The 61,871-nt window shown below is 55.3% G+C and overlaps 4 protein-coding genes across 4 annotated transcripts in view; 1 reads left to right on the plus strand and 3 right to left on the minus strand.

Annotated features, from left to right (window-relative positions):
* Positions 1-10,239, minus strand: part of GRM4 (glutamate metabotropic receptor 4) — a 21,490-nt gene extending 11,251 nt beyond the window's left edge. The window contains exons 1-3 of the mRNA XM_010213432.2: positions 9,715-10,239; positions 5,368-5,584; positions 97-232 (exon numbers count right to left, since the gene is read on the minus strand). Coding sequence (XP_010211734.2) covers positions 97-232; positions 5,368-5,584; positions 9,715-10,224 — 863 coding nt within the window. The 5' untranslated portion in view covers positions 10,225-10,239. The remainder of the gene's footprint in view (positions 1-96; positions 233-5,367; positions 5,585-9,714) is intronic.
* A 13,002-nt stretch (positions 10,240-23,241) lies between these two features.
* Positions 23,242-30,039, plus strand: HMGA1 (high mobility group AT-hook 1). Its single transcript, XM_088534495.1, has 7 exons — positions 23,242-23,351; positions 23,599-23,738; positions 26,902-27,010; positions 27,502-27,585; positions 28,203-28,253; positions 29,228-29,336; positions 30,032-30,039. The coding sequence occupies exons 3-7, from the start codon at positions 26,909-26,911 to the stop codon at positions 30,037-30,039; spliced, it is 354 nt and encodes a 117-aa protein (XP_088390621.1). The 5' UTR covers positions 23,242-23,351; positions 23,599-23,738; positions 26,902-26,908.
* A 405-nt stretch (positions 30,040-30,444) lies between these two features.
* On the minus strand, positions 30,445-31,285 carry SMIM29 (small integral membrane protein 29). Its single transcript, XM_088534453.1, has 4 exons — positions 31,106-31,285; positions 31,002-31,027; positions 30,789-30,894; positions 30,445-30,525 (listed from the first exon to the last, which is right to left on the minus strand). Exons 1-4 carry the CDS (start codon positions 31,217-31,219, stop codon positions 30,463-30,465), a joined length of 309 nt encoding a protein of 102 aa, XP_088390579.1. The 5' UTR covers positions 31,220-31,285; the 3' UTR covers positions 30,445-30,462.
* Positions 31,286-40,046: 8,761 nt separating this feature from the next.
* NUDT3 (nudix hydrolase 3) lies at positions 40,047-59,389 on the minus strand. Its single transcript, XM_010213430.2, has 5 exons — positions 59,279-59,389; positions 48,728-48,838; positions 41,794-41,838; positions 41,097-41,181; positions 40,047-40,384 (listed from the first exon to the last, which is right to left on the minus strand). Exons 1-5 carry the CDS (start codon positions 59,375-59,377, stop codon positions 40,215-40,217), a joined length of 510 nt encoding a protein of 169 aa, XP_010211732.2. The 5' UTR covers positions 59,378-59,389; the 3' UTR covers positions 40,047-40,214.
* Positions 59,390-61,871: the final 2,482 nt, after the last annotated feature.

The raw sequence follows: 61,871 nt of genomic DNA on the forward strand, positions 1-61,871 counted from the left end.
CCACGCCGTAAACAAGGGGAGCCGCGAGGCACCGCTCCGCCGCGGCCGCCCCGGCGCCCCGCGCCGCGTCCCCCCGTCCCCGCCGCTCCTCCGCACCTGATGTCGTCTTCGTTGGCGAAGATGATGATGGCCCGGGCGTGGGAGGTCTCCAGGAGGCGGCGGATGATCTTGTCGAACTCTCCCGCCTTGGGCTCCCGCGGGATCTTCACGGACTGGGCCACGCAGACCCCTCCTGCGGGAAGAGAGCCCTGAGCCGCCCCGGGGACGTCCCGTGTCCCCGGCGCCCGCGACATCGGCGGGTGAACACCGGCCTTCCCGGGCGCACGGGCCGGATCGGCACCTCTGTTCGGCCACGGACACATCTAAACGGTGCTGGCCGGTCACCACTTGCAGAAGGGGCTAATTAGAATTAAGGATGGGGCAGGGACTGCAGGGTGCCCAGTGTCCCCAGCCCTGGAAAGGCAGCGCCGCTCGCAGCGCTTCTCACTACAGCGTTTGTGCAGGCGCCAATAAGAAAAATAAACACAACAGCTAAAAGAGCTGGAAAAAGGGCAGAAAATTAAACACCGCAAGAGCTCCTGGCGGGCAGGGGTGCTCCCCATTTGCATAGTAAATGACACGACGGATGGTCCTCGGCTGCTGCCAACGATCCCTGCTTACAGAAAGGTCAGGATAATTAGCAGCAGCTCCCGGATCGCGGCCCCGGAGTGGGACGAGGCCGGGATGGGCACGAGCAGAGAGGGCAGCGGCCAAGAGCGCGCGGGGCCGGCGCCGATCGCGGCGGCGGCAGCCGGCAGGAGCATCCCCTGCAGGGCCAGGCTGGAGAGGTCCTTCCCCCCATCCTCCGCAGGAAGAAACTGGGCCAATTTGAGGCTCTTTTCCCATATGGGGAGCCAGATGGATGGAGAGGAGGGAGTCGGATGAACAGGGCTCCAGGACGGAGCACGGGGGCCCGTCCCGCGGCGCCGCTCGCCCCCTCGGCCACCACGGAGCCGCGGGGCCAGCGCCAGCTCCGGCGCCCTCGCGGCTTAATGACAGTTTCCATGGCAATAACAGGAGCAAAAGCAACGCAGTTTGCAAACACGGGAGCCTTCCCCAGCCCCTGGCTGCGCACGTGCGCCCGGGCGCACAACGAGGCCGCTGCAGGAGCGGGTGGTGGAGAAATACTGCGAGTGTTGCAAGAAAGGCAGCGAGACCCGGATGGGAGGCGGCCGAGCAGACGCCCTGTAAATAAATAAGGATGGAGACTAAATCGATGGCCATTTGGAAACCGCCAAGTTATTCGGTAGCTCCATTAAGTCAAAATAACAGGTAACAAAAAAAAAAAGGGATACGGACAATTAGTGTGTAATGAAGAGCTCATTAATGTGGCGGCTGGAGGCACATGGGGGTCCCGGGGTTGGAGGTTCATCCACACAATGGGAAGAGGCTCCAGGAGCTCCTGGGAGAAGGTGAGGGCTTGCAGGGCTGAGGATGCAGGCGCCGTTGCAAGCGCGCGGGTGCAAACTGAGGACGCAACCCGCTCCCAGCACACGGGAACACGTCGTATTGGGGCGCTCTCTGCTCCAAACCAAAGCTCGAAGGCAGCTCGGGGCTTGCTGAGCTCCTCCCAGGCTCTGCTGCCCTAAGGGCACCTCAAGGCCGCCCTCGATCAGCCACGTGCGAGGGCTCTAACACCTCTTAAGAGCTTTAACTTCTTAATTAACGTTCTGGAAAAAGAGGTCATGGGCCAGTTCACCAAATCCCCGGACAAGATTAAAGGCAAAGATGTCTGAGAAGGCTGGGAGGGCACAGGAAAGATCAGAGGCAACGAGACCAGTGGGCGGCAGGGCACGAAATCCGGGCTTAAACACGGAAGATTTTCCAGCACGGCCAAAAGGGCTGCGGATAGGGAAGCGATCCCGGGCTCTTGCAGATGGCAAAGGCAACTCGACCTCGAGACGCATGGATAAAGGAGGCGAATCCTCCCTCGCCGTGTGCCTCGAGCCACCAAGGCTTTTAGCGCCCGCATTATTCATGGCCCCGCGGCGCGGGAGAGGAGGATGGTGCCCGGCGCTGTTCCTAATATCTCTGCACAAAACCCATTTAGTCAAAATGCTTCTGGAAAGCAAGAAATCAAAGTGAGGAGGTGGAACGGGGGCGGCCACTCTCCCTTGCGTGCCACCTCTCCCAGCCCCTGGAAAGGAGATGGGAAAAGCTCCCGGGCCCAGGAAAACCACCCCCATCCTGCTGGAGAGGCAGCCCACAGGCTCAGCTGCGATTTGGGGGTGCTCGGGCAGGCCCCAAGTTTGCCACGATGCTGGATGCGGATTGCTTGCAGCGAGGACCAGCCTCCGTGCCCTGCATGGAGCCGGTCCCGAGCCTCCCTCATGCTGTGGAGGCAGCGAAGCTCCCGCCGGCAAACCCGGCCCAGTGGGGATGCGTTTGTTCCCAAGCCAAAACCTTCTCCCAGCGCAGCAGGAGAGAGGGTTGCCAACAAGACGCAGGAGCCCCGGGCGCTTCCCTGCACCCACCGGCACCTCCCTGGAGCCTCATTAAGAGCACCGGCCTCATTAAGAGGGGGTTAACGCGCGTTGTCAAACACGGGTCAGGGTTTAATCTGCCCCATTAGGGGCTCGGCGGGAGGGCAGCTCCGGAGAGCTGCTCAAGTGCCCTCTTGATTGCAGGCAGCTAATGGGCTTTGGCTGCGGCGCCCGTCCGCAGCCCGCGCGCATCCGCCCTGCTCGGCCTCCCCGTCCCCAACGAGGCCGCGCAAATTAAATCCCTGAGCATTAATTGGCGCGACGCCGTCGCTCCGGCACTTCAAAGCCTCCCGCAAGGGACGCGCTGGGGGAGAAGTCACCAGGGAAGGGACGAGCCCTTGCGGAGCGGGGCCCGAGACATCCCCCCCAGCCCCGCAGCCGTGGGGAGCATTGGGGAGGGCTTTGCAATTTGGGGAAGAGGAAGGATGAGCAACGCGGGGGCTCCTGTGGACACCGCTGGCATCCGCCTCGTCCCTGCTACAGCCCCAGCCGCTGCTCTGCGATGCTTGGAGAGCGCCCCAGATGTTACGAATTCGAGCAGTTTTCGGCTGCTTTCCAGCCGCCTGCGTTGCTGGGCTAAATCAGTAATTAATGAATTTGCATTGGAGAAGAGATGAGAGGGGAAAAAATAGAAAAAGATGGAAAACTGGAGCGCGGGATGGGTAATTTGGGAGCAGCAGGCTGCAGCGCGGTGCGACGGTGCTGTGTGTCCAGCCCCGCGCAGTGGCAGTGGCCAGGAACACCCAAAATCCCCATTTCTCACATCAGTAATAACAGTCTCTACGTGCCCAGGAGCATCTTCTGCCAAAGACCTAGTCCGAGTCCAACCTCCAGGAGCCGGGGCTGGGCTAGACGATGGCTGGACACGTGGGAGCACAGGCTGCTCCCAGCTTCCCAGCCCAGGAGTCTTGCATTTCCCTGCGGATATTCCCCTTCCCGCAGGGCGGCATCACGCTGCCGTCGTGGAGCGCGGCGAACACCCACCACCCTTGCGGGATGCTCCAGCGGAGACTAGGCTTGATGCAAAACACGTTAAGAGCAGCCAAAATCCATCCTTTGCAGATGTAGCATCCTCAAAACGCTGCTACCTGTGGCAACGGGTGTTGCTGCCCGACGGAAATAAAAAGCAGCTCCGAAGGCTCCAGTGTGGCGTGAAAAATGGAGCAATGCAAAGGAGGGAATCTCGCACGGAGCACGGGAAATGCACGGCCAGCTCCATCGTTTGAAGCAAGCAAATACAAACAGGCTGCAAAAAATAAATAAATAAGTGGGATCTGATCCTTCCCCACTGGTGCAAAGCCACTTGGCACTCGACGAGCGCTGCGTCGCGGAGCCTGGCACTCCCGGCGCGTTTGATATACGGCGCTCTGGCGAAGGAGCCGACTGCTGCAGCGCGCGAGAAGCAGAGCGACCACCGCTGCCGTTTGGCTGCAATTACGGCAGAATTATGCTTTGTGATAACTAAATTATCGCTAATGCACTTAATCGGGGGGTTACGCGGCTGCGGGAATTACAGGACGGCCGCGGCTCCCGATCAACACGTGCGTGCTTGGACGACGGCGACGCGCGCTACCTTTGCGCTGCAATTTGCCACCACCAAAAGAGGTTTCTTTGCCTTTCACTCGTTGTTGGCTGGATCACGTTATCCCCGCTAGCCAGATGGGGCTGCCGTCAGCATCTGCAAAGCCTGGCAGGGCTCGCAGCTAAGTCATTAAGCGAGCGATAAAAAGCAAGGCCTTCACTAGCACGGCCGCGTCCCGGCACTGCAACCTTGCTCGGCCGCGCGGTGCCCAGGTCCTCTTTGCAGCTGCCAACATGCAACTTTTGCACACCCGTGCGCAGCCTCTTGCACGCCGAAATGCACAGGATCCCCATCCCGCCCGCTCCTGGCGTGCACACATGCGTGCGCACACACAGCTGCAGCACCGCGCGCTCCTTGGTGAGAAATCCGTGGAAATCCTCCGCTTTCAAGCTGAGCAAACCCCGAAGAGCAGCGGGCGCAGGCTGAAGCCCCAGATGGGCTGCTCTGCATATTAAAAGCGCAGCCGGCTCCCAGCGCCGCGGCAGCCGGGCGAGACAGAATTAACGCTGCTCCTATTTATAGGGCTTCGATGAAGAGCTCGTCACCTCCGAGTTTTTATTCCCTTTATCCATTTATAAGGCCATAACGCAGTTGACGAGCTCCAGACAGGCTGGTGTCCCACCGATTTTGCCAGAACTTAATGTGCCGTTCACATACAGTTAAGCCAGTAATAGGCAGCCGTCTGCGCGCTGCAGGGTTTTAACTGCCTTGAACACTCTTGAGCTGCCACCTCGATGCAAAGAGGCGCCGGGGCGAGGGCAGACCCCAGCGGGTCCCTTTGCATCCCGGTGGTGCTCCGGCTGGGACGGGGTCACGGCGCATCCCGCATCCTGCTGTGTCCAGCCCTGCTAATCCCTCCTAAGCTCCCATGCGCCCGGCAGCGAGAGGCTTCCTGGCTGCCCACAAATCCTCACCGCGAGTTTTGCTGAGCGCAGCCTTTCCGCCTGGACAAAGCCTACAGACCAGGCAAAGCACCTGCCCTGGGGGATAACTGCGCTCAGACTGGGTGAAGTGCTCACTGGTGCCAGCTTGACTCGTCCTTAGAGCCCGGGAGCACCCGTAAAAGCCGTCCCTCTTGGAGCTTGCCCAGGTCATGCTGCCCACAATGAGGAGCAGGCACAATTTTGGGGCTTGGAAAAGCCCAAAGTGCATCCCAGCTCCCTGCACAGTACCCAAGCATCCGTGTCCCCCACCCCAGCATCCCGGCCAAGCCGCACGAGACCCCGCTGCGTCTCCGCCGCGCAGGGAGCGCGCGGCGCTCACCGTCCTCCCTGGATTTCTGGATGAAGGCCTCCACGCCGCTCTCGCCGTAGCTGCCCTCGGAGGCCAGCGTGGAGACGTAGTTCCACTTGAGGGCCTTGACGATGTCCACCATGGCCTGCGCCTGGTAGGTGTCGGAGGGGACGACCCGCGAGAAGAAGTCGTAGCGGCTGTTGTCACTCAAGTCTGGCGCGGTGGACGCGTAGCTGATCTGCGGGATCTGTGGAGGAGAAGGACGCCAGGATGGGCATCAGGAGAAGGTCCCGGCACCCAGAGAAGCCATCGGGCCACTGCACCAAGCAAGACACAAAAGGTTTGCTGAGCATGAAGGTGCCCAGAGGGGGAGAAACTCAAGAAAACCTGCCTGGAGGACATGGTTTTTGGACCCCTGCCCAGGTCCCGCAGGCACCTGAAGTAAATCAAGCTTTTAAATAAGCCAGAGCTGCTGCCCCTTGAGCAGCGGATTAGGGTGATTTAGCACGGAGCATCGCGCCACGCTTAGCGCTTATACAGCACTGCAAAACGCGCTGCGGGCCTTAGCGCATCTCAAAGATGGAAAGGGCTCATGAAACCCAGGGAGGGTCACAGAGCCTGTGCGGAGCGAACAGGGCAAGGAAGAGCCCGGGAGCAGCCCTGCTCCCAGCGCCTCTCTGGGAAGGGCACCTGGAATGCTGCAGGATGCTTAAATCAACATGGGTGCTGCCGGCCTCAGCAATTACAACTCCTGCTTTGAACAATTAGCTTAATTAGCACCAAAAGAGAGGCCTGAGCCAGTTTAGGGGGGCCTGTGCCATGCAGGGGTCCTGGCAGAGCCAGCTGGCCCTGGGGAGCTCCAGGAGATCAAACGGGAAATCCATCTAAGGGCTGGGATTCCCAGCATCACCTCCCTGGGCAGGTCCGGCTCGAACCCAGAGATATCCCCTTGTCCGCATCTGCTCGGCTCCCTGGCCCTTTCCAGGCTTCATCTGCCAGTTTTGCCCTTATTTCACTATTATTTTCCCCTCTTCCACTCCGGTCTCTCTCTCTATTAAACGCGATACCAGTGTTACCAACCCACGACAGCACCTGAATGCTAAGAGGCCCCTGGAAAGCAGGAGCCGCTCATGAAGCTCCCTGCAAAACGCACAAGGAAAACGCCCCGGGGGAAGGCAGGAGGAGCGGGAGGGGAGGAGGAGGAAGGAGCCTCCATCGCGGCGCAAATAGGATTATTCTTGGTGACAATCTGCTCTGCGCTCCCCCTCCGCGGGGCCGCGATCCGCTCGTCGGCTCTGTGCGGCCGGGAGCCGCGATTGGAATTCTGTGCAGCGCGCGGGGCGCTCGCTCGCGCCGGGGAGGGAACGGGGAGGCTGCTCTGCACTGCTCCTCCTTCCCGGCGGGAAGCAGGGCCACCGGGCTCGGGATGGAGGCAGCGCACGGGGAGGCCAGCGAGGCCATGGGAGGACATGGGAAGCAGGGAGATTTGGGGATCTGCATGCCAGGAAGGGCACGGGAGGGGCATGGAAATGGTCCCCACGGCTCTGCCTGCCACATGGCTCCGGGCTGGGCTCTGCACGTTCCCACCGGCATCGCGCGCCGGGGTTTGACGAGGTGGAAAAAGAGGAAAAGCGAAGCCCCCCCTGCCGCTAGCGCCCGGCCCGGGCGGGAGCTGCTCCGCGCTTCCCGTGGAGCGCTGACACGGAGCAGCACGCGGGGACACCGGCGGCAGCCGGACGCCTGCATCGCCCAAGTGCCACATTCTGGAAGCGCGCGGTCCCCGAGCGGCCATCGAGCTGGGAAACAGGTCACGAGGGGGAAGAAAACGGCTTGTTCCTGGCAGGAGCCCCGCTTTCCAGGGCACATCCGTCCTGGCAATGCTTTTCTCTCTGCAAAGTGGCTAAGTTTTAAACACATCCTTGTGACAGGGAGCTGGGGACACAGAGCGGGTGGCCAAGGGGCTCGCGGGCAGTGGCTGGGGCGCACATCCGTGCACATCTGCATCCAGCGCCGTGGCGCACATCTGGAGCCACCCAGCGCGTGTGCACATGGACCCACCGCTACCAGCGCACACCTGGCTCTTACGGGTCGCACATCTGGAGACACCCGCGTGGGCGCACAGCTGGATTTGCCCATTGGATGAACATCTGGCTCTACCGCCGGCTCTACCCACCCTGATCTTCAGAGCAGCCTTGGGCAGCGTGGCCGCTCCCGCGCAGCCGCAGCCCTCGCTATTCCCAATCCATCGGAAAAATGAAGCCTAGGAATTACCTGCGGATCTCCGGGCTAGAAACTGGAAGCTGCATTTTAATAAACAAACAGAAAGAGCTTTTCTCTCTCTCCCTGCCCACACTGCCTAGGATAGAAGCAAGAATAAAATATCGGTTCCCAAATGACTCTTTTATAGCTGTCTCCTGCCTTTTTTCCCCTTGTCCGTCTTTTTGATCTCCTGGTCTACAATAGCCCAACTCGCTGCACCAGCTATTTTCTCACATAAAAGACAAAAGTCCTTTTAGGTCTGTAAAAGTGAAATGCAGGCAAGGAATTCAAGGTTCTTCGAAAGAAAGCAGATGGAAGTGGGAAAGGGGAGCAATATCTCACTCAGATGTGGGCACCTGCATGAGGCCAGAGCAAGAGCATGGAGAAACCCACCTCCTGCCTTATGTTGTACCCAAGCTCTTGTTTGGGGGGGAAGTCATCCTCAAGGTGGCAACTACGGCCCGTTTCCACCCCACTCGAAGTGGAAGTGGCTTCCCCTCCTGGTCCCATAGCAGCACAGCCAGAACAGGGAGCATCCCGGGGAAAGGAGCTCACTGCGAGCTCCAGCGCCCGTTGCAGCCCGCGCAGGGATGGGGCTGGCGGCAGCTAATTTTCTCCACGCAATTATTAATTTCACGCTTATCTTTATGCAAAAGCACTGGCTCGCAGGCAAGATGGAATTGATTTAATTAGAATTTCGAGCATGGAGCCGCTTGCATGGGAGCTTTTAACTAGGGGGAGCATCACAGCGAACCGCGAGGGCTGCTGCGACGAGGGGGGACCCAAGACCACTCGGATGCTGCAACCCATGCAAGGAGCAGGCGCATCCCCGGGATGGCTCAGGAGCCACCAGGGCTGCTGGAGGCCCGGGAATGGTTCTGATGCTGGTTCTGATGCCAGCTCCAAGGAAAAATGGGCAACGGGAGCAGCGAGAGCTGGAGTGCACAAGAGCGAGCGCGATTCGCGGAGCGCCGCTCGCCCCAGCGCACAAGCAAAATGCAGATGGAGAAGGCGCGCTCCTTCCCCGCGCCCCGCGGGGATGCGGATGCCGCTTTCCCAGCGCCGGCATCCAGGAGGTCACGTTTGCAGGGCCGGATGCTTTTACAGCAGCGGCTGCGAGGGCCCGGGAGCAGCTCGCTTGGGAGCCGCAACGAAAGCGGCTCGGGCAGCGGGTGCCGCATCTGCAAGTCGCTCCGCTGATATACGGCTTTAATTAGGCAGCTAACGAAGGGCACGTTATTTATTTATGTGCAGCGGGAGCACCAAAATCCAGGCTGGGGAGGAGCCATTGGGCTGGGAAGGGGAGGTGAACAGGGATGGGGCTGCCGGGGCCAGAAGCCAGAGGGGCCGCGTGAGAGCCGCTTTTCTCCTGGAAAAAGGGCAAGGCGGGAGCCAAGTTGTTGTCTCCAGACCCAGAGCGAGGGCTGTTCCCCAGGGTCAGGGCTCCATGCCCCACATGGCTCCTTCCCCAGGGAAGGGATCCCACCCGTCCCTGGGCAGCTCTGAACCCTCCTCTGCTTCCTGGATGATCAGGAGTGGCTTTGATAGTGATGAGGGAAACAGAGTTGTTCCATGAAAATGAGGGATAAATTGGGACGCAGCAGCCCAGCCGCCCACAGCAGGGCCCCCCTGTGCACTTGGGGATTCACTGCTGTCTGTAACGGGTTGTGCTCGGCCACATCCTCCCTGCACAATTCACGGACACTTGTTCAATGGAGCAAAACCAGGGGGGTTAAAATGAAAACCTCAACAAGGGGGGAAGAAAAAAGGAAAAAAGAGAAGGACCCCTCAGAATGGCGCAGCTCCCCTGTGCGCCTCCAGCTGTCATTCCCCGGCCTCCCTCCTCCTCCTCCTCTCCGAGGCGAGTGCGCCGCTGTTTTCATTTTGGCAAACAGCTTTTAAGTCCCTCCCGTTCACTTTAATTCATACAGGTTTAATTATTGAGCAGCCTCCTCGCGCCTGCGACACCAGCATCTTCCTAAGAGGGGACCGGGAAAACTCAAGGCCCGTCCGTGATCGGCTCCACGCTCACAGCGCGCCGGGCGAGGAAGAGGAGGGGGCAGCGAGGAGCAGGAGGAAGGAGGGTCTCCGAGACGCCGCGAAGGGGAGCGCGGGTACCTTGAAGAGCCGCAGGATGTTGGCCACCATGATGGAGACGGAGCTGCCCGAGGCGCCGATGACGCCGACGACGCGCTCGGGCTTGGTGATGATGGGCGGCCCGCCGCCGGCGCAGCGCACCTCGGTGCTGTCCTTCTCGATGAGCGCCTGCACGAAGGTCAGCGACTGCTCCAGGGCGTGCGTGTCGCGCGAGCACGTGTCGAGGATGCGGGCGCCCAGCGTGATGTTGGGCAGCAGCTCGGGGTCGTTGTTGATGCGGTCCAGGGCGAAGAGCATCGCCTCGAGGCGGTGGATGCCCTTCTCCTTCTTGAGCTCGCCGCACGCCTTGCCCTCGGCGCCGCGGCCGTGCACCGGGAAGAGCCCCCCGAGCGTGAGGTCGCCGTCGAGGCGGATGGAGTTCATGTGCGGCGAGCCCTGGCCCTTGGGCTTGGCGGCGGGCGCCCAGCCCCAGCTGCAGGCGCCGAGCAGGAGGCAGAAGGAGAGCCCCCCGGCGCCGCGCCGCCCGCTCATGGCCGCGCCGCTGCGGGCACCAGCGCAGCCCCGAAGCCCGCGGCCCCGCGCGCGCCCCGGCCCCGCATGGGAGCCCCGGGGCGCTCACGGAGCCCTCCCCGCGCCCGGCGGCAGCTCCCGCGCGGGGCCCGGCGGGTCACGGCGTCCCCGCGGGGGAGGCATCGCCGCACGGAGCGCCGGCCCCGGCTCCTTCCTCCGCAGCCCTGCAAGGGAGACGGGGGAAGGGAAGGGAGAGAAAGAGAAAGAGACGGATCAGGCCGGGGCGCCAGGAGCCCTTCAGCTGCTCACGCTGCCGGTAATTGCAAAAGGATTGGGGGGTCCCTGGGGTTTTTGCTTCCCACTTTACTTTAACTCCACCTGAACATGTTATCCAGGTGGCAGGACCAGGATCCCGGGGAACCGGCAGCTGACTCAGGCTGGAGGAGCCTCCGGGACCCGTTCCATCCACGCAGAGCCACCAGGGCAGGAGGATGCCTGGAGAAGGGCGAGCACCGAGTGGGCCCACAGCCTCCATCCCACCGCCCCGGAGCCCCGTGGCCTCTCCAGGCCTCTCCATGAACTCTTTTTGGGGTGGAAAGCAGCTTTTTTACACATTCCAGCTCACCAGAGCCTCTTGATCCGCAAGCAAAACCCCGAGTGAACCCGTCTGATGCCAACGCTCCTCCCAAGCCCCGGGCACATTCTCCAGCCACACATCCCAGGAAGGGGCTTGGAGCCGCCACCGCCACCCCCTGCACAACCGAGTCCCCCCGCTCTGCTCGACGTCGGCACGTGGGAGCCGGCTCATCCCCGCGCCGCCCGCGCTCATCCAATTATTCCGGCGGAGACTTCCTGGGCGCATCCCGGCTTCGAGGCCCCCCCGCCGCCGGCAGGGCCCTCTCCTCAGCTCACCCCCATGAATTATGCACTTCCCTGTCCTCCGGCACCGCTTGAAGGCCCCTCTCCAAAGCCTTCCTGACAGCCAGGGCTTTTAAGCAGCCCGAATTAGCTGGGCCAAGTTTCCCGCTGGGAAAGGCAGGGAGCCTCCGCATGCTGCACGCAACCGCCCGGCCCTGGGGCAGCGGGAATGCTCCTGCAGGCATCCCCGAGCCTGCAGCCGCCTCCTTGCTCCTTCTTGAGCTGTTTCCTTCCCGCTTTGTGCCACCTTCGGTGGCGGAGCGGGAAGGAGCCCGAGGTGGAAAGACAGCAGCAGGCGAGAAGCAAGTGGAGAGGCAACCCCAGCGATCCTGCGCGTGCCTATGGGGCGGAAAATGCAGCAGCCCAAAAGGCGGCAGCCCAAAAGGAGGCAAATTCACCCATTTTCCAAGCAGCAGCCAACATCTCTGCTTCCCAGGGAGCCGGATCCCTCTGGAGCAGCCCTTTCCCTGCGCCATCGGTTCCACGTCTGCAAGGGGATGCCCCCCACGCCGCATGGGGACGGAAGCTCTGCCCACAAGCGGACACATCCCCCCGGCGATTTTAGAGCAAAAAATGGCACATTTGCAACAAGTGAGGGGCAGCTGAGTGAGGAAACGTGCATCAAAACACGGCCAAGGCCAGCAAAGCTCTCGAACACTCACACCGAGGCAGCGGGACCCGCTCTCCGCAGGGCTCGGAGCAAATGGAGCATCCGCCACTACTCCGGGGGCCCGCACATCTCCAGAAGACAGAGCTGGATCCCTTGCTGGCCACACACTGCACTGGATTTTTTTTTCCTAATTTTTGCAGAATTTCCCCTCACCAGCAAGACCATCGGAGCAGGGGGCCCTGGTGTCCTGCCTCCCTGCCCAGCACCCACCCTGGCGCTTGGCCATCCCAAGCTCCTAGCCCACATCCCACGGTGCAGCCCGGAATCCCGGCACGTCCGCCAGCGGCGCTTGGAAAATCAAGGCCGTTTCTTTGCCCACCTGCGAATCCTGCGGCAAGCGGGGCCCGCCGGAGCGCAGCACAATACCCCAATTAGCCTACGCTCGCCTCCCCCACACACAGCTACTGCAGGGAACTTTGCCTCAGCTCCTATTCCTGCTTTTTTTCCCCTCTTTTAATTGCCCAGGCTATGCAAAGTGCTGCCGAGCTGGAGACAGGGAGAGCAGAGGCCAGGTTTGCTATTGCTGGGCAAAACCTTTAGCATTCAGGTCAAGCGCCTCAGCTTTCGCCTGCCTGGGAGGAAAGTGAGGCCAGGAAGCAGATTTTAACAGGAAAACACGCCTGATTCCTTAAGGAAGCAGAACTCCTCCATGCAGCAATCACCAGCACGATGCACTGGTCAATATTACAATGTTTCCATAATCCCAACCCAAAAAGCCAAGTGCTACCTCTCCAGCACAGGTCCTGCCGATGCTGGGATCTTTGGATGCACTCACCAACTTCCCAAGGGAGAGAGAGGTGATTTTGCAGACCCAAAAGAGCTGCACTTGGCCCAAACTGGGGGGCAAAAGCCAGCCAGATTGCGGGTGCAGCCGCCATCCCTCCTACCGACCCAATACCTGCCCAAGTGCATTGAAAAAGGCTCCCCAAATCCATGGGAAAAGCTCTACCTGGGCTGCGGAGCAGCGCCAGGGAATATTTATCACACTATATATATATCTACGTACCTACATCCCTAACCGCAGGCAAGCACGCGGCCCACCTCCCCCCTCACCAGTGCTAATCCCTGGCGAGCATCAGCAGCTCCAGCCAGGATCCCTGCGATGGGGAAGGATGGAGGGACAGAGCCAGCCCTGGCCCTGTGCAAACACCCTGCGATTAGTTTTGCGTCCGTCACCAGCAAAGCGGGACGGCAGCGGCTGCAGAAGCGAGCGAGCCCCAAGCGCGCACAGGGACAGGTCACCCCCACACACAGGGAACCCCTGGATGAGATGCGATGCCAGGGACAGAGAGATGAAGCCTGTGGCAGGCACCGAGTCGGAGCCACGGGTTATAATTCGGACCTGCCACATTCCCAGGCTGCTGCCACCCTGGGAAGGGCAGCACGGAGGTGGCTGAGCTCACAGATCCGTCCTCCTGCCGGCTGCCAAAGTCCAGGTTGGTGACACCCGTTTTTGGGGGGCTGCGCTGAGGACAGGGTGCTGCAGCCAAGGTTGGGAGGGAGCGTAAAACCCTCCCCAAAACCCCCGTCCCTTGGGGGACAGAGGGGACCACCAGCCCCAGCAGGGAGCCAAGCCCGGAGCCCCTTTTAGGGGTGTGCAAAGGACTCCAGCTCCTCCAGCATCGGCACCCAGCCGGGGAGCCCCCAGAACCAGCTCCCGGTGCCCACAGCCAGGATTTCGGCACGGATGAGGTGGCAGATGCCGGGGGAGGCCGCAGCTCCCAGCCAGCCCCTCCAGAGTGCCGTGCCCGGCGCGCTCCCGGCACGCTCTTAATGCGGAGAAGAGAGAGCAAGGAAACGCGCTTTGCTTTTGGCACCTCTCTTGGCATCTTCCCGAGCTCCCTGGCTGCATTCAACAGATCGGCTCCCTTCCCTTGGCACGGGGGCCAGCGGCCGCAATCTCCTGGAGCGCCGGCCTCGGACGCACCCCCCTGCATCCCGGAGCCGCGATGACTCATTCCAGCCTCCGAAGCGCAGCCACGATTGCGAGTGGAGCCCAGTGCCCCCCCAGCCCGCAGGGAAACAAGCCAGCCTGCAGAGCACGGCAAACTCATCACAGCCAGGAAACAAGCCGGCCAGCAGAGCACGGCAAACTCATCACAGCGGGCAGGGAGCAGGAGGAGCGCAGTGGTGCATAGCGAGGCCGTGCCCGGGGGGGCTCTGGGAGAGCGCTCCGGTTTTTTCCCACGGCAGCCAAGGTCCCTGGAGACCCCGGCACAGGGAGCGCGTGCGGCTCTCGCCTCGAGCTCGGGATAGCGGGAGAGCAAGGACATGCTGGAGAGAGGGAAAGGAGGAAAATAAATCCAGGAATGAGCGTGTGTGCATGGACAGGCATCCTGCCCCAACCCAGGGCTGCCTCTGGCTGGGGGGCTGCAGCCCTGCACCACGGGAGCCCCCCAAGCCTCTGCGGTCGCCCCCACTCTCAGGCTCCTTCCTTCCCCACGGAGCCCCCCGTGCTGCTCCCACGGTGACAGCGAGGACCCAGCGCTGCCACCCGCCCGTGCCCGGGGTCTCCTCTGCCAGAGCCTTCCCCGGGACCCAGCCCCGCGGTGATGGGAGCCCTGTGGGAGGGAAGACCCTAAGGTGGGAAAAGCGGGGGCTACCCCTTGCCCCCAGCCCGGGCGGAGCGCGGGAGCGCCCGGCGCGCTGCGGCCGCGCAACTATTAATAATGCAATTAGTTAGCGAGGAGGAGGAGGGGGAGCCCTCCCGGGGAGGGGGGGGGGTGCCCGGGGACACTGCTGCAGCCGCCAGTGTCGCAGCCCCCCCTGAAAAAAAGGGAGAAAAATAAATAAATAAATAAATAACGGAGGAGCGGCGGGTCCGGAGCTCTGCGGCGTCGGGACGGGCGGCTCCTCGCGGGGACGCCCCCCCCCCCCCCCCGCCCCGGTACCCCGGTGCGGGCTGAGCAGCCCCTGCACTTACCGCGGGCAGCGCGCGGCGAAGTTGGCGGCCGGGGGGCGCGGGGAGCCCCGCGGGGCGCTGCCTCATGCGGCGGGGGGAGCCCCGGGCCCGGCCCGGCCCCCGGGAGCCGCAGCCGGGCGGCACCAGCCGCGCTCCGCAGCCGCCAGCAGCGGCAGGAGCAGCAGCAGCAGCAGGAGGAGGAGGAGGTGGAGGAAGAGCAGCGGGAGGAGGAGGAGGAGAAGGAGGGCCGGGGAAGTTTTGCATGAAGAGGCGCTGGGAAGCCCGCACCGCCGCTGCCAGCCTTTTAAAGCACTAGCGCACCGCGGCGGGAGGGCACGGAGGGGGGGCCGCCCTGACACCCCCCCGGGACCCCCGCCTTACTCCATAGCCCCCAGCGCCGGGAAGCGCCGGCCCACGCCCGCGGGAGGCCTGGGACACCCGGGGCTCTGGGATACCCGGGGCTCTGGGGGCTCCTGGCAGCAGCAGAAGGGTTGACCTGGCCCCCTCTCCCTCCTTCCCTGGAGGCTTCTCCCCGCTGTGGCCTTCGTTCTGTAGCAGGACACATTCTGCCATTAACTGCTCTTCCCTCCTCTCCATGCCATCCTTTCATCCTCCTCTCCCGTCCATGCCCATCATCTGGGCAATGCAACCTCTGAGACCCCAAAGGTCTCCAGGTAACCACATTCCTCCTGCCACCACCTCAGTGTTTGCTGCAGAGGTGCCACCATGTGCCAAGCACTGCAGGACCCTCACTCGGGAAGCTCCCAAGGTTTGGGCATGGGATGATGCAGGATGCCAGGCTCCCTCCTCCACAGCCTTCACCACAGCGGCCAGCGCTGTGCATGGATTCCTGAATCCCGGGAAAACAGCCCCTGAGAATAACCACTGACATATTAACAGCTCCAAACCATGGCTAACCGGGATGAGGCTGGCACAGGACCTGGCTATGTGGGACAGACCCACCCAGCTGCTCCTCCTGCCCCTGCAAACACCGTGCAGCAAAGCCCGGCCCCGGCGCGGAGCATCCGCAGCCTCGTCTTCACCTAGGGGAAGAGCCAGGGAAATGCACGTCAGGGCCAAGCACAGAGCGCCCATCACCCCGAGTGCCAGTCACCCTGCGGAGGGAGCAGGGACCCGGGCACCCGCGCGTCCCAGATGTGTTTTGGGCCATTCCTGAGCCTTTGCAGGAGGCTGCAAAGGGGTCGTGCGAGCAAGAAGCGCGCGGATGAAACCGTGCGCATGGGTGAAACCCTGCGTGCCCACCCGATGTTAAAACAAGTGGCGACGTCCACAGGGCACGGACACCAGGGTGTCACCAGCCTTGCCAAAAAATGCCCAGGAGTGGCAGTTTCCCCATGGGACAATGTTGCCATCATCAGCTCGAGGACATCAGGAATGCTGAAATACAGTTCATCTATAAAACCCGGCTCACGCAGGCAATGCTGGTGAGTGCCAGGGAAAGAGACCATCCGAGAGGCAGCAGGGAATGGGAAGAGGCACTGGGAGCACAGGGAAGCGTTGGGAGCATGGCGGGATTTGCAAAACCCTCAGAGGCCGCGTCTGGCCTCCTCCCGCCCATGCTCCCCGGCAGCCGACAAGGTCACCGTGTCCCCTGTGCTGTCCCCTTGCTGCTTTGCCATTTTTTTCCCTTTGAATATAGGAAAACATGAAACCGCATCTCGCAGACCGGACGCTTCGGCTCTGCAGAGGCACCTGAATTATTTATGGCCGAGCCACCACCTCCTCAGTCCTCTTCCCAGGCCGCTCACGTTGGAAGGACCCGCACGGAGAGCCCGCGACCCCTTCCCTTTTGGCACTAATATAATTCCCTCCAAGGTGGGAGGGCGAGCACATCCTTAACACGAAGTGAAACATTAAAATAATAATAACAAAAAAAAAAAGGAAGAGCATTCAAACGAAAGCAAGCAGAACACTTTGGTGTCCATAAAACATAAATAACAGGGCAACAATATTTAAAAATAAATAAATAAATGAAGCCATCCAGGCTTGGCTCCCTCTCCGCAAGCAGGAGACGCTCCCACACACAAGCAGCACATGAATATGGGTAATGGATATGGATATTTCGGAGTGTGAACGTGGGGCCGACTGCCTTCCTATTGGAGCAAGGCTCACGCATCCCGGCTGCCTCTCTCTCGAGGAGCGGGGGGATAATGGGATGCCGAATGTCAGACCGTTTTATATATATTTAAAACTCATTATACGCCTCATGACTAACCAGGCTTCTGTGTAAAGAGTTACATTTTAAAGAACGGAGAGGAAAAAATAAAAAGCCCATTCGGGCTCGCAGGGAGGAACTGGCAATGGAAGAGGGATGATCTGCCTGCTCCTTCACAGGTCGGCGGCCCTTCCTCCTCCTCATGGTGAAGCTGCAGCATTCCAGGCCCCTCTGGGAGGCCAAGCATCCCAGGCCACTGGCCCTGCCTTTTTGGCCAGCAGAAAGAAGGATTTTCCTGCTGGAGAAATGGGAATTACCAGCACAAGTGGGGCTGCCCGCCAGGGATTTCTCTTTTCTCCCGTCCAGAATTAGCCCTCAGCAGCATCCCCCGCTTTGCTCCCTTGCAGCATTAGCCCTTTCCAGCACCGTGGTTACAGAGGACAAAGGGATCACGCGGCTTTCGCAGCCCCTTCGGCTCTGCCGGAGCCAGGAGCGGGAAGCGCAGGAATTTCTCTTCTCCGCTGCAACACTTCCACCTAACGGCAAAAGCGCAGGGAGAAGAGCCAGCGCTGAGCAGAGAGGCTTGTCCCCAAAAGCCACTGGCTGCTTTATCCCCCCGCACCGCATCCAGGGGCAGAGCAGAGGCCGGCACAGCTCAGTGCACTGGTGGATCCAGGCCGACTCAGAGCTTGGTCAGGCAAAAGCACCAGCAAAAGCTGCTGTTTTTTTTTCCCCCCAGGATCCATCTTTCCTGGCACATTATCAGGCCACGGAAGCTCCAGCAACAGGGGATTTGGCTTGATTAAATAATAAAGCCAACTTTCTAATAAAAGCGCGGGCGCCGAGCTGGCGCGGGCTGCACAGACCGCGCTGGCGCTTGGCACGGGCTCCGTGTCACTTGCGGCATCATCTGCTCTGCCTCTGTCCCCCTGCTCCGGGCCGTGAGACCCGTGCGCTACAGCACAGCGACGGCTTGGGAAGCGGGGTGGGAATTGCGCCCGGCAGCGCTTGCCAAGGAAGCCCCAAACCCCCGTGGGGACGGTGCCCAGCATCCACAGCAAAATCCTAATCCCTCCTTTAAAGCGGCTGCAACTCATCACACCAGTCCTCAGTTAACGCCATGCTCTGGTCAGAGCATCTCCAGTACCCCCATCCTTGCAAGGAGAGGGGAAAACGGGGACCCACCGCAGGGCTAAGTGGGTTTTGCCACTCACTTTGCAAGCCCTATGCAGCCCAAAATTAATGCAAAGAGAGGGAAAAGGGAGTCAGTCCTGATACAGGAGCATCTCCATCCCTGTCTGACAGCACTAGGGGCTGGCGCAGCAGGAACGACGCTGCCGTCCTCCTCCCGCCTCTTCCATAATTCATCCAACAAGCTCCAGAAAGAGGTTTCCTCCTCAAGCATGAAATATTCATGGCTCAATTCTTCGCAGCCAAATGCCACCTTGCTGGGAGCGTGCGCAGCAGCCGAGGCCGGCGTGCATTTCTCCCGAGTACAGTGGAATTGTGGCTCTCATCGAGGAGGCAGGAGCGGGGAACGCTGTTATCCTGCAAATCCCACAGGACCCCCTGTCCTTCCACCCCAGTCATCGCTGTCCCATTCCAACAGTGACTGGGCGGCCACTAAACCCACTGGGCCACCAAATCCCCACCGGGCAACCACCCTACGGCACCGGCAAAGCCCTACCATCATCCGCCGTGTGGAGACACATTGAAAGTGTTTTCAAATTTTAACGAACTGCTGTATTTTTACAAGGGAAATATCGCGGCTTCTCCTGGCACGGGATGTCCCACGGCGGCGGTGCAAGCCGGACGCCTGGGCCCCTTCCCAGCCGCAGCGCGGGCCACCAGCCCCGTAGAGGGATGGGGATCCCCATCCCGCCTCCCAACGTATCCCAAACCATCCCAGCGCATCCCGGCTCTTCCTCCCTGCGCCCATTAGATGGCAGCAAGTGACCGCGGTGGCACCGGGCGCTGCGCAGCCGCCGTCGCGTCTCGCCCCCCCTCGCACTAGGGGCGCTCGTTGTCCCCTTGGTCCCCAAGGTCTTTCCGGAAGCCCCCGGGCCAGGGAACAACGACACTCGCTGGAGTTTCCACTTCTCTCTCCTATTCTGCCGCTGAGTTTAGCTTTTCTTTTTTCCCCCCGAATGCGCTAGTTTTCAGGCACTGGGGACACAGCAAAACCAACTGAGGGTGACAGGTCCCACGGGAGCAGCCGTGGGGACATCCCAGCACGCATGGGCTGACAGGGAAGCGGAACAGCAAGCTGGGGTCAGGTGCAGATATGACTCCATGAAAGGGTTATTGCAAATTAATTATTCAGCGCTAGCAATTCCCACCCGCGGGTCTCCACCACTCATCCTGCACCGCCTATATTCCTCCCATCCCTATTTTCAGCAGATCCCTGTGGCTTTGCGAGTCATTGCAAAGCCCAGGGGGAGCAAGCGTGGCCCATGACACGTCCCTGCCCTCGTGAGTCACCACCGTGACCAGCACCTGAGTCACGGGCAGCAAGGGAAGTCCCGTGGCCTGGGGACTTTTCCAGACAGAGCTGAGTAAAAGGGAAAGTGTCAAGGAATTTGGCTGGGGCTAGTGTTTTCCTGGAGCCCCGACAAGGCTTTGCCTCCCCTTTGCCACAGTGAACTCGTGTCTCCGGCAGTGAGCTAAGCCCCAGGGAGCCACACGCACGGGGCACATACATAGGCACGCATGGGGCACGTAGGTGCACGTGCCCAGGCATGCATGCAGCGAGGCAGAGCCAAAGCCTCCCCATGCTCCTGCCCAAAGGCAGCCGGAAAGAGGAATAAAAACATCCCTCATGGAAGCAAAAGCACCTGGAGGCTCTTTAGGCAACAACCACCCCGTCTCTGGGGTTCCTCGCATTGCACATCCTGTGGCCCCTGGCAGGGCAGGGTCCCCCTCTCCTTGCACCGTGTCCCCTGTGGCACCTCCCGGCTCATCGTGCTCCGACACCTGCAGTCAAGCACTTGGATTAAAAACCCTCACACAGACCCCCCAAGCCAGACCGTGGGTCCACAATTAACAGCCCTGCTCTCTGCTCTGCAGAGGTGCCGCTAAGGACTTACAGCATCACCTCCATTGCCTTTTTCACCCCTCTTTGCCATGCCCCGGGCAGGGAGGAAGAGGGGCTCTGGGGAGCATTAGCAGTTTTTTTGTTTGTTTGTTTTTTTCCCCTCAAACTTCCAGGTTTTACCCCAGATGCCCTGTGGCTGCCCCTGCTGCTTCGCTCAGGGCCTAAGAAGTGCCAAGCAGGAGGAAGGTGCCGGGTGCCCAGGGGAGGACAGGGCAGGTCCTGGCCCGGCAGGGCTGCACCGTCGTCTATCCATCCAGAGCGGGAGCCGCGGGGCTCATGTTACTGGGAACGCGGGATGGCGGGATGCTCCGGCACACAAAAGGCCATTGTGCGCCAGGAGCCGGAGCGGCGCGCGGCTTCCCGGCCCCCCGCGTGGGGCCTGCGAAATGAGGCCACGGGAAGGAACCGCGCGGCAAAACAGCAGCGACACCGGCAGCGAGAGCCGCTCCGGCTCTGGAAAAGCGGAGGGGAGAAGCAGGCGCAGGCCAAGGTGCAGCTCCCGGGGGTTCCCCTTGGCCCTGGATACTCCCCACAGGAGCCGGAGCTGTGTTCCAGTCCCAGCACTGGGACACCTGCCTTCCCACATCCTGGCAAAGCTGGATGCAAGCTGAGGCTTCTGCGCTCCAGGAAGCCCGACTGCCAAACCTTTAATGCACATATAGCCCTAGTAAAGGGCTATATTCCACACATATATCATCTATATATCAAAATATGTACATGAGGTTATTGCGTATGTTTCAATTGCACGCACCTCCAAGCCCAAGGTACTGAAAGCAGGGGACAAAAAGAGAGAGAAGCAACAGTTTGGATTGGAAGAGTGGGAAAACAACCTCAGCTTTTGCAGTCACAGGGAAATGAAGCCTTTGGCTCCAGCCCTTGGAGCACGGAGTGCACCCAGCCGCCTCGCAGGGTTATTTTCCACCCAGCTCTGGATGCTCCAAGCTCGGAGCCAGCCGTATCCCTAGGGCCACTTCCCGGCAGAGCTTTCCAAACAAGGCAGCACCTGATGGGCTTGGCTTGGTCCCGGTGGACCTGGCCACTGCTTTGCAGTCACAAAGGGCAGCCGCGCTCCAGCTCCCTCTGCACCATCCCTTCCCTCCCTCCAACTTTATCCCGCTCGGAGTGGCACCTGTGGCACCACGGCAAGTGCAACAGCCACCCCTGAGCTGGCTCTTGTCAGGGGCTAGCAATAAACATCCCCACTTCCTTCTGCATCCAAAGGTTGGCACCTGCGGGAAGGAGCCATCCAGGTGGATGCAGGACCCAGCAGGTCCCCCAGGAAGGGAGGGTTCAGACAACGGCTTCCCAAGCACTGGAGGCCACTGCTAATTCCCTCTCAGCTGCCAATACATGGCCTGGCCTCCAACAAGTCTCACAGCCTCCAATCCGCGTTTCCCATCCGTGAAATCGGGATAATCACATGCGTGTCTGCAAGGCCCCAAACGGAGAGCAGGAATTGACTGCTGTGCACGAGGGGTTTGGAGATGACAAAACTCACATCACTTCCCATTAGCCTGGCGGGCTCCCGATTACCCGCGACCTGGGCTGGGATATTTTCTCCTTAAAGCCACTCGCTGAATTTCCCCTTTCCCAGGCAAATCAGCAGCATTCAGGGCTCTCCATCCCCAAACCTCCGCACAGAAGCCGTTTAATCAAATTACAGACAGGAGCTGTGTGGCCACATGGGGCTCCGGCAACGGGGCCGCAGGGAAACAAAAGAGGGAGCGAAACAAAGGCCCCGGCCGCGTCCGTCTGTCCATCCTGTCCCTCAGCACGGTCGCTATCAAAACCCAGGGTCCAACAACAACCCCAAGCACAAAAAGCAACCCCAAAGCCCCCATTTCTCCCCCCATTTTTTCCTTTCCAGATCCAATAAAGCACCGCAAGTTCCAGAGTGGTGGCTCCAGCTCTCGGTCCTGGTGCCCCTCTCCGGTTACAGCCGCTCGCCATCCCCCGGGATAAACACCCAGGGATATTAATAACACCGAGCCTGGGCTGGAGGGGAAATCCAGCTGCTTGATGGCTTCGCAGGGTGGTCAGAGCTCGCAAGCCAGTTTCAGGGGTGCAGCAGGGACAGCACCTCAGTCAGGAACAGCCCAGGGAGCCTGAAAAATAATTTTTAAAATAGCAGAAAGTATCAAAACTCTGTTTTTTCCCCCCTCTTTTTTTTCCCCACCTCCTCACTTCTTTTCCTCCCTCCTCTCCCCCTATTTATTATTATTTATTATCTCACGCTGGGCAAGCTCACCCTGAGCGAGCCCCCTGCTCCTGCTGAATAAGTCTGTGCCGAGCAGGCCCCTGGGGTGCTGCTCACCCCGAGCGCTGTGCAGACCCTGCGAGGGCGCCCAGCTCCCTGTTTGCACCGAGCGAACCCACGGGGCACCAATCACCCTGCAAATATCCAGGACATGGCTCATCCTGAGGGAGCTGCACCAAGCAAGCCCACCATGAGTGAACCCAGGAGGTGCTGCTCACCCTGGGCAAACACTCGGGGTGCTCTTCAGCTCCAGGGAGCCAGCCCACTCCAAGCAGGCCTATGGGCTGAGCCTGCACTGGGAGAGCCCACTGCACGTGGGTCCATAGGGAGCTTCTCACCCACGCAAGGCTGCACAGAGCAAGCCCACAGGGTGCTGCTCACCCTAAGCGAGCCAGCACTGAGCAAACACATCCCAAAAAATCCCATGGGGTGTTGTTGGCCTCAAGGGAGCCGGCACTGAGCACATGCACCCCAAGCAAGTCCATGGGGTGCTCCATCCACCTATAGTGGGAAGCGCACCCCAAGTGCACCCACACTGAGCGAGCACACCCCACACGAGGCCATGGGGCACTGCTCACCCCAAGAAAGCCCACACTGAGTGAGGGCACCCCAAGCAAGTCCATGGGGCGCTGCTCACCCCAAACAAGCCCACACTGAGTGAGGGCACCCCAAGCAAGTCCATAGCAGGAAGGACACCCCAAACAAGCACACACTGAGTGAGCGCACCCCAAGCAAGTTCACGGGGCACTGCTCACCCCAAGCAAGCCCGCACCAAGTGAGCACACCCCACACTGAGTGAACACACCCCAAGCGAGCCCATAGCAGGAAATGCACCCCAAACAAGCGCACACCGAGTGAACACACCCCACGCGAGCCCACGGGGCGCTGCTCGCCCCACGCGAGCCCATGGCGGGAAGCGCACCCCACGCGAGCCCGCACCGGGGAGCGCTCCCGCCACCCCCGCCCGCCGCAGCCCTTTGAACCGACCTATCGCTCCCGGCGCCGCCGCCCCCGGCCGTGATGCAGGCGGCTCCTCCCCTGCGCGCTCCGCCGCGCCGGGAGCTCCCTCCTGCTCGCCCTTATTTAATTTCGAGTGTGATTTGGCTATTTTTAGCAGCTGGATCCCCTCCAGTAAGTCTTGGAGATCGCTTTTTTTTTAATAATAATAATTATTTTTTATCCCCCTCCCTCCACCCTCTCCTCCCTTTATTTTTTTCCGTATTTTTTATTCGTTCCCCTCAGATGATTTTGAGCCAGCTTCCTTCCTCCCGGAGCGATTTTTTTTTTTAATTTATTTATATAAATCGGAGGGGGCCTGGCCGCGCTGGAGATGCGTGTTGAGCCGCTGCCTCCCTCCTCTCTCTGCTTCTCCTTTCAGATCCGCATTTGCGAGCAGCAGCCGCCAGGAGGGGGGGGCTTTAATTCGCTCTCAGCACAAGATACGCCGGGGAGAAAAAAAAATAAAAGCAAAAAAGGAGGAGAAAAATAAAAAGCCCCGGCTCGGAGACCAGGCTGACTGTGAGTGCTCGCTTTTCGCGGGGGAGACGGTTTGGGGCTGCCGGCACCCCTGGCTCTCTCGCTATTTGCAAGGACAGGCGGGTGGTGCATTTTGTTGTTGTTAATAATACTGATAATATTTGTTATTATTATTATTCGCGCGGGCCGTGCACCTGATGGGCCCGCGGCGCAGCCGGACTTGGCGCCGCTCGCTGGGTTTGGGGCAATGCGGGGCCCGGCGGGGAATGGCGGGACCACCCCCCACGCCGGCTCGTGGGGCGCTGGGGCCGGTGCCCCGCGTGGGCCCGGCCGGGGCTCGCGGGGCGCGGGCAGAGCACGTGGGGCCGGTCCGGGCCGCCTTGCGAGCCCGTGGGGCCCGGAGCCACGCGGGACGGCACTGGGCTCGGTGCGTGGGGTTGGGAAGGGTTGCGGGGGGCCCGGAGCCGGGTGGGGAGTGCAGGGCCAGGACCCGCGCGTGGGATCAGGGCCCGTGCAAGGCGCGGGGGGCCTTGGACCGGGCACAGCAGCAGGAGCCGAGCACGGCGCGTGGGGCCGGGCCTGGGACACGTGTGGGGTGCGTGGGAACAGGATCCGAGCACGGCGCGTGGGGCCGGGCCTGGGAGCCGGGCAAGGTGCAGGGAGCCGGGCCTGGGAGCCGGCGGGGCGCGCAAGGCCGGGCCTGGGCTCGGTGCAAGCGCCGGCACGTGGGGCCGGGCCCGGGACATGTGCAGGGCGCGCGGGAGCCGGGCAGGGCGCGGGGCCTTGGGGCCGGCCGGGCAGGGAGCCACGCGGGGCTGCGCGTGGGACCGCGCAAGGTGCTCGCGGCCGGAGCCCCGGGAAGCGCGGGCGGCCCCGGGCAAAGCACGTGGGGCCGGGCCGGCACCCGCGCAAGGTGCGTGCGGCCGGGCAGGGTGTGTGGGGCCTGCGCCGCGCGTGGCGCTGGGGCAGGGCAGGGTGCGCGGGGTGCAGAGCAATGGGGCCCACGAGGCGCGTGGGGCTGCAGAGGCTGCGGGGTGACACTCTGCAGGGTGCCGGCCTGGTGGCTCCACCGGGACCCCCCTGTCCCGGGTGCTGCTGCCCGTGCAGCCCCCTGCGCAGGGCCAGGCCAGGCTGGGGGGGACCCTGCAGCCACCCCTCTGCAGTGGAGGGGGGCACTGCAAAATGGGGCCGGGGTTTTAGCAGGGGTTTTATTGCAGCAGGCGGCCGGGGTGGTCACAAAGCCACCATGGATGGTGCCCTTCCTGCCGCCTTTCTTTCTGTCCCCGCTCCCCCCTCCCTCCTTCCTTTCCTTTATCGCTTCCTTTTCTTATGCATGCCGGGGAGGAAGGGGGGGGCACCTGCCTTAATGGCAGCTCTGGGATGGGGGAGGCCGTCCCAAGGAGGAGCCCAGCACATCCCATCCCATCCCGGCCCTTCCCGCGCTGCTCCCTGGCCTAACAGGCTCTTCAACTTCTCCGCTCCCCTCCTCCCGCCGGAGGTGCAGCCAGCCGGGATCCTGCTCGGGATCCTGCTCGGCGCAGGCGGGCCAGGTTTCCTGGGCGGGAAAAGGTCTTTTTTGTTTTGTTTTCTCTTTTTGCTTTGCAGATCTGAGTCGCTACCTATCTCCCTTTTCCCTCCCCGGGCTGGTTTGTTTAACCTAGGAGTAGGTAGCAGGAATGGGGATTTACGGGGCTGGGCGCATGGTGGGAGACCACAAGGAGCCATTGGATCGGATTTCTGCTTCTGCAGCCTGATGTTGCACCCTTGTGTCATGCAAAAGGGGGTTCCTGGCCCCCAGAGCAGCCAGGCTCCCCTGTGGGACCTGGAAGAGGAGAGAAGCGGTTGCATCAACACCACTTTTCCGCAGGGATGGAGGATGAAAGAGTTTTGCACCCTCATACAAAGACAGACCCCAACCCCAAACCTGCACATGCAAGGGTCTAGTCCCAGTTCCCCCCTTCTCCAGGACGCTGCCGTCCCCTGCTCTTGCCTCCCCTGGATCTGTCCCTCGGGGAAAAGGTTTTTTTTTTTCTCTCGCCAGCTACTTCCTTTCCTCCATGGCAACCCAGCTGCTCCGGGCGGCCGCACTCCTTCCTGCAGCACCGGAGGCGGCAGCACAGCTGCCCCCCCCCCAGGCACCAGCAGGTTCTGATACCCCCCACCCCAGCTGGGAGCATCTTCCCATCGGGAGCCATCCCAGGGTCTCCTCATCGGGCAAGGTGGTGGCGGGTCCCTCTCAGATGCATGCACCATCCTCCAAGGAGGATGGGGAGACCCTGGGCCCCCCATCCACAGTGGGGGGAGAGGATCCGGAGTGGTGCTGAGGATGCAATTCCTCCGGGGAATTGCCCCGGTCCTGTCCCGTTGCCTCCTGTTTGCTTTTCTGCACCTAAGCCCTCGATGGAGGTTAAGCGCTCCGTGAAGGGAGGCGCTGGAAGGGCTGCTGAGAGGGACGTTTTGGGGTGTTTACGGAGCTCTGTGGTTTCTCTCTCTCTCCCGCGGGTGGTTTTTGTTTTTGTTGTTTCATGCTCTGAGTCACTCGCGGCCCGGGCGGGAGCTGACGAGTCTCTGCAGCAGCCTCCGAGGTCGGTGCCCCGGGCGCCCGGAGCAGCCCTGTCACAGCATCCAAATTGAAGCCAGATGCTGGAAATGGAGCATCCTTATCCCTTTGGGCACAGGCTGGCAGCAGGATGGGGGGGCGGAAGGAGGACAAGTTCCCCACAGCCCCCCTGAGAGCTGCCTGGCTCCCATGGGCGATGCCAGGGCTGCAGCTGGGATGTGGGAGGCATCACCGGGAGACACACTGGGATTTTCCCACGGAGCCAGTTGAGGCCCGGAGCAGCCGGTCCGTTTAGCCGTGCAGCTCCTTGCTGAGCACCCGGAGGCCTCATGGCTCTGGAAATCAGGTTTTTTCCCCTGTGCTGCAGGGAGGGGAGGATGAAGCCTCCCCTTGAGGCCAGCGGAGCCCTTGGGTGCCGCAGCTGGAGTAGTGGTCCCAGGAGCAGCCCAGGTGATGCCCATGACTCCAGGCTTTGGGAAAGCCCTGGAGGCAGTTGCTTTGGCCCAGGTGGCTCCATCCCATTCCTCTCCTTGTTCCTGGATCCAAGCACAGCACAGCAGCTCTGGAAGCCAGGGCTATGGGGACGTGTGTGGGACCCCCCAGTGACATCCCTGCGCTCACCTTGTCCCTTTCCCTTACTCCCAGCAGGAAGATGAGCGAATCCGGCGCCAAATCCAGCCAGGCCCTGACATCCAAGGGGGACAAGGACACAGCGGAGAAGAGGGGCCGGGGCCGGCCCAGGAAGAAGCCTCAGGTACAGCCGGCCCCACACCCAGATGGGACTGAGGGGCCTCCCAGCACTTACAGGCTCCCCCCAGCTGCGGCTGAACCTGCTCTTAGCACCGGGCTAATTAAAGCCACATTAGCAAAAGCTGCTCAGAGGGATCAGGTGCTGCTGGAGCCTTTTCCAAGCTGGAGTTGGCTCCCTGGTGCAGCCCCCATTCGGGGGGGGGGGGGGGGGGGGAAGCTGCACCCCCCCGTGTCCCCCTGCAGCCAGAGGGACTTGCCCCTTGCTCTGTGCCCACTCCCTCTTGCCAAGTTTGGGCTGCAGTAATGGGCACGGAGATGCTGCTGGTTAAAGTGGGGGTGGAAATGTTATTGGAGGGGAATGGGGGGCCCCATCCAGCGCTTCCCACCCTCACACGCACGGGAAAGTAGCTGCTGGCCAGGATGATCCTGGCCCTGGGGCCGCAGGATCCCGGAGCATCCCGGCCCCGTGCTCAGCAGCCGCCGCTCTCCCCCCAGCAGGAGCCCAGCGAGGCGCCCACCCCCAAGAGGCCGCGCGGACGACCCAAGGGCAGTAAAAACAAGGCCACCCCCAAAGGCAGGGTAGGTGTCTGCAGTGGGAATGGAGAGAGAAGGGGGGTCCGAGGGATGCTGGTCCCCAAGGGGACCCGAGAGATGCTGGTCCTTGGGAGGGGGGTCCGAGGGATGCTGGTTCCTGGGAGCAGACCATAGGGATGCTGGTCCCCAGGGGCGGGTTCTGGGGATGCTGGTCCCTGGTAGGGGGGTCCGGAGGGATGCTGGTCCCTGGGAGCGGACCATAGGGATGCTGGTCCCCAGGGGTGGGTTCTGGAGGGATGCTGGTCCTTGGGAAGGGGTCCCGGAGAGATGCTGGTCCCCAGGGGTGGGTTCTGGAGGGATGCTGGTCCCCGGGCTCCAAGGGATGCTCCTCCCGGCACACGGAGCCGAGCTGCGCGTGCACCATGAGAAACCTGTTTGCAAAACACCCTGCTCACATCCTGCCCCCGCGCCGTGAGTCACGGCCGCGCCGGGCAGGCGCCCCCGGGGACGCCACCGGGGTGATGAATTTGGCAGGGGACCGGGAGGGAGGGGGAGGCCGCCCACAGCGGGAACCGGCCACGGCACAAACCCCATCCTCACCGAAACACCCTTTTCTTTAGTATTAATATTTATTATTCCCCTCCCTGTCCTGCTGCGCTCAGAAAGCGGCAGTCACACCAGGGAGAAAACCTCGAGGCCGACCCAAAAAATCGGTGAGTGGCCTTTCCTGCTCCTCCTCCCCCAGGGCCGCATCCCGGCGGGATGCTGAGGGGTTCTGCTCACGGTGGCCCCATAGGGACCCTGGGCATGGGGCAGGGGGGTAGGTGCCGGTGGGGGTGGTGGATCCGGCGCTGCCACCAAGCGGGATAGGGCTTTCCAGGCGGGCGCGCTGGCACGGAGCTCCCCTGGCCTCGGCACCGCAGCACCAACCTGGCATCCCAAAGCGCATTCCCCAGTTGCGTCTTCCCCCCTTTCCCTGCAGGGTTTGCACTGGGGGGCTGCGATTTGCAGTGCCCAGGCACGTCCAAGGCCCAGATGAGCCTCTGCCCTTGGGGTTTGCTCCCTTTTTCCCCCTTAATTCCCTGCGGGAGCTGCAAGTGGGAACCCAAACTCTTGCACTTCTCCCATCTGCGCTGCAGCGGGTCCAGCACCTGCATCCGCCACCTGCACGGGACAACCCGGGCTGCCTCCTGCTCCCGAACGGGCTTAAAAGTGCATGAAAACACGAGTAAAAGCAGCTCTGAGAGCCACGGCAGGGGTGGCTGCAGCCATCCGCGTGCCGCATGCAATGCACTTGCAGTTACATGCATGCTCATGCACACTGGTGCACACGCAGGACGGTGCAACCCAGCACCACTGCAGCGCAGCATCACCCTCCCTTGCAGTTTCGGGGCGATTCCCTTGGGAAATCCAGGGCACCCCCCTCATTCCCATCCCCGGGTGCCGGCACAGCCGGCGCATGGGGGTTGCCGGTGGCGGGCAGGGGGGCCGGCGGCGGCGCGGGGAGCATCGTGGCAGCCTTGGCAGCCGCCGGGGCTTTTTTATGAATGAAGCAGGAGGAAGCGGAGGCCGCCGCTGACTCACGCTCCCGCTCAGCCCTGACTCAGCGCCGGGCGCGGGAGGCCGGCGGGGGCGGCGGGGGGGCCCTGCCCGCCTCCCAGCGCTCTCCCTCCCTTCCCCCCGGCAGCCGCAGGACGCGGAGGAGGTGAACATCTCCCAGGAGTCGTCGAGGAGGAGCAGTGAGAGCTCGCCCGCCCGCTACCTCATTCCCACCCCCTTTGGGGAGGGGGCACGGGGTTGGGGGGGGGGGGGGGGTTGGTTAATGGGGAGGGGGGTGCAAAAAGCCCCGCGGCCGCCCGGCTTTTTCCACCTCTCTCCCACTCGGACATCGGCACTGGAATTTCCCCCCCCCCCCCCCTCATCCCTATTGCCCCGGTGCCCCCCCCTCCCCGCGCCGGGCTTCCTTGGCCGCCCCTCCCCCGCTCCCGGTGCCCCGCGGGGAGGGGGCAGCCAAGGAGGGACCCCCCCCAACCCCCCTCAAAACCAGGGAGCCAGGGAGAGGGGGACACTCCGCTCCGGCCGCCTGCTCCGTCGGGATGTGCTGCCCCCCCAACCGGCCCCCGCCGGATTCTCTCTTTTTTTATACGTTTTTTTCCTTTCATTCGCAACTACCTCTGGATATTTAAGTTCCGGACGCTGCACTGGCCGCCATGTGGGGTTGTTTTCCTGTTTTTTTTTCTGGGGTTTTTAGGTTTTTGTTGTTCCTTTACCTCCCTCCGGCCACAGTGACACCTGGCACCGGGGCCAAGGGGGGGCGCAGGTTTTTTTCTCCCCGTTTTGGGCTTTTTCTTAAGGTGGGGGCCTCGCAGGGCGCCACGGCTCCTCCTCTGGCCAAAGGGTTCAGGGGCGGCCGCAGGTGGGAGAAAATCTGTTGTTTTTTTTTCCCCACTTTTGGTTCACTGTTAATGACCTTTTGGTTTCCTACTTGCAGTTACTTGAATAAAAGGTTTTATGGATGTCGGCCACCTCTGCGCTCTGAGTTTCGGCACCTCTCTGGGGGGATAAAAACTTGTTTTTACCCACGCACGGGTGCTTAGCGCAGTACCTGCATAGAGCCACAGCGCCCGTCTGTCCATCCCTGCAGACGGTGAAGGAGCCCCCTGCACCCGCTCCAGGTTGCAGGGCACTTTATTACAAAAAAGAACACGAAGGAGCTGCTGTCACAGGGTGAAAGGAGGCAGCGCTGCCCAAATCCTGCATGCAGGAGGCTCCGGCCGGGAGAACCCCCATCCCGGCCGCGCGCGTCTTGTGCGCAGACCCCGCTGCAAGCGCCCGAGTGCCCTGAGGAACCTGCTGAGCAGGAAGGCGGCAGCGAGGCGGGCGGCTCCGGTGGCTCCGGCACGTGGCGACATTCCGGTACCGTCAGACCCGCCAGTCGGAGCGCGGGGAGCGGCGGGGCTGGGAGCCCCCCCAGCCGGGCACCACCTGCAAGGAGCACAAAAATGAGCGGCAAAATCCCACCGGAGCCGGGGGTTCCCAGCAGCCTCCATCCTGTAATCCCAGCCCTGCACGGGAGGCAGGAGAGCCGCCGGCTTCAAACCGGGATTTCCAGCTCCGGTGCATCCCGTCTAGGCATGCAACTGCTCTGGTTACACCAGCCGGGCTGCTGGCAAAGAGCTGGAACATACTTGGAGCGGGAACGCCGCAATTCCCAGAGCTGCCGCGATTCCCGGACGCCCGCAACTCACCCGGGCGTCCTCGGCCTCCACCAGCAGCTCCTGCTCGGCCTCGGCAGGCTCCTCGGCCGGGTCGTAGCTGTACATGGGCAGCAGCCGGTGGCGCAGCCGGTCAAACCTGCGCGGGATGCAGCACTGAGGCTGCAACGGGGACACCCCGGGGCCACCGCGAGCCCTGCTGTGCCCCCCGCCACGGCCGGGCCTTCGTCCCGCAGCACCGCTCACCTCCTCCTCTTCTGCACGTACATGGTCTGCAGGGAGAGCAGGACAGTGGCATGAGAGGGGCTGGCACCGGCCGCCCAGCTCGGCGCCCGCTCCCCGCCACTCACCAGGGCCAGTGCGACGCCCACGAGGGTGACGAGGACAAACGGCACGAGGACGTAGCCCACGAGGGAGTCGCCGCCGGTCGCAGCCGGGCCGGTGGGCGACGTCCTGTTGCTCATGGCCGGCGCGGCAGCCCGGTGCCGGCCGCTGTGCGCATGGAGCCGGCGCGGGAGGCACGCGGGGACGGCGGCACCGCGGCTGCAAAGCGGCAGGAAGGCCCTGAGAGCTCCCTCCCCACGCAGCCGCTCCGGCGGCAGGAAGCGTCGCGAGGCTCCGGCGCAGGAGCCGGATGCGGGGATGCACCCGGCGCAGGGAGGGCGCAGGGTGCATGATGCGGGGAGGGCGCACCCGTCCTGGGGGGGTGCATGGGGCATCCCCAGGGAGGGGGCATGCACTAAGTGGGGGGTGCAGATGGTGCATCCATCCCAGGGAGGATACATGCACCCAGCGAGAGGGCAGCTGTCCCGGGGAGGGTGCATGGTGCATGCAGCTGGGGAGGATGCACCCAGCCCAGGGTTTGCAGCCCCCGCTCACCTGCGGCGGGCACAAGGCCCTGGCGGCTCCCTGGCTCCACGCGGTCACTCCGGCGCCTCCATCCCGGGGCCGAAGCCAAGGCCGGGCAGCCCCCGGCAGGCGGGGGCTCCGTCTGCGGGGAAAAGGCGCCGAGGGCTGCGGAGAGCAGCGGGGGGCACCGCGGGCACCCCCCGGCCCGCACCCTGCCCCCGCCCCATGCGCCGCCAGCCCGCACGGGGCACCGCGGCCCCCGCTGCAGCTGCAACCCCCCCCCGCTGCAGCTGTAGCCCCCTCCCGCTGCAAACCCCCCCCCCCCCGCTGCAGCTGCAGCCCTCCCCCGCTGCAACCCCCCCCCGCTGCAGCTGCAGCCCCCCCCCCCCCCCCGCTGCAATCCCCCTCCCCGCTGCAGCCCCCTCCCCGCTGCAGCTGCAACCCCCCCCTCCCGGTGCAACCCCCCCCGGTGCAGCTGTAGCCCCCTCCCGCTGCAAACCCCCCCTCCCCGCTGCAGCTGCAACCCCCCCCTCCCGGTGCAACCCCCCCCGGTGCAGCTGTAGCCCCCTCCCGCTGCAAACCCCCCCTCCCCGTTGCAGCGCTGCAGCCCCCCCGCCCCGGCCGCGCGTCGCCCCCGCGCACCCCAGCGCGGCCCCGCCCGCACCCGGAACCCGCGCGGCGCGTGACGCCGAGGCGGGGCCAACAGGGGCGGGGCTTGCGCGGGAAGGGCGGGGCTTGCGGTGAATGGGGCGGGGCTCGTGGGCGAGTGGGAGGGGTTTGCGTGGGGAGGGGGCGGGGTCTGCGTCGCGGGGAGCCGGCAGGGGGCAGCAGAGACCGGGCCCCGGGGGGCGGGGGGCGCAGGGAGGAGGTGGGGGGGGAAATTGCGGGGGAAAAGGATAAAATAGAAAAGAAGGGAAAAAAGAGAAGGGGGAAAGGGGAGAGGGTCACGGGCAAGAGGGTGGGGCGGATGCAGGGATGCGCGGGGAGAAAGGGCGATGGAAGGAAGAATGGAGGGAGGATGGATAGATGGATGGATGGACAGACGGATGGGATGGATGGATGGGTGGGTGGATGGACAGATGGAGGGATGGACGGACGGATGGCTGGGGGTGCTGCGTGAGCGCTGGCATCACCCATGGCAGGGGGGCCGGCTGCGGCTCCCCCATCCCGTCTAGGGGCTCTGGATCATGGTGGGCCCATCCCGTCCCACGGGAAGGGCCGGGCAGAACGCGTGGGCGCCGGGGCCCTAATCCACTCTGGGGGAGCAGAGGGCTCCCCTAAGCGGGTCAGGCACCAGCAGGGAGTTCCCAGGCCAGCACCCTCCCACGGGCAGCAGGACACGGGTGCGGGAAACCCCCGGAGCGGGACACAGTGCGGGCAGGGCCGAGGCCCCCGCGGCCTCACCTCACCTCTGCCCTCGTCCCGCCGTCCCGCTCCCACGCCGGCCATGCCCCTCACCGGGCCACCCGGCACCAGGCCGGGCCCAGCCTCTTTGGAGGGAGCCTCTCCCCCGGCACCACCGGTGCATGGAGCAGCACCAGGGCGGAACGCCGCCGCGCTTACCGGGACACCGGGCTGCAGCCCGCGCTCTCGCCAAGGACCCTTTTCCTTTCTCCTTTATTTTCTGTTTAAGTGATGGCCTCGCTCCTGCACACAGCCCTGACGGGAAAATGCCTTCAAGAAGAGAGGCCCCGCGCGCTCCCCGCGCAGCCTCCCCAGCGCCCGCAGGCTCCCGTTGGCGCCGGGGCCGCCTCACAACGCAGCCGCATCCCCGAGGCAACACGGGGTGCGGGGATGCCCTGCGGGATGCCCAGTGGGATACTCCACGGGATGCCCTGCGGGAGCCCCCATTCCGCCTGCAGCCGCTCGGGCTGGAATATCCAAAGGACGCAGGTTCGCAGCGCGCTCGCCGGCTGCTCTAAAGGAAAGGGAGCACCCGGCTCCCTGCAGGCTCAGGCTTGGATCTTGATGAGAAAAAGTCTCTTCTGAATGAATCTTACTTTGAACAAAGAGACACCATAACTAAGGTGGTAAGAAAAGCTACCAGCTCAAATGTCCGCTCCCCAAAAATGCCCTTGTAGTTATAAAACATTTCTGGGAACTGCTTTTATTTCATGTGTTGTGGGAAAAAAAAAAAAAACCCTAATCCCAACCCTAACCCTAACCCCTAACCCTCTTCACTCAAAGAGTAGAGGCACAAAGCACTGAGTTAGGAACAAAAATCTGCAGCCAGAAAAAAAAAAAAAAAAAAAAGGAAGAAAAAAAGAAAGATTATGGGAATTACACATCCAAATCCATGTAGAATTCACGGAGAAGTGAGCATACAGCTGCTCCAGCTTTGCAGAAAATCTCAGGCTTCTTTTAATTCCAGTAGATTGGCCAATTTGTTCTCTTTGTTTCTTCCTCCCTCAAACCTATTCAATATTTTCATTATCAGCATGGTAGCCTCTGCATTTTTGGGTATCTCCCAAAAACGTTGGTCCGATGGGAGCACGAAAGCGTAGGTGGCATCACGCCTGTTCGGGGTACTCGAGTGACCTAGGAATGTACCTACAGCGTAAGAAGCATTTCCCAGGGGAGAATCACAGCATCAGCCTCTTCTCCATCTGCAGCAGGAAGAGCTGGAAGAGGTCGGTGAAGGCTGGGACCTGCGCTGGTGTCACTGGAGTCCTGCGCTTGGTCCCCAAGGTAAGTTCAAAGGTACCTTGTCCCGTAGAGCCACGTACAGACACCAGCAAAGGGGCAGAAAAGATGGGCACTGACCTGCAGCTTCCACCTTGGAGGACTCTTGGTTAGGAAAGGGCCGGAAAAGCCGGAGGTGGCTGTATCCGGATGCGGTGACACCCAGCGCGGGCTGTGCGGGCCCTGGGGACGGCAGAAAGCGCAAGGCGGGGAGCTTCCAAACCTCCCGAATTCACAAACGACGCGCAGGAAACACGCTCGCATGTCCCAAGATGGCTTTTGGAGGCGATTCTACGTCTAATTCCTCAAGTACAACTCCAAAATCCTCACTTTTCCAGAAAAAAAAAAAAGAGAAAAAAAACCCCACCAACTAGCACCAAAAACAGACTGAAGCGACTCCTCGAAATGCATCTTTGATCCAGGTTCCCACTGCACCTCTGAGTGAGGCACGGACCCGCTCCACCCAGTAAAACACTCCCCGTATCCACCCACCACCTTCCATCCCGAGGGCCCGAGCGCGCCCTGACCGTCACCAAACCCATCCCAGGGGATGGAGCGAGGAAAGGGAAGAGCCTTGGAGAGGCGGCAGGCGCCGGCTCCCTGTGCCCCAAGGGGCCGCTGGATGATGCCGTCTCGCCGGGCAGGAGCGAAGGAGCCGGAGGGACAGGCTGAGCCGTTGGGAATGGCAACTTGCACCGAGTCATTAATGCAGTTGGCTTTATAAGAAAGGAGTTCTTCAGTGCATTCACACACACAAAATGTGTTCTACCAACACGCTGGCATCCATAGCCTTCTCGGGAATCACTCCCTTTCACTCCGGAAAGTTAAATATTCCAGCACATCTTTCACAAACTCCGTTTCCTTCAGACAAGGGCGGATGCTTTGCCCAGGTGGAGCCATTGCACTTGGCACCTGGAAAGCATAAAACCTCTCTATTTATATGGGATAAAATCCAGTCTTGGAGAAGCAGCAAGAAAACTGAATGTTTGCATAACCAGAAGGGGGAAACGTTCAATCTGGGCAGCTTCAAACGTTTCACTCTTCTGCAGCAACCAGCGTGTTGCAAAAGGGCAAACAAAAATTCTCTGCATGGAAAATCTGAGGCAGACGCCCCAAGCAAGGACTGGAATTGGGAATGAAACCCGGGATTCCTAACATTCCCTACCCACATTTTTAGCTGCTGAATACTTGGTCTCCGCACAAGGGAAAAAGCAACGTTCCAGCGCATTCCAGCCCCTCTCCATTTTTCAGCTCCTACTTTGCTTTACGGCACAATCGGGACCGCACTGAGCTCTGCTGCCTTCCTGCTCACACACCTCATTCCTTCAGCTTCCCTGCAGCGTTTTGGGCTATAAAGCTGCTAGCCCAAAGCAATATATGGCCAAACAGGACACCTAGAAGCAGCGTTCGGCCTCTCGGAGCAGCATCTGCAGCTCTGGATAAAACCCCTGGGTTTCTGCGCCCGCAGGGCAGCTCGGCCTGAGCACGAGGCCGGCGCCAGGCACAAACCCAGGGCAAAGACAGAGCAGCCACCCCTGTGCTCAGAGTCCCGCGTTTCCCTCCTCTCTAGCAAACTATTGTCAGAAAATAAACAATCCATCTTTGTAACAAGACCAAAGACATCTTTGTAACGAGACCAAGAGAGGTTTTTTTATAGCACTGAATGCCATTTTTCAGGAATAAAGGAAAGAACACCCTCTTTAACTCTTTTCTGGGTATCCCCAGGGAAAATCCCTTTCCTCCTGGGCCTGTGGTTGCCACTATCTCCAGTTTTGCCATAAATTGCCTTCCGTCCCTTGTAACCAGTCACGAGTGCTAGCACATACAGAGGTGACACATCCATTAAACAAAGTGGGAACGTTCCACCAAATAGAGAACAATACTTATTTTCAACTAATTTATTTTAATCCTTTAAAAAAGTGCTTTTGCAAAGCCCCCACGTCAGCTAAGGAGAATTTGAAAGCAAAAAATCCCAAACCGATCGCCTCCAGACTCTCATATGAGCGTGTAAATTCCCCCAGACTTCAAAGCCTTAATGTAACCACTGCATGGAAAAGGCTCTTCCACCCTCCCAAAGGCCCCAGAAGAGATTCCCAGAGCTCGTACGCACAATCCCAGCCCCGCAGCCATTCGCCGAGGGGCTCCCACCTGCCTTGGGAGCTCTGGACATCAGCCAAACCCATGGCTGAAGCGCAGAGCTGCAAAACGTGCTTGGAAAATCCCTCGGGACACAGGCAAGACACTAAGGCCGCAGGGACGTCTGCCCTCGCCACCGTGCAGCACCGCGGCAGCAGCTCCCCGCGATGCTCCCGAAACCCCGCCGTGTTCCCGCAACCTTGCGATGTTCCCACAACCCCGTCACGTTCCCAATCCATGTTCCCCAAACCCATCGTGCTCCCCAAACCCGCCGCGTTCCCACAAACCCGTCACGTTCCCAACCTGCTGCGTTCCCGCAAACCCGCGACGCTCCTGCAACTCCGCCGGGATCCTCAAACCCACTGCGTTCCTGAAACCCTGCCGCGTTCCCCAAACATGCCACGTTCCCCAAAAAATGCCACCGTCCCGCAAACCCACTGCATTCCTGTAAACTCTCTGCGTTCCCAACCTGCTGCCTTTCCCCAAAGTCGCTGTGTTCCCACAAACACACTGTATTTCCAACCTGTCACATTCCCCCAAACTCGCCACGTCCCCAACCCGCCGTGTTCCCCCAAATCCGCTGCATTCCCAACCCGCCGCGCTCCCGCAGTATCCGAGCGCTCAGTGCCGCTCGAGCGCTGGCTGTGCCTCCCCTTCTCCCACTAAGGCTTCACTCAAGTGCCCAGCTGGCAGGATGCAGCTCCCCGGGACGGGGATTTCCAGCTGCGGAGAGGACACAAATCCACGCTCCGAAGCGGGAAGCACTGTAGGGATTTGCCCCCGGGAAGTGGCACGTCCCCCTGTTGCGGTTACGTCACTGCGGATGCTGCAAGCCGGGGCTCTAGCGTCGGTGCACGGAGTCCATCATCCTCACGCGCCTCCAGAGTCATTTTCTCCCTTCCTCCCTGGAGAGGGACTTGCTTCCCGGTGTCCTCATGCGCACTAGGAATACATGGACAGCAGGAAAAGCGGCTAGGGAAAAGAAATCAGATTAGTCAACTTTACTGCTACGGTGTTAAACAGCACAAGGAGGTTTCAGATTCATCAGTGCCCAACGCTAATTGCAACCGGCCACGGCTGAGGCCAGACCCAGGGCTGCTCCAGGAAGGGGTCAGAGCAGACAGACAGGCACCCCAATCCGGCAGGAATTTCGCTATTCCGGACACTATACCATAGCAGGGTGTTGCTGGAGGTCCAAGGCCTGGCCCACAGGCGGTGTCAGCACATGGTCGATGGCCCCGGTGCCGCGGAGCCAAGGACAGGGTGTCCCTCGGACATCTGGGTCACCGGGTACGGCTGAATGTCGGCCCCAAGCCCCTGCAGGCAGAATTTGGGGTAAAACGGCTTAAACTGACCAGTGCAGCTGCATCAGTCACTGCAGAAGAACCTCAGCTGCAGAGGAAGAGGAGGCCGAGGAAGACGGGGAGCCATGTGATGCGGGAGACGGAGGCAGGACCGGAGCGGGGCCGTTTGGAAACGCACACGTTGAGCACGGGCTGCTTCCAGCCCGGGAGCTGCTTCCAGTCCAGAGGGCAGAGTAACAGCCCTTCCGAGTCCCTGCGTTAACAGCACCAACTCATGCCACATTGAAACACTTTCTTGGCACAATTTATTTTTTTCTGACCCAAACAAATAAGCCATTAGCAAGTCATTAACAATATTCTACCCTAGAATTGTCAGTTTAACAGCCCTGTAAAAACATTTTTAGTTTAAAAACAAAAGTGTGCATGCTACTGATATTAAAACTGCAGTTACTCTTTCCGGAGTACCAGCTGTTTTGTTGCAAAGCATTTTTCAACATACTAATCTGTACAGTAAAGACAAAAAAAACCTCGACTGAAGGCAGTAGATGGCTGTTAGGTGCCGCGCGCGGCTTGGTAGCGGCGGCCTGTCTGCATTTCTTACACTTTTCCAGAATTCAAGCCCTTTTGAGAGTTTGGTTGAGGCCGATCAGCACAGAGTGAGAAAGGACTGTACATTCGTCTCCAGGTTGAAGTGAACTGGACTGGTGTAATTTAGGCTCGACTCCAGGCGCTCGGTTTCAAGCCCCTGCTTGAATAACGCCTCTTCTTGGGCAGTGTTCTCCGTGTGAGTGATCACTGGCACTGCTTTTGGCCTTGCTCCGCCACGCTGATGAAAGCAGGGAGAACAAGGAAAGGAACAGGATGGGCTCTTAAAACCAACAGCTTCTTGCCAAGGCGGTGCCAAGGACACCATTCCCCCTAGTCCCAGGCTCCATGGATATTTCTGTCACACTTTCATACATAAGCGCTTCCCGGGAAGACAGAAAACTCTGGAACAGTGAGTATTTATTACAATATTTTTGTTAAATAAAGAGGAAAAAAAAAAAAGACGAGTACTGCAGATTTAATTTCACATCTTGGCTATGCTCTGACAAAGGAGATGTTACTGACTCCAGCAACTACCTCTTGTCCCAAGCCAGGGATTAATTAATGCCCCTCCCAAACGTGTACCTGTCCCGACCCACCCCCAGCCCCAACCCTGCCCGTTTTATTTCCCAACTAGACAACACTGTTGGCAAATCAAGACAGCATGAAACTTACATCAATAAAAACAACAAAAGAAAGTGTGAGGTGTGCGGACGCACCCGGGGACCTCCCTGCCCAGCGGCGCTCTCCGCCGGCCCTTCCGCAGGGAAGCGGCGAACGTTCTCCACGGCGCGGAGCCACAGGACGAGACTGACACCGGACCTTTTCCCGGGACACGCGCGGTTCTCCGGCCGGGGGTCGGTGCACTAACACTCGGCGAGTCCAACCCGATGCTTTAGCACAAGTCACAATATCCAGTTCAGCACGGTGTAAGGCATTGGACAAGGAGAGACACCAGCAGAACGCAGCAGGATCAGCGGACAGCGTTGGTGATTGACGCTCCAGTTTGCCAGACTTCGACCCCACTCTGAATCCCTGATTCCTACCACAATGAAATTCAGTTTCTATCATAGCACATCTGAGGCTATTTGTTTTTGGCCAAGTGATAAAGACCAATTCCTTTTGTTTTGTTTTGATGTAAAAGCAGAAACATTGGCGGAAGCTGTAGGAAAAGCATCTGAGCAGCAGGGATGTCTGCAGGTGATCAAAACTCTGCCCTCGACTTCAAGTGTCACTGCACTAAACTGGGAGATATTGAAAGGGGAGTAAACCTGCCCAGCCACTAGCACTGTCACAGAACGTGTATTAAAAAAAATAAGAAAAAGGCAAACAGATTAATTATGAATCCTTTTCAGAAGCAGACCAGGATTAAAAAAATTCCTGCAAAATTGTTAGATTCTCCATCTAAAAAAAAAAAAAAAAAAAGTTTATACATATGCGCTGAATGTGACCAACACACAGGTCTCAACAGCACCTTACAGTACAGACTAAGACTTAGAGAGCTGATCTCACATTTGAAGTCTTTTAATTTAAAAAAAAAAAAAAAAAAAAAAAGTGGCTATGGCTGGGATGACACGAACGGGACACTCGGAACACAAGGCAGAGGCGGAACGGGCAGCCTCGCTCTCCAGGCCGTGGGAGCGGCGGAACGGGAAAGGGGCACTTCATGCACAAAATGTATTTTACAAAATACATATCCAAAAAAAAAAAAAAAGAAAAAAAGAAAAAAAGCTAACAAAAAAATCCCACCTTGCACTAACATTGCAGCACTCTCAACACTTGCTCTGTCACAGGCTGCTGCCCATTCTTGTTTGATAGAGGAGGCATATGAAAAAAGGGAGAGGGGAGGGAAATCCATGTTTCAGTCTGTTTTTCAGAATTTCTCTCATAGGGACGTCTTCAGTCATCTGATGTCAGACACAGAGCTCTCAGAGTACGTCGTGGTCATGACAGGAGTGCCGTTGTTTGCCAAGCAACCTTGCCTCAAGGTTTCAAAATACGAGGCCTGCACTGGTTTATGATACTGCAGAACTTTTATGGCATCTTCTATCTTAAACCATTCCCTTTTCCTTCCTGTAAATAAAAAGAAAAAACAGTACTGCAACAAAATTATGTTATCCTTATGGTGTTCCAGTTCACTACTGATGAGCTGTCAATCACTGTAATTTGTAGTAATGCTACATGATTAATTCCAGTCTGTAGCAAGGTGTAAGTTCAAAACAGCTAGGAAACTTTCTCTCAGCATCCTGTGATCTCACAGCAGTTTAAGGGCCATCTACTGCAAATCATACATTTATTCTAAGACAATCCAATGAGGCACACCAAACCACCCAATTTCCACCAATTTTCAAGTCACTTCCTCAGAAAAACCTCTCCATGTTATGGTGCTAAGGACAAAACTTTCTGTGGTAGTAAGCTTCATTTTCATTTGGAAGTTTGATTTAAATGCAAATATTTCAAAAGAGAACTGGGAATGATCAATCCATACTGCCCACATATATTTGCTTTTACTTTTAGAATGGCCAATTCTTCATGCACTTTGCTTATTAAATTCAGATTCCCTTAGGGATAGATTGTATCTCTACAGCCAAACTGACGACTTCACGTCCACAGTGGTTAAAATGGCATCAGCCTGACCACAAAGTTGTTTTGTTTTGTTTTTCCAGGCAAGTAAAGGACACAGCAGGGTAGCTTTTCTAGAGCATCCTCCAAAGGATTCCGAGGATGGGATCGCTGGCGCGCTCTGCGCGGAAGCAGCCAGCGCTCTCAAGCACAAAGGGCTCACCAATATTGACCGAGTCCTCCCAGTCTTCCAACACTTCCGTGACGATAAGGACGTAAACGTACGTTCTGTGTTTCCTGTCCCGATTCTGGAAGGCAGAGCGACAAACACAGGGTGACAAAGCTATCGAAGGGAAAGGGGACGCGGCGCGCGGGACGCGGCGTGCACAAGCTGCACGCGGCCTCGCCGTGCCCGTGTAGTGCCTTGGGGACAGCTGCCATCACATTATAACCAGCTCTTAGCTAACAAAACTGTAACATTTCAAAAGAGAGGTCTGAAAGCACTAACTGGGATGACTACCAAAAAGTCTAGTTCCTACTCGTAAGGCAATATTTGACAGACTGTATATTCATAAAGTAGTTGCTTAGCTGGAAGAATCAAGAAACATTTTGATCTGATTCTTACAGTTTTTCCCTCTGTAACTTAGCTGTAAACAGCTAAGGGAAATAACTGTGAGAAGGGATAAAAATACCACTCGGTGAGTGGCCTTTTTTTTTTTTTTTTTCAGGAAGAAAGGTGTGAATATACTGGAATAGTCACTGCTGCACCAGCTGATCACTAGTATTTCCAGCTGAAGTGGAAACTGCAGATGACCAACATCACTGAAAAGATCTGCAAATGTTTTTACTTTGCTGTGGAGTTTTTATGCTGTTGTTCCCCCCACACACGAGTTATTTTTATTCCAAGACGATTTACTTACCTCAAAAATTCCCACTAATCTTCCTAACGTCCCTTTCACTCCAGCCTATAAAAAGGGCAAGGAGAAAAAATAGGCTTTAATAACAGGTCACTACATATTTCCTTGTTTGTTGAACAACAGCAGTTCCTGCAAAACAGGAAGCAAATGCTGTAATTCAGGCAATCTGAAAACAACAGGCACAAGAGAAAGTACACAACTCTGCCTTGAGCTCTAACCGTGCAGGCGTTCTTTTTCTAAAAATACATTAAACCATTTTTAATACGTTCAAACTATCACTCTAAAGGGGAAAAACAAATTTTAAAAAAATCACAATTTGACAAGTTGCTGAACATCGATATAGCCCCAATCTCCTCTATAGGTTATCATAACCTGAACATGGATAAAACTTGCTTGGGAATCAGCAGATTTACTTCCCTAAAGTTACTGCTTGAGGAAATACGCGGGACACCCACTCGCACCATCAGAGCGACAGGACAGCTCCCAGTTACTGCAGTGATGTCTCGTACGCATTGGAGGCAAGCTGACTAAGAGTGAGCAAACACTTGGAAAAAGTACAAGTATAAAATACTCCCAAAGTTGTCAAGCTGCCTAAATAACAGGAAAAATATTATTTTTGAAGCAAAACAAAATACAGATGTAAATTGAAAGACTTTTGATCATAAGCAGACGCAAATTAGGAACAGATTCGAGTAACAGTTTTGTCTGGTACTTGAACACTATCAGTAACTCCCCACGTTACGTGGCTTGCTGCCACTCCTCACCACGGCTCAGTCAGCTCCACAAAGGGCTGTTTCTGCCCTCGGCTCTCCAGTGGTGCATCCTGCACGCAAAGTGTCATCCCACTCTCCGGCCTCCAGATCCCTCTTTTTTCCCCAACCATTTTCTTTCTTCTTGTGATTGTATGCAGAGCTCAAGTGCTACAGACAAGACCAGATTTCACTCCATTACTCAACTGGTTTGAAGCAACACACACAATTTGGCACACAACCCAGCCGCACTAGGAAGGTAAATTCAGCTGCCATCTCTGGCAGCTGGAACGTATCCCAAACAGCTCATGAAAATAGTGCTTCTACTCTTCAAGCCCAGATATAGAGACCTCATTATACAAAGCTCTTCTTTTTATTTTTTAAAAATGTTTGGGTGACGGGAACAACTAAATCTTTAACAATAAGGCAAATCCTCTGTCCGGAGCAAGCTGTTTCCTGCTTGCTCAGCTACTAACCAGTCGCATGGTTTTAGAGAGGAGCAACTCCCAATTATTAGGAGCAACTCCTAATTATTAAAAGATTTTCGTGGTTAAGTCCCCAGCCTAATGAATGAACACAGAGAGACCAAGCTAAGCCAAAGCACATCTCCCTCCTGCTCCCCTTGGCCAAAGCAGGCCCGAGGAGGAAGGGCTGTGTAACTCCCACTACGAGGCGCGTTCCTAGAAGCCTCCTCCTCTCTGCAACGTTCTCCCTCACTTCTCCTTCTAGGGAGGAGCTTTCCAACTGGAGCTTTTATGGTGGGCTTGGGAGCAAAATTTATCATCTCCTCAGTATTTCTGACATTCCCTTAAGCCCACAGGTGGGCTGCTATTAACCACCCGCTATTTCTGGAGCGAAAGGTCGATGCCCTCGTGTGCGCGCTCCCGCGGCTGGGACACACAACTGCCGGCTTTGACCTTTGCAGATGAGCGATTCCACCTCACCGGCAAAACTGCCGCTGCCGCCCTGGGCTCACGGCTCCCGAGTGCACTGGAAGGCCGATATGCCCGAAGAATTTCATTCAAAAAGCTCCAGCAATCTCAATAGCTTTTTGTTTGTTTGTTTAAGATAAGCAGTCACAGCAATCGGTCATCAGCAGAGGAACGCGAGGCCTCCAGCATCACAGCATACACACACACATATATAGATATATGTACACAAAGCGTAATCAAATGCTCTAGGCTAATAATTGTCTTCAGTTTTCTTCACTTGTTCCCAGGACAGGTCCTTGCATTCTGGCCAACACGCTCCTGTTCTCCTCACTCCCTGTCGAGACACCGAATCCAAAGGCAGAGACCTTGTTGCTGTGGTTTAGCCAACTCTCCAACCCGAGCAGAAACCAAGCCATCTACCTCCAAGCAACTGACTGGCCTGGAAGCAAGAACAGTGCCAAGGCAGCCCCAAGCAGCTCATCCCCAGCTCCAAACCCATGGCTGCACTAGCAGAGGCAGGTGAGGGCCCTTCCCTTCGCTCGGGTTAAGCGCAGAGGGAATCGAAACCACTTGGTGTGCAAACCAGCAGCCTCCTCCCTTCCACCTAGGCCTGTTCGCCCAGAAAGGTGCCAGGAGGGCACAACACATCCTGCTGGAAAACCATGCTGAATTCTGTTAGGCACTTTAAACAAGTGCTAAGGCTTTCTTCATAGATGAATTTACCATATACAGTGGTAGTTGGGTCATAAATTAATAGTTTGACTGAGGCAAACATCAGACTGAGCTCATAATGAAAATGAGAAACACTAAAGCCGTACCAAAGACCATGAAGTATATCCACCGTTAAATCCTCAAGTCCATTAACTCTCCTATCCAATTTTATTGGTATAATGGATTTTAAAGACAACATTCTCCTAGAGGACTTCCCATGCAGACTGCTGATTTGATACATACACACGGATATTTGAAAAGGACTTAATTTACACCCAAAGAGCAACAGCCTGTGTGTAGAAGTGACGGTCTGTGTGCAGGCAGGAAAAAGCAAAATAAATCAAGTAACAGTGCACCTTGTACAGGTGTACGAGATGGACAAGACTTGCAGAAAGAGCCTTTCTGTCCTTGCACCGAGCGCACCAGAGACCCAGCTGAGTTTGTGACACTTCACTCGGTCCTCACAAGGGAAGAGATGCACTTCTTGTAACAGCACATTAATTTAGCAATATCCAGCTGCCCCCAACCAGCACGCACACCTTCAAACCGCTGCCGCATGCCCAGAGGGCCGGGATGGGCACGTGGGACAAGGAACAACAGAAGAAAACCCGAGCGGAAATGAAGCTTTACTCGTTCTGCCGCTCATGGAGCAACTTGTTTTAATAAAGAAAAATTACTGAAGACATCCAAGAACAGCAGGTTCAGGTTTCAAAGCTGAAAATAAGTTTGGGTCAGATGTAAAAAGCAGCCTGCAGCAACACCATCTGTTCCTAGGGACAGCTTTTATTTCCTTCCATCTGAGCTAAGGAAAATGTGGGTTGGAATTTCAGCTATTTTACTTTGCTCTATTAGGCTCCAAGCCTGCATCTACTATAGATTACTGCTGGGCAAGAGGTAACACACACAAATCTTTGCTGTAATACTTGTACTACTAAAGGTAGTAAATCACACTGCTAGCTTAGACAAGTCCTGCAGACAGGAATGACAGAGCTAGTAGGCAGATTTTCTTGCTATTTTTATTGTATATCTCAAGGAACGCTGTGACTATGTAACTTATTCTTTTCTGCATTACAAGCAACATAAACATTTTTGAAAAAAGTGAAATATCACAGATTGAAGGATTTTTAAATGTTGTGTTCATTTTTATACAGTACACCTATACAAGATAATAGACAGTAGAGAACTCAGTCCAATATTTGCACTGAATATTACTAAAACTAAGAAGAGCCAAACTCCCTGGAATTATCTGTCATTCGTCCATGGTCCGTGCAACACTATTTAAAAGAAAAAAAAAAATCTATTTTTAAACGGAAGGTTATCATATTCTAAATCACTGACAAAAGACATGAAATAAAAGACTATTTATAAAGCCTACTTAAGAGCAAAGGTACAGTGGCTAGATCAAAGTATTCTGATGATATGGACTATTTTTGATATTGGCATCAATTGCTCATTTGATCACAGATCAAGCACAATTCCTCTGCCTTGCAGCTTCCATGAAGCGAGCAAGACCAACACTCCCCTAATTTTAAAGAATGTGACATTTACTAAGTATTAAAAGTCAGGATGCAAAACATGCAGTGATCACAAAATTGGTTTGGATTTAACAGACACATGTGGAGGCTGCAAAGACCTTCTTTAATTTAAGGCATTACTTCTTCAACATGTTCCTCACCACTTGCTCACACCCATAAAATGAAAAAAATACAAACATCTCCCTAACATAAAATTAAAATGGGGGAGAGAATACAACAGGAAAAGGCCAAGAATGAGGACAGAAAAAAAAAGAAAAACCAGGCGTGATGATTTTGGTACTAGTCTTTCTGTTTCAGAAAGGCATGTATTTTTTTTTCCTAGAGAGGTTTTCATGAACCTTACAACATACCTGGAGGTTGTAGCTGCACAAGACTGACAACATCCCTTCCAACAAGCTGTCAGAAAGGAGCAGCTCTACCGAGCAGCCCGCTCGCGCTCCGAGCTGGCGTGCTCATCTCCTGCGCTCGAGGATGAGCGTGACGAGCGGCGGTATTTGCCTGCTGGAATGCTTCTCCTGGTACGGATTAACACAGTTAAGGACTGTTTCAAACTAGGAAAAGGGCTTTTAACTCGCACTGGGACACAGGGATCACAGGTGTCAGAATGAACATTTCATTTTCAGAAGAGTCATTCTGACGTTTTGAAAACTAGAGAGAAGTTGGATTTCCTTACACAGTAGTTATCCCAATGATCTCATGTAAATGAGTTTAAGGAAGGATATTTTAAATATATATATATATTTTTTTATATATATATAAAAGAACAAACTGCAAAAGAGAGCCATGGCCACCTCCAAAGAACACAAGCAACTGAAAGTAGGAATCCTTCCACCCCTTCCTACTAGCTCTGATTAAATGGAAAAGCTCTACTGAACTCAGAGGAAGAAACGCCACAAGAATCTTCCATAGTTTTGGTTAACACAGAGACCAGGTCCTTTTAGGGTAAAAATTACTTGTGTGTCCATGGACATGGAGAGAGGATTTTCTCTCTACAAACGTGATCCCTGCCACATCAATAACCCAAGCTGGGAAAGCCCGGGTGCACGAGTCCTTCACACCATGAACTGCAGGATACAGCAGTACCCTGACCCAGCCACATACCCCAACCTGCTGCACACACGATCCCCAGCGACACCTGAACATCAGCAGCTCATCGGGCCCAAGCCAGAACTGACCCATTATAATTGGTGCAGATACTATAAGCAGCATATTGGAAAATAAACGTATCTGAGGAAAAACGTAGGTGCCCCAAAGCTGGCATGTGTTTTTCACCGGTGTCAGCTACTCTAATCATCAGCTGCACAAGTGCTCGAGAGGCTGCTCCTCTGCTGCACTTGCGGAAAAGCCCTGACGGCAGCAGCATCTCAGAGCGGGTTCGCAGCTCCCGACTCTGCGGGCACCGCGGGCACCAAGGGCTCCGGGGGCTCGCGGAGCACAGGGCACCTGGCTGGGAATGCTGTCCCGATGGAATGCCAGCCTCGTCCGGCCCCGCTCCACGTGAGGCGGGGAGCACCAGCCCGGAGAGCGGGATTATCCCAGCCAGCCCCAACCAGTTTCCTCGCTGCAGCCGCAGTCCATGCCAAGACTTCCTTTCAGCCACGGGCTGTCATGGAAAGAGCGCAGCTCTTCCAAGGCTCCGAGCTGCCTGAGAAAGCAAGCGGCGACGCACATTTATTTTAAGGATTTGAAAGGCGAAGCCATGGATCTCCTGAATGAACCTTTGACTTCAGGATCAAATAACTTAATTATTAGCAAGGATTTGCTTATAAAGCGAGGCTCCGCAACCGAAAGTATTTCTATTGTTTTGGCTAAACTCACTTTTGCTGGTAATGTATTTTGAAAGGTTGGAGAGTTATTAAAAAAGCAGGAGCTGTGTTACAAGTTGGAAACAACATTTGAAAGCAGCAATCTCGAGTACTGGAAGGCCTTAAAGTGATTTAAAAATAAACTTTGATTTTGTATCTTTGGTATCTTTCCAGAAAAACCGCTAGATTATGAAAACATCTAAAGAGAAACACATGACACAGGAGCTGCCACATGAGATTAGCCCAGACGCCCTGATGGCCAACATTTTGTTAGACAGCAGGTACTTCCAAGCACTTCAGGGCAAGGGTTCACACACGAGACAAGCAAATAAAGCAAGAGCTGGGAAAGCTTCCTCCCAGCTCCCGTTAATTAGCTCTGGATTTTTGTTCTTTAGGACACAGATTTATAACCCTCGTGAAAGCATTTTTAATACTGCCTTATATAACTGTGATCATCCACACACAACCATTTAATTGCTTCTGAATCCCAAGCACCTCTCCATTTCAGCAATATTCAGAAGAGAATTTCTAAAGATATTTTGCAAAAGATGCAGTCAACTTCCGCTTGCTGACTTTTAATTTCCTTAAAACACCAAACAAAGCCCCCACATCTCACTGTTGCAACCTTGAGAGGGGAAAAAAACCTTCTCCATGCAGTTCATAAAAGCGTATGTTGCTGTTTGATTCCCTTTCTGAAAGGGCTTCAAGTGACGAAAAAGAAAAAAAAAAAAGATTGTGAACACACAGGAACTGCTGCTTGTGACAACTCTTAAGAGTCAAATTCTGGTATTCACATCATCTCAAAATGTGGAGTCGACCAAATACACTGAGGTCCCTATTTCTGGAAAGTCTTCGATCACTCATAAGGTCTCTTTTCCATCTTGTACTCAATCGTTAGCTCCACAAAGACACAGCTGTCTTTTGAAGTTCTCTGAGACTGCACTTTACAAAAACAAAATCAAACTGAAAGCATCACCATATGCATCACAGTGGCTAGAGATTAGCTTTACCCACCTACAGGTGAAGGGATCAGTCGAGGAGGGGGCTGACTCGGGATGCGACGCTCAATTCACCCCTCTGCTGTCTTTCCTTGGAGCTCCTGTCTCCCTCCCTCCTGTCTCCCTCCCCGGTACCGCGACCCGCTGATGTTCTTCCCGTGCAGCAAACGGGCGCCGCGGCCGCTCGAGCTCTTGCTGAGCACTTACCTCTTCACAAACCTCCCGCACGGCGGCCACGCTGGGCTCCTCCTCGGGCTCCATGCCGCCTCCGGGGACAATCCATCGGTCGGGATGCCGACTGCTGCTGACGAGCAGCACCTGCGGGGAGAGCACAGCTGAGCAACGAGCTCAAGGCAATGACATCCTGCAGGGCCCCTCTGGAGGGCAGTTTGGACCTCCAAACACAAAATACCCCACATTTTCCATGGCAATATTCCTGAGCCCCTTCCAGGCAGCTGCACAAACCTCATCAGCAACTACACAAAAGCACTCCAAATCTCCAAATTATCTCAGGTGGTTCCTTCGCGCTGCTCCGGAGCGCGGCAGATTGCACAAAGCCGACGCGCACCAGAACAACGATCCACTACAATGCTGCAACCCCCACACCTCCCACCTCCACCCCAACCCAAAAATGGGCTTGTCATTTTTCTGGGGGGAAAGAAAAAAATTAATATCCATAAGCAGAGATAGAAACTAATGTTTTTCAGCTCTCTAAACAAAGCTCGTTCATTGAGTCATGTTGCACATCATTTTACTGGCGCAAGGATCCCAGCAAGGCAGCCTGCTCCAAAACCTTTCCAACACGCCAGCCCCTCTGGGGCGCAGGCCAGCTCCAACAGCTCCAGTCAGGAACCTCAAAGTTAACCGTACGGGACACCGAAATCCCAGGCTTTGCTGTGTAAATGTTGATTTTCCAGTGGGATATTGGAAGATTTGCACTAATTAGCAAGAGGAAGTCTACATACAGAATTCTAAACCACCCCTCTGCAATGGAGGCAAGTTTTAGATTTCCAGAGCTTATTCATTATTTCATTTTTTTGAATTTTTATCTACCAACCAAGCACTCTGCCAGCTTATTTCCCTTTCTGCTGTTTCACATTGAAAGTTGTGTAGATAGTAATGTGATGGTTCATCAAAGCATTAATGCAAAGTCAAATATTCAAAAACAGCATAGTTAATATGGGCAGAATAACCTTACTTATATTCATCATGAGAGTCTTCAAAATCACATGCAAATTTTGAACAGAGAACTTGCACTATTTGCACTGCACATAAAAAGAAAAGGGTCTGGTCTTTCAAAGCACAAGGCACAGAGCCAGGAATGAAGAAGATGACCCTCAAGAGGCCCCCAGACCATGCCCAGAGAAGAGGTGCTGGCCAGCAGGGCAGAAAGGCAGGGGCAGGAGAGGAGGGGAGGAGGAAGGCTCCACACAACGGCTCTCAAAACGAGCACGGGCAAAACTCAGGGCAGAAACCCAAGAGAGGTCACAACAAACGTTTCGGCAACTGCTGGGCTAACCTTTCCTAAGCCTGGAACGAAACCCAACGTTCTCAAGTGGCAGCACTTCTTTAATCAGTGATTTTTGGTCTATCCAACCAATAACCACGTCTCAAGGTCTTCCTGCTTCAGTCGGTGCCCACGTTTCAAGTCTGCAGTTGCAAGAAGCACCATCATTTATTAGGCAACCCCAAATCAATCCCTGGGCACCACCCAATCTATCTATTAAGGCAATTACAGTGCATGAATGGGCTACCTCAATCCTGCAGTTTCCTTGAGGGAACGCTTAACTATCTGCCCATTCTTTTGGCTCATGGAATAAAATAGAATAGCATTTACATTATAGCGTTATCCCATGGTAATATTCCTTTTCCCAAAACGTCCAATCCATATGAAACAATCACTAAGCCTTGTCTAAATATGGAGCGCAGGCAATTCCCAGAACAAAGTTAAAAGCAAAATAATGGACATTACAAATATAAACTGTCTTTGTGGGGTAAGCAAGCAACATCTCTGCAGTTTCCAATTGCAATTCAGGGTGCCAAGGAGGAGGGGAAAAAAAAAGAAATGAAGAAAACAGACCTTTGAATATTAGCAGAGCACAACTACAAATCACTGAATCCTGTCACCTTCTACTTGTTTAAAAAAATAATGTATCTGTGACAGAATCACGGTACAAAGACTTTCACATGCAAGATTAGCTGCTGGTGCAGGCTGAGCAACGCTTTAGCACCGCTCCAGTGTGAAACTTTTAGGTGTAAACAATAATTTTAGGCAACGCAAAGGAGCTCCAGCAGTTCTGGCAGCTGAGAGTACTCCAAATAGAATTAGCATGAACAACCCTCGCTGGGAAGGAAAAACCTGTCATTCTCACACTTTCATGTAATCAGACTATTTCCTGTTTAATAAAGAGGAAATCCCATCAAGAGAGCGCAGGAAACATGCCCTACAAGGTCATTCTTTTAAAACAACTTTAAACAGGATATTGCTACCAATGAGCTCTTACAAGACAAAGGGGCCTAGCTCAAAACGAGGGCAAGACATTGTTGTATTCTAAAAAACGAACATGTGAAAAAGTTTTGGGCTCCAATACATGCAAGACATCCAAAGGCATTGAGTAAGAGCCATTAGAAGCCAAGACTGTATTTTCCCATGAAAAACATTATTCAGATATTTTACAAACTGGCACAAATGCAATAAAATGAGATCTACTGCAAAATAACATCTCTGCAAATCATTAATATTTGGGAGGAATAGCAAGACTGCTGTATTTCAGAATAAACTCATGACATAGCACAAGACTAACTCCGATCAAAAGCCAAGAGAGAATGACAACCTTACCTTTTATTTTACAACACAGAGATAGAAGCGCAGCCCTTTAACTTATTTTTGGTGCATTTTGACAGTCAAGTCTTGGTCAAGAAATTTGTATCACAAGGTAGTACTGTTTCGAAACTTCCTAATATTGCAAAACTTGTCTCTATATTTCTGATAGGGAGATGACAAAAGCGTTATTCAATTGCTTAATTAGACAGAATGCTAATTAGACGGAATGTATTCCAGTTATTACCCAAAAGCTGCAAAATATATAGGACATTTTTTGAAAAAGACCACCTACTAGTGGCCTATGACCTCAATAGGTCATTTTTTAACCTGTAAACTTTATTAGCATACTTTTAAGGGAACAGTTTTACATAATAAAGAGATTTAATCAAAGCAGTTAAAATATATCAAAAATTACTGTTCTCTTAAACCTACTGAAGAGCAGAGAGAAAGGGACAAGATATTACTCAGACCTGAAACAACAAAAAAAGGAAGAATTATCTAGTTTCAATAAGACGCAACATTGTCACTGTGCCCATCACCTAGCACAACTCTACCTCAATCCCACCTGCCAGCCTCAGAAAAAGAGCCAAAAGAGTCTTTTTTGTGCATGTACCCAGCATTCTTTTCCACCTTCCCTTCATCTAGCACCTTTCAAGATTCTTTAACAGCAGCCCCATACTTTGATAACAGCCAACAGGTCCCTTACAAGAATTCAATCCAGAATTTTGTGCCAGGTCAATACACAAAAGAAAGTTTAAATTTCCATTTTGCCATTTTATTCTTGCCGGGAAACTATTTTTAAATGCTTATGGAAATTCTTGGCCTACGAGGGATTTGAGGGGCAGACTTTGGAGCCAAGTCATTTTGGAAAAATATTTGCAGGTATTGCATCATGCGGCCGACTTCTGTTTTCTAGGATTTGAAAGCCATGTCACGTCAAAGCAGGGGAATTGGCAGCACAAGCCTCTTTGGCAATGAAGTACTCGGAGATTTCAGTGTGTAGGAGGGGCTCCCGAACAGCCCTATGTGTAGCCCTAATGGCAGGCGACATTCAAAGCAGCATTCAAACAAAAACATCAAATCCCACCCCAGACTAGAACAGCCTACTGCCTTTTCCCTGGAAGAGACAGGAAACACATGCTGGAATATCCTGCGTTGTTTCAACGGCCAAATGCTCTTGCTCCCAACGCAGGGCTAGAAAAGGAGAGGGAGGCTGTTCCCAGTACAAATCTGGGAATCTCAGATACGCAATATTGACCTTAAAATGATTTACTTACTAACCTTATTCACATCAGTTATTCCAGAAATAACAGTGCTTTGCAATGCAAAGACCGGACAGCAAGGAATGAATTTTCAGTTTACAGACGGAGCAGAGACCAAAGGGGCTACAGCTTCCTTAAAGCCCAGGTGAAACTTACTAGCAAATAAGGCAGCTGTTTTCCTGACTTCCATGAAAGACAGTCCTACCCAAAGCTGTCAGGCTAAGGACAACCAAGCGGGCACACACACTTAGTAAGAAACAGCAGGCGAGATGTTAAATAGGTGCATTCGTCCCAAGGAACATTCTGCTGCCCAAAATTAACCTACAGACTCTGGATTTCTTTTGTTTTCCACTAAATATTAAGTCCCAAAATCACGTACTTGAAGACTTACTGAAGTATGAAGCCGCAGACATCCAAACCCATCTCACATTTTATCACTATTTATCAGAACACTGACTGCAAGAAAGCAGCACCTCTCAGAGCACGCTTTGGTGAGCCTGGTGCAGAAGATGGCTGACTTGGATGATTCTGCCCGTACAATCTGCCTTTGTTTGAAAGTTTCCATTTAAGAAGAGTCTCTGTATTCTGGAGTTCGGAGCTTAGCTGTACGGGAGACTTTCTGATTTGTCCTATGAAGCCAAGATACAGCTCTGTGTCCAGCATAATAAAGACCTTCTATGCTTTATTCAAAGATAACAATAATATACTGGGATTGTAAGAACATTTGTTATAGTATCTGAACGCTTTTATATCTGGCAAAACTGCCCTCTCAGCTGGGCTGCGTAAAACCACCGTTAAGCAATGAGAACGCATGCACTGACAGAGTTCAGGAGTCGAAGGAGAAAAGAAAATAAAGACAAAAATTAATCTCTTGAATTTAGCTAGCGGCAACACAGCCTTAATTACGCTACGACAAAACACACGTTTTGTCCATCTATTAACAGAGGATAGTCCGAACAAGCAGGTCGGGAGTTGAGGCTTCCAGGAAGGCTCCTCCGACCCTCTTGCTATGCAGGGCATGTCACCAACTTAGCACATGGTGACAAGTGCAGCCTGCGGCCAGCGAGGCTGCAGCCAGCTTGGTACGGGGCGGCGCGGCCGGCTAACGGGTCGGCTGCTGCCCCGTGCCCAACTCACGAGCCGGCCACAACAAAAACCCACCCTCCCCATAGCTGCCTGTCCTCGCAGCAGGGGGCTGTTCCCGAATGCTACATAGAGTTTTTAGACAAGTGTTGTTTTTCCACACAGACACACACATTGTTCTATGGCGTAACGTGATTTAACTCGCAATGCAGTAGGTAGCGGCTGGAGACGGCAAATTAATGACAGAAAACTGTCAGGATTATTCATGTGACAGAACTCGACAAAAATGAAGCACAAGGCTTGAAAAGGGAGTAAAACCTGAACTGGAATAAAGTTATTCAAAGCATTTGGATCACACCTCCGGTATTAGAAACACAGAAAAATAAAAAGAGCCTGTTTTTTTGTTTTGAGATAAGTATTTAAAACAAGAGTTATAAATTGTAATGTGCTGCATTGCCACTCTGGCCTCAAAACACCAAGGGCCATATTACTACCGATTCCTTGCAATTTTACAGTGACTGCTTACTCTTACCAAAGGAAAACATAACCAAGAGCCCCCTCCCTCTAGTAAAACTACGTTTTAGGTAAGAATGAAAGCTATCTGCAACATGCCTTTCAGAGGAGGGCCAAATCAGAGGCACCAGCCCAAGTGCCTGAACTAGCAGCCACTTGTTGAAGAAGCAGAGGGCCGATAACAAGGGCACTCCCAGTGCAAGACCCCAAAACTGATAACCTATTTTGCCTGTCAAAACCACTTTGTTGACCATCCAGTACTTACACAGCTCGTCAAGTCAGACTTTTTTTCCCAGAAGGAATGTTAGCATTTAAAGCAGCGGGGGGAAAGCGAGAATTTTGTTCTTTTTACACTGACCAAATATTCAATATCAGTGGGTGTGTGAATATATACATACTGTTTTGATGAACATGTTCGATCTATAAAAATCAATCCTGGAAAAAAAAAGCCCTACAGCCATGAGCACTCTTGAGAAGCTTTACAAACATAAGTAGTTAATCCTGCATATAATATTAAAATATGCTAGTGACACAAAAAAAAAAACCCCACCGAAGTCAGTAAGAATTAAAATAGCATTCAAACCTTCAGAAGCTCCTTAAAATAAAATTCAACCCAGCAGGTAAGCATATCCCCCTGAATTCCGCACGTTAGCCTTAAATTTCTTAGCATATTACTGTGCATTATTGCCTGTGCAGCAAGGACAGCTACAGAGACAAATTCTGGTATCAATACTTGCTAAATTTGAAAGATACTGGACCGAACAGTGAGTCTCTCAGCAGGGTTAAGAAAGAACTGGAGCTTTAAGAAACTGAGTATCTGCTTCCTAATTGCTAGATGTAAGCTAGATTTTGCCAAAGTTTATATTCCTGCTCTAAAGAACTTACTACAACACAGACAAGCAGAACAAGAGAATCCAAACCAAGAAAACTATTTCTGCATTGGCCTATATCCTACTGGATGTTGCTAACACATGTGGTAATGTGTTAGCAACAGACGGAGAAATTTATTTGGTTTCAACCACAAACTTTTTACGTAGCTGAAGGGAATGTGAAGAGCCAAGCTGAACCACTGGAACAGCGATCCTGAGATGAGGCTCCACGGAAAGGAGGGTGATCCCAGGGCGCTGGGCTCCCCTAACTCCCAGATCAGGAAGAATCAAACATGTTTTTAGCTGGTAGTGTTTTTAGACGGAAGCACAAACACGAAGGATAGCAGAACGTTTCTGTGGCATCACGGGAGTGCAAGGAAAGACCCACAGATTAGTTATGGACTATAGTGAAAATCTGAGAATTGTTGTAGTACATCGTGGTTTTCTTAAAAACTGACACAGCTGAAGTGAAAAGAAAAAGGTTAGTTTGCCTTCCAATTAGTGTCCCCAGCTGAGGCTCTGTGTGGCTACATAAATGTAGCTTTTGGTGACAGTACTGGCTTGGCACACACAAAAGACTACGGAGCCCGGGCGCTTACCAGACCTTATGTGAAAGTTCGGCTTTCTCATCTTAATTTAGACCTCATTCACAATTAAGAAAAGATGAGCAATCCTGGATCCTATTCTTGCTGAGGCATTTCCTCCAGAAGTCCCTGAAAACACGAGTGGTTAATGAGCAGCTTGTGCTTTCACCACGCACAACGCAGGCATGTTTGAACCTGTAGCTACACCAGTAGAGGACTTCACACCAAACAGTTCCTTCTCATTTCTGTTAAAATACGACAGAAATGCTGCCATTAAGCAGGCTTCCATCTGCTTCATCATAGTAAGACATCAGTGAAATTTTCTGGTACATTTCCTCATGAAAACAGCTGGTCTACACAAAAAAAAAAACTTGCATTATTTAAAAATAACACCAGAACAGCAATATTGAGAGCCACTGCCATCACCAGTAACAAAACAAAGGGCTGCAGAGGTAACAGGGTGCTTAAGGTCCCTTCATTTGCACGCCCTTGTTCGCCACTTTTTTCTTCAGAAGCAACGTCCTAGGAGTTTCCTCCACTTGGAGGGATGGACACGCTGCAGTCCTGGGGCTCTAACCATGGCTGAAAGGTTCTTTGAAGTCCGTTCACATTCGCTTTGAAACGGTCCCGCTGGGCCCCTGTCCTCCCTCCTGCTCAAAGCGATCCCGCTGCTTACGAAACATCCCTGATAGAGATTTTTTCATGCAGGCCAATTAAGGCACGTGTTTTGTTTTTACTCCGTTTGAGATTCACATTTAAATGAACTCTCCCTTCACTGTTTGTTAAAGGCAAACACGACAAAGACGTCTTTTCACCCGACGCTTGGTCTTCCAAAAATATTCCACTGGGTCTTTCGTGTCCAATAGCCCTGGCTTCCAAATGCAATACACTGAAAACACGCAACCTCTAGCACTATGAAAAGTAAATCACTTAACATAAAAAGAAACAGAGAAGTAAGAATTAAGTATTTTTCTTTCTAAAATTTAATGTCCAACCAAAGTTATGCTGTTTCAACGATATCTACTTATTGCTAAGACCCAAGAAAACTAAATGAACAAAATGAAGAGCTAATGGATACAGACGTAATTCTACTTTTTCTTAATTCCTTTTTGTTTAGTCACAGGTATGTTTAAAATTCAGGAGTTAATTTGAGGTTCAAAAAGGAAGAAAACTTTTTTAAGTTCACAGTGGGAAGTAAAGGAGAAATATGTGAGTGTAAAGGCACGGTATTTCTAAATCCTCAAAAGAAAACAATAACCAAAACCAGCCAGCCCTACCAAAACCAGCCAGCCCTGAACAATGCTTTAATACAGCAAATTTAAATTAGCCATCAAACATTCTTTTGGATTTTAACTGTGGCAATTTAAAACATATGTAACTACATTCTAGTTCTGTTTTCCCCTCCTTGGGGAGACCCCTTTAAAGAGATTTCAATTTCCACTTACGCAGAAACCATCAATAATAAAACATATCAGTAGCACCCAAAAAAAAGATCTCTAATGAGAAGAAAATGTAAAACACTTCTATAGACATTTAAAGCTGATATATAACTGATTAAATATATACAGATAACAGCCTTCTAGTTATCAAAAAAGTGCAAGTGAAGATATGATTAAACCTGTGAACTTGGCTCAAATCAAAGTTTAAATATCATCAAATGAGAAACCATCTAAGAAATTAGTAGAAAATAAAGACTTCCTATTTGCTGATTTAAATAATTAATACAAATATAATTTAAATTAGCCCATTCTGGCATGTGTGTTTAGTATAATATCACTTGATACTAATTTTCCTAAATGAATATGCTGAAAAAGCCCACTACTGTGGGTATTTCCTAGATAAGGACGCAAGGTGCCCTTTCAGCTGTGCATTAGCTATATGAATACCATAAATAAATAATGGTGTCTGCAAGAGCATGTGTTGCCCTTGGGATGCCAACCCAAAATAAAAGAAAACTTCAGGCTAATTTGTAACTGTGCCATTTCTATGGCTTATTTAAATATATATATACACACATCTGCAGTCTATATCACACACCACACACTTTATAGTGTTCTGTATGTGCTCATATAGCTCCCAGGTGGGAATCTATCCTGTCCCAACACACAGTTTTTCAGGACTGTCACTCGCAGCCTCTGCGAGCCGTGGAAATGACAGGGCACAACCGGACACAGAGAAACAGCGGGCGCTCAGCTTCTGCTTGGGAAAACTGGAAACTGATTTTTCTATTCAAAGTCTTATCTATAAAATAAAGTTTGAAGTTCCGTCAGTTTTAGAAGAGATATCCAATCCACCTTAAATTGTTTCAAGTTATAACTTCAATATAAAAGGACATTAAAATTAGAGCTTAAGCAAACCTCAACAATTTCAACTAAATTGAAAGAAAATTGTTTCAGACTAGTGTGCCTTTAGAAGGAGCTTGTTTATCTTTTTTTCTTGAATCATCTCTGATCAGTATTGTGAAACTCGCACGTGAGCAAACCTTCGTGGGGCCAACGGCAGCCCTGAACAGCAGCTCTGCCGGTCACAGCACGTAACAGAGCGTTGCCACCACGTAAGCCACAGGCTGGATGACACTGCAAATGGAAGAGTTGTAAAATACAGACTAAACACCCGGCAAAAGTTGATTACAGGTGTATCTTTAACCATGAGGTAATCAAACAGGGTCACGCACTTAATTCACGTGAAGAACAGACACACTTGCATAATAAAATGGGTAAGAAAGCATCAGGAAATACAGATGCCTTCACCTACACATGCTTATTAGTCCCAGTATCATTACACAACACGACCACATTCTTCTTTATAGCTAGTTCAAAGTATCACAAGTTTCCTGAAAGTCAGTGAGAAGGGCCAGCTATGACGAAAGACGCCCTAAAACATGTTCTTTTAATTTCCAAAGCGCTTCCACTTGAACCGTTGGCACTTTCACCATGACAGCACAGCAGTAAGGCTCTCCTAGGGCTCCTTCACCACGTTAAGCAGTAACTGAGCAGTACGTTAGCTCGCTTTCCTCTAGTGCACTCTCTGCATTCCCTTCCGATTTCCTGTAGCTGCAAATATGATAATCGGGAGAACAAAGACTTTGGGAGAGCCGCTGAGGAACCGGCGTCGCGGCGAAGACGCCCGATTCCACAGCGTGCGAAGGACAGAGCCGCAGCGGGTCTGCTCCGTGCCCCGCGTCAGCCCGCGTGGCAAAAACACGACAATGAAAGTGCACACTGGTGAAAAGTTACTCTTTTTAACTCTGCCGAAAACATGCCTGTGCCCCAAAACCAACCCGTTTACCTCTAATTCCCACCTCCTCCCTGGCCTCTCTGGACAGCCCCCTCCTGGCACTACATCCTTTTATCCCCGCTTCTTTTTATAACGCCCAGGTCAGGTTTCCCTCCCCACTCATGTGAGGCGCCCGCGGAGGCGCTGCCAGCGCCGGGCTCCGGGCAAGGGCCGAGCCCCGCGCGCGCCCGCTTCACCATCCCCTGCTCGCGGCGCCTCGTCCCTCCTTCCAGCGGGAAGGAATGAGGGAAAAGGGGGTGCGCGGGGGCACAGCCGCCTCGCCGCGGTGTCGTACCGCGCCTCGAGGGCCGGCGCCGCCGCGGCGGGCCCCTCCGCGCGCCCCTCACCTCCTCCTCGCTCTCGCTGCGGAAGCACAGACAGGCCGCCCGCTTCTTGTAGCCGTCGCCGTCGTAGGTGCGCGTCTGGTTGGACTTGAGCTTCATCATGGTCCGCGGTGGGGTGGGGGGACGCGCAGGCCGCAGGGCCCGCAGGGCTCAGGCGGCGGCGCCGGGAAGGACCCGCCGCGGCTCCCGCGAGGGGCGGGCGAAGGACAGGGTGGGGGGGACGGCAGAGGGGGAGCCGCCTCCCCGCACGAGTCTCCGGGGTCTGCCTCTCTCTCTGCGTCTGTCTCCCGCAGGCCGGGGGCCGCCCGCTACGCGCTGCCGCCCTTCGCCCGCCTCGTGCTGCCCTTCGCTTCCCGCCGCGCCGCCGCCGCCCGCGCTCCGGCCACCGCCGCCGACGACGACCGCGACGCCATCTTGGGGCACGCTACGCAAACGGCGTAAAGCCGCCGCGCGCCGGAGGCAGCGGGTTCCCCCTGCCGCTCCACGGCGCCCCCGCCACGCAGACAGCGCAGCCCGCCTTCCAGAATCGCTCCCCCCCGCGCGCGCACACGCTCCCCTCCCTCCGCCTTGCGCCAGCAGCGCGGCGTAGACGCGCTTGGAGAATAACGCGACGGTGCGTAAGGCGCCAGCCGGGCGGCTGCGTGCTTAACAGTTACGCAAAAGCCGCAGTGCCGGGCGCATGGCGGCCGCTTTGACAGCGGCGCTACGCAAATTGCGTGGCCGGCGAGAATGCCCCTCTTGCGCAAGGCGGGGGGCGGGTTACGCTAGTGGCGGAGCGCCTGTGGCGGGGGCCATTGTAGCTCGGGGCCCTGAGGAGAACAAAGGTTCGGGCGGCGGCACCGGAACCAGCACCGGGACCGCTGAAGCCCGGGGACGGCTCTGCCCTGCCGGGGACATCACCCCAGCACCCGCTCACTCCACATAAACCTCACCCGAAGCTCAGGCATAAACGTAGTCCTGGCCGAGGTGGCTCCTCCCAAAAGGCCCTTTTTGGGGGGCAATTTTAGGCTGGTTCCCACAGGGGCAGCCAGGGAGGAGCAGGAGCACCAGGCACAGCGTTGTCTCACAGGCAAAGCCATGCTGGCAGCAAGCAGCCATCAGCTGCAGAATACCACAAAAAACTCTCCAAATTACATATATATATATATATATGTATGTGTGTGTGTGTGTGTGTGTGTGTGTGTGTATAAAGAGGCAACAGGTCAGGTTTGCATTTGTACAATCACCTCATGGGCAAGCACCTGGGCCTGGGGCAGCCCAGAGGTGCTGCCACACGGTCCAGCATAAAAAGGGAGAATCTGCCTAAAAAGCTGACTGCTTTGGAGCAAGAAAAAGTGCGGCAAGCACCGGAGTCCTTCTCCAATCGTTATTTGCCCAGTGGAGGGTATCAAGGGATACTGGGCCCATCTTGTAATACATGCGTTTGTCCAAAAAAGCAACATTTGCCGGGTGTGGATTCCACCGAACGGCATCCAGAAATGAGACATCCTTAGGGCCTGTGTTCCTTGGAGCCCGTCAGCTCAGATGGCCTAATGCTAAAAGAAAGGAAAAAAAAAATAAAAAAAAGGCAAAAAGAAAACCACACACCCTGCTCTGAAAAGAACAAGGATTCAACCTATGTGAATAGATTGGTGGGTTAGGAAAGCAGCAAGAGATTTTTAAAAAGTGGAGGTGACATTTTCTTCATTGTATAGTCTAAGAAGACTCATATTCTTTTTTGCACCCCAAGACAAAAGCCATCTCTATTCAATCACATGGATCTTCCCTTCACTGACTCAAGTGCCCTTTCCGGAAAAAGAAAACCCCATCGTTATTCAGAATTGCCACTCATACTCCCGAGTAGATTCTGCTTAATTTCACATGAGATTAAACCTTATGCTGAGCACACCACTGACTTCTTAAATAGACTCCCAATTATAAATGTAGAGGAGCAAGTATAAGCTTTACCACTACAATGTGAGATAAAATAAGCAGAACCTTGAATGAAAAGCTCTAGCAGATCTGGACAACTCAGAAGGTCAAGAATATTGCCAGCAAAGCCTTAAAAAGTTTCTTTAATGTACATTGCCACTAAGAACTAGACTGTCAAGTGCACCCTGCTAAATCCAGTCAGCTGGGATTCAGCGATTCTGGATGACGTCCGGCTAAATCATCATCTACTAATTTCAACAGAGACAGATGGAACGGTTAATTAAAATAAATTCTGAAGCACCTAATCTCCTCCAAGTGACAGTTAACACCCACAGTTCAAATTCCCTTGGAAGCAAAAAAAAAATCACATGCCCTTTATTTCCTCCCCCCCAAACTAGAACTGGAGTCGGTTCCTTTTCCACTTGGCTATTAATCCAATTTAATCTTCCAATGTTCAGCACTTCTGTGATATTAAGGCTGTCCTAGAACAAAGTATCATTTAGCAGGCAGTAGAAAATCGTTCCCAATTAGCGTCTCTCCCGTTATTAGTTAGCGGGTGACATCTACTGGCAGGACCCATATTGCAGAGCCCATATTGGGCTCGGCTGCACCTCCCTGGCCCCAGCTCCTCAGCTCCAGACAGCAGGTGCTGCCACAACCACCCCATTTTCCTTAGGTCACAGTT

The sequence above is a fragment of the Tinamus guttatus genome, unplaced genomic scaffold (genome assembly GCF_059628265.1).
Source record: "Tinamus guttatus ecotype Peru unplaced genomic scaffold, ASM5962826v1 Tinamus_guttatus_pri_ptg000563l, whole genome shotgun sequence".
NCBI lineage: Eukaryota > Metazoa > Chordata > Aves > Tinamiformes > Tinamidae > Tinamus > Tinamus guttatus.

What these genes read in the sequence shown, in the direction of transcription:
- HMGA1 (XM_088534495.1), top strand. Translation starts at nt 26,909, where the DNA reads ATGAGCGAATCCGGCGCCAAATCCAGCCAGGCCCTGACATCCAAGGGG. An exon ending in GGCCCAGGAAGAAGCCTCAG is followed by an intron (nt 27,011 to 27,501) that starts GTACAGCCGGCC and finishes CTCTCCCCCCAG; the next exon opens with CAGGAGCCCAGCGAGGCGCC. An exon ending in GAGGCCGACCCAAAAAATCG is followed by an intron (nt 28,254 to 29,227) that starts GTGAGTGGCCTT and finishes TCCCCCCGGCAG; the next exon opens with CCGCAGGACGCGGAGGAGGT.
- SMIM29 (XM_088534453.1), bottom strand. Translation starts at nt 31,219, where the DNA reads ATGAGCAACAGGACGTCGCCCACCGGCCCGGCTGCGACCGGCGGCGAC. An exon ending in TGGGCGTCGCACTGGCCCTG is followed by an intron (nt 31,028 to 31,105) that starts GTGAGTGGCGGG and finishes CTCTCCCTGCAG; the next exon opens with ACCATGTACGTGCAGAAGAG. An exon ending in TGGAGGCCGAGGACGCCCGG is followed by an intron (nt 30,526 to 30,788) that starts GTGAGTTGCGGG and finishes TGCTCCTTGCAG; the next exon opens with GTGGTGCCCGGCTGGGGGGG.
- NUDT3 (XM_010213430.2), bottom strand. Translation starts at nt 59,377, where the DNA reads ATGATGAAGCTCAAGTCCAACCAGACGCGCACCTACGACGGCGACGGC. An exon ending in GCAGCGAGAGCGAGGAGGAG is followed by an intron (nt 48,839 to 59,278) that starts GTGAGGGGCGCG and finishes CTCTCCCCGCAG; the next exon opens with GTGCTGCTCGTCAGCAGCAG. An exon ending in GATTAGTGGGAATTTTTGAG is followed by an intron (nt 41,182 to 41,793) that starts GTAAGTAAATCG and finishes TCTGCCTTCCAG; the next exon opens with AATCGGGACAGGAAACACAG.